Source organism: Spermophilus citellus, assembly GCF_964194105.1.
Source record: "Spermophilus citellus genome assembly, chromosome: 1".
NCBI classification, from domain to species: domain Eukaryota; kingdom Metazoa; phylum Chordata; class Mammalia; order Rodentia; family Sciuridae; genus Spermophilus; species Spermophilus citellus.
The window spans coordinates 47,678,805-47,750,893 of NC_138182.1; positions in this window are offsets into that span (position 1 = coordinate 47,678,805).

A 72,089-nucleotide genomic window follows, 5' to 3' on the forward strand; every position below is an offset into this window, starting at 1 on the left:
CCAGAGTGGGGTCTATGGCAGGTGCACACCTGGCAGCAATCTGTCCCTTTGCATCCTGCCAGCCTCGGGGTGAAATGGGATCAGTAAGAAATAGAAGTCAGGGGGCTTTGCTACTCCATTCAGTCTAAAGAGAGTAAAGTGAGGAAAGCAAGGTGAAGGAAAGTGTGTATAAGAAGGTCTCAGCTTTGTAGAATGAACCATGACAAACTGCTCAAATTCTGTATATGTACATGTGTATATAAAAGGCTGTACTGGATTATATAAAATCAGATGAAAATCTAGAATACAAGCTGAGTTCTTAAAATGAGTTATGGGGCAGGGGGTATATGAGAATGGGGTCAAGATGCTGATAAGAGTGGAGTAAAGTGTCCATGATAACTGCATTTATCCTGTGACCCCACTCATGCAAAACTAATCTTTCTGTATAAATTAAAGTTTAACAGTTTCACCCTACTGTGCTCATCCTTCCTCCAAAGATGCCTCCTCTGAAAAATAATTCTATTACCAGGTACCAACTACTCAGTTTTATGTGGGCCTTTTCCTGTAGTATTTAGGGTCACCACTCTGCAGCCTCTCTTTAAGGCATAAGCCAAGAAAAAGCAGAGCACTTTGCCCAGAGAAAAGCCATTATTAACTGCTTTTCCTGTCCTGCTCTGCCCTGTGCTGATCAGGCAGACAGTGGTGGGAAAGAAAGCCTGCTCTTCTGCAATGGATGTGGTGCCCTTTGGGCAGACAGATTTGTGGGAAGGAGACCTCAGGAGACCTGAGCTGAAAGTGTCTATGCTGCCAGGGCCTTGGGGCAGCTGGGCTGGGTGGGTCAGAAGAAGGGGACAGATATTGTGGAAAACAGACATGGGATTTAAGATGGAAATACCATGGGCTGGGGATGTGGCTCAAGTGGTAGCGCGCTCGCCTGGCATGTGTGCGGCCCGGGTTCGATCCTCAGCACCACATACCAACAAAGATGTTGTGTCTGAAATATGATATGTCAAGAGATTTGTAATGTTGTGAACAACCAATAAAAAATTAAAAAAAAAAGATGTTGTGTCCGCCGAGAACTAAAAAATAAATATTAAAAATTCTCTCTCTCTCTCTCTCTCTCTCTCTCTCTCTCTCTCTCTCTCTCACCTCTCACTCTATCTTTAAAAAAAAAAAAAGATGGAAATACCAAGGCAGTGATTTTCAGGTCAATGTAAGAAAAAAACTTTCTAACCAGTCAAGCTGACAGCTGACTGAGCTGCCTCTCAGGAGGCACTGGGGCCCCATCTCTGGTGGGTTTGTTGCCTGAAGGTGGGCTGCAGGTACAGATGTCTGTCTGCACTGACTTGTTCAGGAGCCTGCTCACCTGAGACTGCTGAGTATGAGATTAAAATGTGGTTGGTGCAATTGAAGAAATTAATTTTTCCATATTTTTTATTGGTGCATTATGGTTGTACAGAATGGTATGTGTGTTGTTACATATTTGTACAAGCACACAATAGAGTATAATTTGGTCAATATCATTTCCCAGTATTTACCCTTTTCCTTTCTTCCCTCCTTCTCCTGGTGCCTTACTGTATTGCTTTCTCTTTGATTTTCATGAGATCCTCCCCCCTCCCCCGCAACCGCCTCACCCCCACCATTTTCCTCTATAGCTTCCACATATGAGAGAAAATACACAACCCTTGACTTTCCGAGTATAGCTTATTTTTGCTTAATATAACATTCTCAAGTTCCATTCATTTTTCTGAAAATTACATGATTTTGTTTTTCTTTATGGATGAATGAAACTCCATTATGTATATGTACCACATTTTATTTATCTGTCCATCTATTGATGGACACCTTCGCTGGTTCCATAGTTTGACTATTATGAATTGTGCTGCTATAAACATGGGTATGTATGTATTGCTATAGTATGATGACTTTAATTCTTTAGGATAAATTCTGAGGAGTGGTATAACAGGGTCAGATGGTGCTTCCATTCCTATTCTTTTGAGGAAACTTCATATTGATTTCCATAGTGGTTGTACTAATTTTTCAATTCTACCAACAGTATAAAAGTGAGGTTTTTTTTTTCTCTACATACTCTCCAGCATTTATTTTGTTTGTATTCTTGATGGCTCTCATTCTAACTGGAGTGAGATGAAATTTCAGTCTAGTTTTGATTTGCATTTCACTAATTGCTAATACTGTTGAACATTTTTTCATGTATTTATTGTTCATTTGTATTTCTTCTTTTGAGAAGTGTCTGTTTAGTTCATTTGAAGAACTGCATTTTAAATTTAAATAAAATTTAAATTTAAAAACTGAAGCAGTGTAAAAATAAATTTAAAGCATACTTTATTGTTTTGATAAGATTTCATTTCACTTAAATCATTGAAAATTTAGTAGCCAAATAGAAATAAGTAAAAATGAGATTTTGAAGATTTAGGATAGAATAGAAGTAAGATAGTTCAACAATAAATTTCTCTATTAATTACATATTGACATCTTGCAAATAATTGGGTTAAACAAAGTACATTGTGAAAATCAATTTCATGTTTTTAAAAATATGTAATTTAAAAAACATTACATATGTGGCTTCTGTGACATATGTGGCTATTGGATGGTTCTCCTGTAGCTCTCTGCCAACAATGGCAGCTTGTAATTCTGTTCTCTTAGTCTTGTCCCTGATGTGGATTCTTGCTTCTTTTTAGATAGAAGATACTCTATTCACACTTGTGGCTTCCACAGTGGCCACCCAGGACAAATTTTTATTGGTGATGATCACGGGAATCATATGACAAGTGCCCAGACTTCAGAGAATGACTGGAGCAATTATTTTTTGGAGCTCTGGGAAATTTATCACACAAGGGCTTAGCTTGCACATGCAGAAGCGAGTGTTTAAAATAATAGGATGAGGTTTCTTTTAAAAATCAGAATATATAACCTGACTTTTATTCGCTGCCTTTCTCAAGCACTTAAAGTTGAATAAAAATCTTTTATCGTTCTGTATCATTAAAACACAGCCTGAGAAAGGCCTGGAAACGCAGTGGTGGACTCCAAATTAAGCAATAAGATATGCACTTTTAGTTTCCCTAATTACCTACCATCGAAAGTAGGTTGGAACTAAAATAAACATGCTGCCTTGAAATGAGAATTAATATGTGCCAGTGCTACTGGGGAAAACCCTATTAAACAATTGAATTTTGGAATATTTTTGCTTTGTCAAAAACCCAAAGGCTCTCTTCCCTTTGGAATTGAATCTTCATTTGGAGGCTTTTTTTTTAATTACTTGTTCCGTGTGTTTTACAAAGTGCCTTTATTGAGCTATTATGACATTTTGTTCATTATGTATTGAACCCTGTCACATCGTATAAAGGAAATATGTGCCTTCTTTGTGGCTCCTTGAGAGGCCAAGTGTAAACAGCCGTGATTCCATGAGAGAAGGGCTGCATTAATTATGAAGCATATTGTTGGGAGTGCTGGAAAAGCACCTATTGTCAATCCACATGGAGCAGGTTAGGGGACAAGGTGGGGTGGGGAGGGAGAGGTTGTGTGGTAGGTGGCAATCCAGGACTTAAATCCAAATGTCACTCAGGGTCGTAATCCAGACTTGCCTTTTGGCCTTACTGAACCTATTGTTCTTAGATCATATGTTTTTCAAATTAGAGGTGAATTCTGATATTATACTGATGTCACTGCAAACAGAGATTGCTAGCCTCACTGCATGCATTCATTTCCTAGTTCATGATCCCAAAAATCATCCAGAAGAGGTTATAATCTGATGTCACCAATTCTTTTTTTGCGGGGGAGGTACTGGGGATTGAACTAAGTCAGGGGCGCTCGATCACTGAGCCACATTCCCAGCATTATTTTGTATTTTATTTAGAGACAGGGTCTCACTGAGTTGCTTAGGGCCTTTCTTTTGCTGAGGCTGGCTTTGAACTCGCCATCGTCCTGCCTCAGCCTCCTGAGCCACTGGGATGTCACCAATTATAATGGTTGAGCATGAATAGATTGGGACAGAAAAGAATTTCAAAGAATGAGTCTTAATCAAATCCTCATTTCTATCTCCAAGTGGGAAGAGGAGAGGAAACAAAATGCAATTTAAGCAGAATCCCAGAGCTTATTATCAGGACTAGAGCAGGGAAGGTGTTGATGTTAGGGCTGAGGGAAGACAGTTTAACTATCACCTTTCACAAGGAAAGTTTAAAAAGACAATTTAAATATCACCTTTTAAAATGAAAATGCTAAACAGTTTAGCTTAGGCTGTTATCAGGACCTCAGCGACATCTCTTCTTAAAGAGATGAAAGAAAAATGCCATTGTGGAATACCTGTCCCCTCGCCCTCCCCTCCCCCAAATCATGTACCTCAAATCATGACCTTGCTCTTCTGCTGAACAGGCTGACATCCAAAGAAGTGGTATCAGAACCTTTCCCCTGAGGGGTCTCCCAGGGCTCTGTTACACAGTGACCTTTCCATGGGACAAAGGGCCCTGTGGAAGTCCCAGAACTCATCCTTCTGCTTGAAGCTGCAGCTTCTACTAAGCAACTATCGCACTAACCTCAAAACCTGCAAGAGTGGGATTTCCTATTTTAGTTCTGTGATGATTTAGGGTAAGTAACTACTGTGTGTCAAGGGCTTTACATGTTCCACCTTTTAATTCTCACATTAATCTATAAGGTAGGTATTATTACCACCGTTCTGGAAATGAGGACACCGAGATTGAATAACATGCCCAAAGTTAAATGGCCATTGAGCAGAGGAGTTGGGATTCATTAACAGGTTTGTCTGACTCCAAAACCATTCTCTTTTCCCAGTACAGTATGTTGCTCTTATTAAGTTCCTTTCAATATCTAATCAGTATCTTCCCAGCTATAATTTAAGCTCATTATCTCCGTGCTTGGTGGAAATGAAGCAGTTCTTCTCGATTCTCCGTTGAAACCTCTTTCACATGTTTGAGGGTGGCTACCTTCGCCTTCTCCTACTTTTGTCATATCTGCTGCACAGGAGCTAAAGGAGGGTCATGTTCGTGTCTCGGAAATAGCTCTGGCTTATCGCAAACCAGTTTTGTGTTCCATTTTACTTCCTTGTTCATCCAAAGGATGTAATGGAGTACAGATTGTGTGCCAGGCAGTAGGCCAGATGCTGGACAGCCAAACAATAAGATTGTGCTAAAGAGTGTAAAAGGGAACACTGGACTCTGTCTCAGCAGGAGATGGGCCACTTTATAGGGGAGGTGGCGGAAGGACTAGCCTTGAGAGATGAGTGATGATGTTGCCAGCAGAGGTGGGGTTCTAGGGAAGAAGGACAGGCAAAGAGAACCTCATGTGCAAAGTCATGGTAGCTGGTCACACCATTGTGGGGAGAGAAGAAAGCACCTGGGTCTGACTGGAGTGCACAGGTTGTGCACAGGAGAAAGGCAAGGAGAGATTCAGGGCGAGTGGCAGATCACGGAGAGTTTGGATGTCGTGTTCAGGAATTCATATTTATTTTAAGGGGGAAAACCATGAAAATATAAAGAATAAATTAATACACATCCATATCTGTATTTTTACCACGAAGAATGAAAAAAATGTTAACATTTTACCATCTTTTTTCCCCCTAGCCTTTAAAAACAATGAAAAACTACAGATATATTTAAGGCCCCCTTACCAATATGCTTAGTCTAATTCCTTTCTTGAGATCTCTTCCCTGAGGCAATTATTATTCTTTAGGTATTTATTCTTTCAAAGCATGTTTTACACACATATATAATACATTATTCTATGTCTTGCTTTTTTTTCTTTAACTTTGTTTTTGAATTCTATTCATGTTGACAGATCAAGCTCATTGTATAACATCCCATTTTATAAATACTAAAGTTTATTTATATTGATGGGGGTATTTGTGATTTCAAGTTTTATGCCATCAAAATGAAGTTTCAATTAGTCTCCTTCTTACCCTTGTTTCTCTAGGGTGGCAAAAAATTATCCAGCTTTTTTGATGGTGAAAAAGTTGTATAGGAGAGCAGAAGTGGGGGCGGTGTTTATCAACAAAACAAACTACGAAACAACAAGCCAAAACAGAGTCCTCAGGCTTTATCTCCAGAGATTCTCATTTTGGCAAGAGATTTCTGTTTTTTTTTTTTTTTTTGTAACAAGTTGTCCCAGTGAGTCTTTTCATTAGAGAGGCTATGAATTTGATACTGAAACTTGGTCCTTGTGCCTGATGCCAATCCAATAATGAGGAAAAGGTTTGGAGAAAAAGGAAGAAGAAGTTTTATGACTTTGCTAGCAAAGGAGAAACACAGGGGACTCCTGTCCCAGAGGCTGTGATTTTAACTGCCAGGGGAACAGTGGGCTTTGAAAGAGTAGATACAAAGGCTCCACTCCAGCTGTGCCCTGTCAGGAGTCATAATTCATTTGTAGCCTTGAGAGATAGCCATTTCTTAGAACCACTGGTTGAGCCCTGAAGTCTGGATTCCTTCACTCCTGTGGTCTGTGAGCAGAAGGACAGAGGACTTGGCCTCGGATCAGAAGGTTAATCTTGCTTCCCAGTGGTTAAAAAGGGGGAGAGAAGAGGGAGGAAAAACATGCCAGGTTTAAAATAAGCTGCACTGGCAGAGCAGCAAGGGTTATGTTCAAAGCAAGAAGTGGAAGGACCCCTGTTCCAAATTAGGTATAGCGCTCATCTACCCATGTACTTTCTCTTGAGAGTGGTGCGGGGACACCATAGGATTTAATGTCAAGAAGTCCCATTATGAGATTTGTGTTCAGAAATATTAATCTAGAGCATCTTACAGAAATGTGAGCAAATGGGCTTCAAAGTTTAAAGGCTTCATATCCACAGGCATATTGTTTCCTGGCTCAGGTTTCTAGACGCAGCAGGGCCTGGCTCATACCTTCCAGGCCTCGCCTTGGTGTCAGTATGTATGTTATTCCCTGAGTACCTGGAAACAGATTTTTCAAGTTTTCTGTATTTTAGTTCTAAGTTTCTTTCCTGGTACACTTGATATCCACTGTAACTCCAGTATTAGTTTTCTAGGGCTACTCTAACAAATTGCCTCAAACCTAGTAGCTTAAGGCAATAACGTCTCAGAACACTGGAGGGTTGGAAGGATTTTACTCTTTTTGAAGACTCAAGGGATGAATACTTTCTAACCTCTTCTACCTTCTGGGGGACTCAGATATTCCTTGGTTCATGGCAGTGTAATTCCAATCTCTACATCTCTCTTACCTGGTTTTCTTCTTTGTGTCTGTCTTTCCCGCACCGCCCCCATCTATTGTATGGATGTTTGTGATTTGGTTTAGGACCTCACCTTCATCCAGTATGGGCTTATCTCAAGATCTTTACTTAATGACATCTGCAAAGACTCTCATTCCAAATAAGAACACATTTACACGTTCTATGTGGACGTATCTTTTGGAGCCACAATTCAACCCAGTCCATCCACTGAGGAAAGACAGTGGTGAAATTGGTGTTGGATGAGGTAGTGTGAGAGATGGAGCTCGTCTGATGAGATAGTGGGAATTTCTGCCTCTGGCCATGTAGGAGATATGAAGAGGGGGAGGCGAAAACATAGTGTCTAAGGTGAGCAGATGTGCCAGTAAACAATTTGAAGGGACATATCTCATCATGGGATTTCTTGACATAAAATTTGATTGTGTCCCCATACCACTTTGATGTGGCTCTCATCCACCTGGAGCTTTGGGCTCCCTCACTGTTCTTCCTTTCTGCTCTCTGCTCCCTTTCTCTGCTAACATGAGTCATGTTGATCTTGCCATGGCGCCAGGTCTTATGCTGATTTCTACATGACTCCCATTCACTGACCACAGTAGTCTCTGTATTCCTTGGCTCAGTCTCAGGGAGTCTGAGGTCCACATGTGATGGCAGCAGCCACAGATGTACCTGATCAAGAAGAATTGAGTTCATATTCACTTTGCTTCTTCATTCTTCTGCTTTTTGTTCCATCTAGACACCCCCGCTTAATGAATAGTGCTACCCACATTCAGGCCAGGTCTTCCCCATCAGTTTGCTGTGCCACACACCAATCATCTCTGGAAATAGCCTCACAGACATACCTAGAAGTCTCTTAATAAAAGGCATTTTCTAGGCATCTCTCAATCCAGTCCAGTTGACAGTCCAAATTAGCCATCATTAGCACCTGACAATCTGCTGCTTCTACAAATAAGTCTGACACCTGCCCATTTCTAGGGATAGTTTCTGGGAAATCACCCATTACCTTAAGGATGGATATAGAGTAACTTTAATGTCATTTTCTACTCATAAAGGACTCAGCAGAGTTGACCAACTTTTCCAAGTTAGCTGTAACACAGCTCCCCTGCTACCCTGTTTGTACCAAAACCAAGCACCCATTTCTTGCTGGTTTCCTGCCTCCTGTGGCTAATGGAAGCTCAAAGTTCTTTTTGAAGTCAATGAAGGGGCTCTACTCTGAAAAGCTTTGAGAGAAATGATGCTAAAGACTACAGAGAAACAGGCCCTGACCTGCCAAGAAGAGGAACTATTTTTAAGTCAGGAAAGGAGATATTGCTCTTGAGTGGAAATCTTTTTGAGCCTTTATTATTGCCTCTTAGAAGGAATTTCTTTTATGTTGAGTGTATTGATACAATTTTAGTGCCCAAGTCTAGAATGTTTATTTTCAGAGAGCAAGAGCTCTCCTGGTGTTTCTGTTTCTCCACTTTTAGTCATATACCAGCATCTTATCAGAAAAAGCAATACTCTGTATAGCGACAAAGATTCATTTTGATTTGACATCCTGAGAACAGAGTTTGAGTCCTGCCTGCTTTTGCTATATTCTAGTGGTGCAATCATTGGTGAGTCATCTGCCTCCCTATGCCCAGCTCAGCTTCCTGTCTAAAATGATGATGGTTAGAACCTGCTTCTCATGGTGGCTCATTCATCTGTTCATGTTTATTTATTTGTTTCTTTACCTGCCATGTGGGAGACACTGTGCTAAGTGCCAGAAATGCAAGGTGTGAGGCATAGTCCTTGCTCTCATGGAGCTTACAATGTAGCGAGGAGACAATCAAGTGATCCCGTTAGTGGGTATGTAACTCCAAACCCAGTTGAATGCTCTGGGGGCTAAAAGGGTGGTTATGAGAGAGTAGTCATTCCACTTCCTTGGGAGATATATTCCAAGACCCTAAGTGGATGACTGAAACCTTGGAAAATACTGAAGCCTATCTATACTCTATTTTATCCTATATACACATACACAAATTTAATGCCTTTTCCATTTTAACCAAGAACTGTGGTCATATATAACTGACATTGAGAGTATGAGGGAGTGGTATGAGAGGAGTCTGGAAAGCAGGCAGGTGATAGATTAGGCAGGGATCTGCAGGCTGCAGCAAGTAATTTGGTGTTTATGCTAATAGTAATAAAAGGTATCAAAAGATTTTTAAATTTAGAGAAGTGTGCATATGTGTGTGTGTGTGTGTGTGTGTGTGTGTGTGGGTGGGTGGGTGTTTTGTATACAAATGAGGTAGGCTGAAGAAAAGCCAGAGTGGATATTGAGAGACCAACCAGAAGCCATTGCAGTAGTCAAGACAAGAGATTACAATATGTGGGATTGGTTGGTCACCAAGAAGAGACTGAGGCCCAGATGCACAGGCTGTTCACATATCTACTTAGGGGATAAAATTGACGGAACTGGGAAGGCCCCTGGATGGAGGAGGTGATGCAGGGGTTGACTTCCTTGGTTTGTGAATGGTAGACTTAGAGGAATGATGGTGGTATTCTCTCAGATGGAGAACCACGAAGGAAAAACCAGTTTTGGGGGGAGAAGATCATAAATTCAGTCTCTGACCTGCTGAAATTCAGAATCTTAGACATCCAAGAGGGAGTGTTGAGTAGGCAGGTGGAAATATAGATCTGAAGCTTAGGATTGAGGACTGACCTGGAGATATGGACATGAGAGCCAGCTGGTGGAAACGGAACTCATGGGTGTGAATGAAATTGCTTGTAGAGAAAGTGTAGGTACAGAGGAGACTAGGCAGGAAGAAAATCAGGACAGCATTTTCAAAAAATTTCTTACATACTTGACAATAGTGGACAGCATTTTTTATGAAGGCCAGGAACAAGAGTCCCCTAAAGGAGGGTGTGATCAACTGCGGCTAACGGGTCGGGTAGGTTGTGTCTGTTAGGTGTCTGGTGGCAATCGTTAAATTACTGGGGAGCACTCTAACACATTTATGTGCCTATAACTCATTATCCTCTTTTTTCCTGATAAGGAAACTGGGTCACAGGTTCCCAAAGTCATATAGTAAGTAATTTGAACTAAGGGAATATGGCTCCAGATCCTATGTCCTCAACCACTATGATATAACTGCTCCCTTCTAATTACATAGCGGTCATTGTAACTTTGCTGGGAGTTGTTTAGATGACAGGAATTGGGAAGAACCTACACTGTAATCCCACCAGGCCTTTGATCTTCTGCTTTCTGCTGCAGTTTCCCTTGTCATGAGCTTGAAGCCTGTCAAAGCTGCACACTCTATATAATGGCTTTGATAGTTACTGCCATGTGAAAAGGTAATTTGATGCTTCCTGAACCCTATGAAGACCCACAGAGACCTTGTAAGGGGGGTTTAGGGATCTCATAGATATGGTGAGACCCTGTGTTTCTTAGTTACTTTCTCAGTTGACACCCTCCCGGCATAATTGTGAATAGCTCTCCTTTTCATTCTCAAGTGTCTCAGTTTGGATGGTAAATCATATGATCTCCTGTGATAGTCAGTTTTATGGGTCAACTAGGCACAGGATAGAGTGCCTAGTTATCCAGTTAGACACTGACCTAGACATTTTGTAGAGATGATTAAAGAATATCCTCAGTTTGTTTGTTTGTTTGTTTGTTTGTTCGTTCCTTCCTTCCTTCCTTCTTTCCTTCCTTTCTTTGTCTTTATTTTTGGGTCCTGGGGATTGAACCCAGGGTCACTGAGCCATATCTCCAGCTCATTTTTGTATTTTATTTTGAGACAGAGTCTCACTGAGTTGCTTAGGACCTTGCTAAGTTGCTGAGGCTGGCTTTGAACTTGTTTCAAGCTCCCGAGCCTCTGGGAGTACAGGTATGCACCACCGTGCCCGGCATTATCAGTTTACTTTAAGTAAAGGTTATCCTGGATAATCTGGATGGGCTTGATGTGGTGAGTTGAAAGATGTTAAGAGCAGAATTTAGGTTTCTCTGAAAAAGGACTTGTGTCTATGCACAGCACCAAGTATGCCAGCCTGCCCTTCCTGATGGTCCATTCTATGTGTACAACTGAGACTGGTGTCAGGATCGTTTGAACAGCGACTCTATACAACAGAGAACTGTCTGAACTAAAATGTTCATAACACTCCATATAGAAGCATTGGGGCGTTTGTAAATGGGAATGATAAAAAGAGAGTGGGAAGGGAATTAAGAGTTCTGACAGAGGGTTGATGACACAGGGCTGTGGACCTGGGTTGGGGTGAGGGGTGGGGTGTGGACTCAAAGGGAAGTGAAGACAGGAAAGCTCTCATAGGGGATGTGTTAACTGGAGGTCCCAAAGAGGTTGAAAACATGAGCCTGGAGGGAGTCCATGCATAAGCAAGTTGGCTCAAGAAGAGGTTTGTCATCTAGGAACAGGATACTGGAGTAATTTAGTTTCCATTGATGACAATGTTCATGTGTAACCCTGGATGTAGGTGGTAGAGGTGAGTATAAGAGGCCACGGGGACTTAATGAAAGACCTGATAGATGAGCAATCTACACAGGTGTTTTGATGGAGTGAAAGACATGCCCAGAGTTGTGAGGAGTGGATGGAGTTACTGTGATCACAGAGCTTTAGCAGAATGGTACCTGTCCCTGCACTACACAGTTATCTCTGGTGTCTGTTTGCTTGGGGGAAAGTCAAGGCAGATCCTTCCCTCCCTTCTCAGTGGTGGGGGAGTGTGTGCTGGAGGGTGGCTTTCACTTTCTTCATGGCTCCTCTTCTGTCGTCCCAAAGCAAAGGTGTTGCATGCCCTAACTCATCGGCTCATGTGACACAATACAGGGAAAACTTATTCAACACAGTAAAGGGAACTGAGAGTCAGAGAGCAGAAGTGGCTGTTAGATTTTGTGTACATCCCTGGGCAAACTGAGATGAAAACCACTCAGTGTAATGCTAAAGTCAGAGAGTGCTCCAAGGCAGAAATACTCACCCACAACCAGAGCATCTCTGCTGTGATTTCTTTCTTTCTTTCCAACCATGTGCATTTAAACCCTCCCTCAGAATTGTCCCTCTCTGAAAGGAGGAGGGCCCAAAGTCCCATAGATCACAGGTGACAGGGGCTATGTGAACTTGTGGGGATGCTATGGATGGGCAGGGGCATGGTGCACCAAAATTCAAGGCCGTGAAACATTAAGCCTTCACCTAGTAGGGAGGTTGTTCCAACATGATTGGACTAGAAGGTCCCTTTTACTTGGAAGACAAAACAACATTTTCTTTGTGCCTCTTTCTGCATTTCTTCTCTGCCAGCTCTTATTGAGCCTCGTGTGTCCAACTAGAGCGCTATTTCCACTTTGGCTGCTGGTCTCTTATAGGACTCCTCTGAGGGACGATTAGGTGGTGTACTTTATGAACTCACTTTAGAGTCTAAACATAATTGTAATAAAGTTTGCTTCATGGAAGGTGAAAGCATTAAGGATAGTAATTCCACTTCTCAGCTAAGGAGCTAGGTGCAGGGAGAGCCAGTCACTAACATGAGGCCACAGGACAAGTCAATGGCAGGGGTTGGCTCTGAGGTTGCGATGGTGATTAAGTGTTTACTATAAGCTGGGACTTTGCATGGCTTATTTTAATTAATCCTTACTACTGTCTTATCATCATCATCATCATCACCCATCGTCATCACCATCACCACAACCCCAATCTGCATATTGTAGGACAAGAAGCTGGTAAATAAAGTTAAATCATTTTTTCCAGAATTAGGTAACTGGCAGATGGTGGGATCTGAACCAAGCTGTCTGGCTCCGAAATGGGCACTCTGAGCTCGAGTCCTGCACTGCTTGGTCCTGCCTTTTCGTATTATTTCACTGCCAATCCGCAGCCATCCACCTCTGCCGGGCACTGTGTTGGGATGAGAATTACGAGCATCTGTAAGGTGCCAGAGAAAGAGGTGAAAATTGATGGGTCATGAGCACAGGAAGGATACGAGGAGGCTGCTTTCCAGGTTGCTGCAGGGCAGCCACACGCTGCTACTGCGCGTGCGTACTTTCAGATGATTGCTGAGTTGTGTGGCTTTCTTTTTTTTAATATATTTTTTTTAATTTAATTTTTTATTGGTTGTTCACAACATTACAAAGCTCTTGACATATCATATTTCATACATTAGATTGAAGTGGGTTATGAACTCCCAATTTTTACCCCAAATGCAGATTGCAGAATCACGTCGGTTACACATCCACAATTTTACATAATGCCCTATTAGTAACTGTTGTATTCTGCTACCTTTCCTATCCCCTACTATCCCCCTCCCCTCCCCTCCCATCTTCTCTCTCTACCACATCTACTGTAATTCATTTCTCTCCTTGTTTATTTTCCCATTCCCCTCACAACCTCTTATATGTAATTTTGTATAGCAATGAGGGTCTCCCTTCATTTCCATGCAATTTCCCTTTTCTCTCCCTTTCCCTCCCATCTCATGTCTCTGTTTAATGTTAATCTTTTCTTCCTGCTCTTCCTCCCTGCTCTCTTCTTAGTTGCTCTCATTATATCAAAGAAGACATTTGGTATTTGTTTTTTAGGGATTGGCTAGCTTCACTAAGCATAATCTGCTCTAATGCCATCCATTTCCCTGCAAATTCCATGGTTTTGTCATTTTTTAGTGCTGCGTAATACTCCATGGTGTATAAATGCCACATTTTTTTATCCATTCATCTATTGAAGGGCATCTGGGTTGGTTCCAGTCTAGCTATTGTGAATTGTGCTGCTATGAACATCGATGTGGCAGTATCCCTGTAGTACACTCTTTTAAGGTCTTCAGGGAATAGTCCGAGAAGGGCAATAGCTGGGTCAAATGGTGGTTCCATTCCCAGCTTTCCCAGGAATCTCCATACTGCTTTCCAAATTGGCCGCACCAATTTGCAGTCCCACCAGCAGTGTACAAGTGTACCCTTTTCCCCACATCCTCACCAGCACTTGTTGTTGTTTGACTTCATAATGGCTGCCAATCTTACTGGAGTGAGATGGTATCTTAGGGTGGTTTTGATTTGCATTTCTCTGACTGCTAGAGATGGTGAGCATTTTTTCATGTACTTGTTGATTGATTGTATGACATGGCTATCCTGTTGGGGCCTGAGAGGTTCAGGTGACTCCTTCTGGGAGGCATGCTTTTGTCTCTAGGTTGAGATCATTCCTGATGTCTGTTATTTTGGCAAGAGATAGATTCTTAGTCAAGATAAAAAGTCCCAAGTGATAGAAAGAACTCAACCCTCTCTTCTTGTGTACACTCACTGGACTCTGAAGAAGGATGGTGTCTAGGATCATGCCTCTCCATCGTGGATGCTGAGGCTGGTGGCTCTCATGCTAAGGTGGGGGGGGGGAGAGAGAGAGAGAGAGAGAGAGAGAGAGAGAGAGAGAGAGAGAGGGAGGGAGGGAGGGAGGGAGGGAGGGAAAGAGTCAGGAGGCAAGTGTTATGGTACTCTTTCAACTGAGGAAGAGCGAGCAGTATTTTGCAAGAGGGATGACCTAGATTTTCCAATGCTTTGTGCTTTTCTGTTTTGTTACCCCAGCCATTAGTAAAGAAGATGGACTGGCTGCTCCTCCCCCTTGAGGCAAACATGAGATTTGGCCAGAAAGTCCAGGGGGAAGGTGCAAATTCCTCTAAGGAGTCCCAGTGAAGAGTCACCTGAAGTCAGTTTCAGGAGGGTCACACCTGAAGACTTGGAACTTTGTCTTCTGATGGCAAGTGGTATGTCTGTCCCCCCAGGCTAAACTCTGCTGCTCGCCAGGTTGTTCTTTCAAAGGAGTGAGCCGCCCTGAGCTGCAAAGGCAGAATTCCACCATGATTAACACAGTGCCATTGATGGCCACCAAACACACAGCTCTCCATCACTGTTATTGCAGAAAGAGATTTAAAAAATGTAATTACTTTCCTATATAGTTTTATAATAACACCAAGGAAGAAAAGTAGCAAAAAATTTACCCACAGTCCTACCATTGCCCAAAATCAAGCTGTTTTAATTTTTTCATGTTTTTGTTTCATTATTATATTTATAGATAAAATATAGTTTAGTGTTTTTGGGGTTTTTCTCTATTTTTATTCTATTGTTTTATTTTCTGTGATAGAAAATATCTTCATTTTTTCCAATTTATTTTTTCTCTAATATGTTCCATGTTTTCTGGAACAGTCCTGTTTTTCATTTATTTCTAATCTCCAGATAAATTCAATGTATAACAAAATGTGATTTTTGTTGTATACCTTTGTAAAATGAGAGAAATAAATTCATGTATTAGGAAGAAATTCTTTGTTACTACTGTCTTGTAACAAAGAACTTTTTATTTATTTATTTTTTTGTATTTCTACAAAGCTTTCATATTTATAATGCATTGATTTTTATTTTCCACTGTGGATTGAACCCAGGGCACTCTACCACTTATTATGGTGGATTATTCAAAGGTGGTTTCCAGCCACACCTGGCTCCTCTGGAGGTGGGTATCATCTTCAGAACAGGTGTCATGGCTTTCCTACAACAGTGCTGACTGGGTTTTAGTTACTGAAATCTAGATGCATGAATCCCCAGGTAGCAGGAAGACAGCCTTTTTAATTTTTTTTTTTTTTTTTGAGAGAGGATTTCACTAACTTGCTGAGGCTGGCCTTGAACTTGCGATCCTCCTACCTCAGCCTCCCAAGTGGCTGGGATTAAAGGCATTTACCACTGTGCCTGACTTATAATGCAATGACTCTTAACTGGGGAATAGTTTTGTCCTGAGGAGATGTTTGGTCATGTTTGGAGACATTTATGGTTGAAATGACTAGGGGATGCTGCTAACAACATCTAGCAGGTGGGGCCAGGGATGCTGATACACAATCTACAATGCACAGGTCAGCACCCACCACAAACAATTTTCTGACCCCAGATGTCAATACTGATGAGGTGACTTGTGAACAAAATAGTGTTCACTGTTACATGTGAAATGGTGACTTTGTAGTTCTATGGGCAAATTCCTGTTTGACTTAAGCACCCTTACTCCCCTTGCTGGATATAAGTTTTCTCCTGATTTTTGGTGTTGTGACGAGCATCTTATGTCTTGCTTTGTGCTGATGGTGGATTACTCAGAGGCGGTTGCCAGCGACCACCTGGCTCCTCTGGGGGCGAGAATAATTTTCAGGCCAGGTGCTGTGGCTTTCCTATAAACAGCCCAGGCTGTTTGTGATTCTAGTTCCTGAAATCTAGATGAATGAATCTCCAAGCAGAAGCGATACAGTGGAGCAGGCATAAAACCAGGAGGAAAAGCAAAAACTGGAAGGCAAAATCATGGGAGCAGTGAACTCAGGGATTTGGAAAGTGGAATGGATCCAAGGTGACTTTATAAGCTTTCTCTAAGGTTAGTCAGCTCCACAACTTCTTTCATACTTTGTATCCACCTTTTCTGTATAGTTTTTCTCTTGGGCATTCATCGCTGTCTTGCATGCTTATGTGTTTTACTTATTTATCTAGTTTATTTCTGCCTGTTTCCATGAGAGCTGGGATTTGCAACTACTGTGTATACTATTGTTTCCCAGCATCCAGAATAGTGGCTGGCTTATCTTAGGTGCTCCATACCTATTTGCTGAATAGATTAAATGGATAATCCGCACACATAAGGGAGTTTTGCTTTGAGAAGAGCCTCACCACACCCTGAGATCTGGTTCCCCTCTTCACTCTCTGGGGAGAAGGATACACAGAGAAGCAGGGAGCTCAGGTGATATCACCCCACCCTCCCTGGAAGACAAGGAGAGAGGAAGAGAGGCTGGCAGAGGGAGGTGCAGATGGGAACAGCTGCAGGGTGTCAGCCGTGTACACTCATTCTTGGGCACCCTCATGACTCTCTTCTGGGAGCTGTGCCTAGTGTCACTGGAGTTTCCTTGTTATGTACTCCCAGATTTGATGGGGCTTTCTTTGCAGCTCCACCCAAAGATAGCAGCCCTACTGGCCAGTTGCTAGTGCTGGTGTTGGGGCTTTACTCTCCATTCATTATGGGCCTCCAGTCAGGCATCTGTATGCGAGTGAGGCTCCTTTTGAGTGTTCATAGTCACATTTGGTCTGTTTCTGAAACTGTGCCTATTCTGGCAATCCAGCCTTTAAAAAAGACTTCAAACCATCTCTGAGCACATACAGCCACATCTTTATTAAAACATCACCATCACCAGGTAAACAGGGTGGTGGGAGCCTGGGTGGGGAGAAGCCATTTGGAACCATTCAGGCGAATGGCGACAGCTCTGCCTCAGGCCTCTGCAGCCCTGCACTTGGCAGGTTTGGAGGGCAGCATTATGTTTCATGTCACTCAAGGCAGGTGAGCCGAGGCCACGTCTCGCTGGCTGCCTCGGCAGCTGCAACTCTGATCAGGTGGTCCTGCCCGCCTCGCCTTGGCAGCTCGGGTTCTTGAAGAGCGGGTGACAGGGGCAATCATCTGCACTTGGCAAAGCAAACCCAAACACACTCTGAAAGGCACAGCTGGGCCAAGCTCAGCAGCTTTATTCATTAGGCAGTTAATCTCGAGGCTGTCAGCCTAGGCCACAAGGGCAGGCTCAGGCGGGGAAGACGTGTTTTCAACAATTCAATCCAGTTCCACAAACACTGCTGAGCCCATGCTATGCACAAGACACTGTGAGTGGCTGCAGAGGGAGCAAAGATGAGAAAAAGGGACAGTTCCTGCCTCAAAGAGCTTTCCCTCTAGCTGCTCTAAGAGCCACAAGAGAGAAAGCAGGGACAGCTGGGATTCAGAGTTGGATGAGGGACTATCCACTTGAAAAGTCAGGACAAATGTCATGGATAAGAAGTCTTAAAGCCTGGATAGAATTTCTTCTTCCTTCCCTCTGTCCTCCCTTTCCTCCTTTCTACCATCATCCCCTGTGATAAATAGAATAACCTCCTCACCCTCAGGGATCCACATCTTGAGCCCAAGAATCTGTTACCCAAGAATTATATTATCTTCAATGGAAAAGAAATTTGCAGTTGTGATTCAGTTCAGGATTTGGTGATGGGGAGATTATTCTGGACCACCCATGGAGGCCCTGCATGTGATCACAAGGGTCCATCTAAAAAGGAAACTGGGGTGGGGGCAGAGCTAGAGGCAGATTTGAAGATGCTGCACTGCTGGCTTGAAGATGGAGGATGGGGCCCTAAGCCAAGGATTCTAGGCAGCCTCTAGCTGGGAAAGGCAAGGAAATGGATTCTTCCCTGCGAGCTTCCAGAAGGAATACAGCCCTGCTTCAGACCTCTAGAATTGTAGGGTGATAAATTTGTATTGTCTAAGCCACTAACTTTGTAGTAATTTAGCACAGTGGAAACATTTTAGCAATGGAAACAAGCACACTCACGTCCCCCTTTCATCCGTCATTTCTTCTCTTTTCCTGTCCTCTTTTCTCCCTTTATTCCCTCTATCCTTTTTCTTTCTTTCCCTTAGACCAAGACATATGGTTCTATTTATACAAACAATACATATGGACTTGTTTGTACTAAGATTTTGGTGTGATATCACACAGGTTATTCATCAACTTGGACAGGATTATTTTAGGCAGGGTTATGGGTAGATGAGGTCATTCCAGGCACACTGTATGAGAAACACACTGATGGGAGGGTGTCCAGGAAGGAGTAAATAGAGCAGTTTGATATGAGAGAGAGAGAGAGAGAGAGAGAGAGAGAGAGAGAGAGAGAGAGAGAGAGAGATTGATTATAAAGCAAAGCATAAATAGGACATAAATAGGACTGGACTGTACTGTACAGGGCCTTGATTGACAAGGAGTAAAAGGGGTGCACTGAAGATTTCTGGCCAAGGATTAAAGCATCACTTGTTAGGGACCTACTGAGGCAACAGAGCAGGGTTAGGCTGATGTGGAGTGAAAGGTGGGAAGGCACGCAATGGTGGCTTGAGCTAAGAGGAGGACAGAGGGAGAGGGATGTAGGGATGGCTTCAGGACAACGTGAGCATATGATTTCTTGAACTATTGGCTATGAGGGAAAAAGATGTCAATTTTGATATTTCCAGCCCTGAGAGTCTGGGAGAATGGAGGTGCTAGAATCTTGGGTGTCACGCTTGACATTGCCTATATATATATATTTGGTCACTGCCAATACATGATCACTAGAATGCTATCCAGAATTTCTGCTAATGTGTGCTCTCAGAATTTCTCATAGCCATTTCTTTATGCTTATTCTCTGAGACTCAATTGGAAGCATCCTATCTTCCCAGCTCTTCTGGACTCTCCCTCCCCAGTCTGTGTTTAGTTTCTTTATTAAGTTCTTTAATGCATTCATAATAACTTGTGGCTCTCTGTCTGCATCTCCATGTTATTCTACAATTGCCTGATGGAATGTGTATCCCTTCCATTATATTATAAAGACTTTGAGGACAAGTTCTTATCAATCTTGGTGTTTCCTGTGCTTAGCCCATTGCTTGACATCTGGTCCATGCAAGCAGATGTTGAGAGGAAACAGGGATGCCATCTTGAATGGGTTTGACCATTCAAGGGGAAAATGTCCACAAGGAGGCTAGGAACATGGGTCTGGGGCTCTGTTGAGAGGTCATAGGTGTGGAGACAGGCTGGGAGTATTCTGCAAAGAGGTGAACCAATGCATTAGAAGAGGATTAAGGTGGGACCTGGGGTGGTGGTCCTCATATTTGGGTGTGATGGAGAGACACCACTGAAAGCAACCAAGGAAGAGTAGCCAGAGAGGTAGTCGCCAGCCACCCATGCTGATGACATAGCAGCAAAACCAAAAGAGTCTGAAGAAAGGGAGATAGCCAATAGGGTCAAATGCTGTGTGGAAGTCAGGGGATGAGGAGTGAGAAAGGCCTTTCCTATGACATTCTGGGGATTATTCCTGAGCCTTATGAGATGAGGAAGGCAACCAGGGCATAAAGGATAAACAAGGACTATGTGGCAAGGCTGTGTAAAAACTGGTGCCTCTTCCAACATGCTTGGAAAGGAAGAAAAAGGAGGACTGTAAAAATAGGACCTGAGAAAACAGCAAGATGACATAATCTGACTCTAGGCTGAGGAGCGGGCAGAGACTGGAAATTGAAAATGTAAGCAAGTGAGGGGGTGGAGCTCATGGGAGGGAGGAAGGGCAGCTTTTGCCTCCACTGGGAAGTAGAGGGGGAAGGAAAAGAGATTTTTTTAGGAGGAAAGAGTCAAATGGACTCTTGATAAAATAGGCAGCAAGGCCATGTTGGGGGGAAAGGGTTTGGGGAGTGAGTTTGGGGCAGGAGAGAGAGGTCAGCCACTCTGGGGATTCACAAAAGGAATAGCACAGGTGGCCCCCACTTGGATGTTGAATGCTCTGGCAAGAAGTTACTTTTTCAGTCATGGCAGACAGCAGAGGAGCAGGAGTAGGAAAAAGACAAGGCGTGAAGACTGGCCGGAGGACTGTGGAAGGGTGGGGCAGGGGAGGCGAGGGGCACATTGTGAAGATGGCTGAAGTCAGAATGAGGAGAAGAGATAGAGAAAGCAGAGAGGGTTGATGACTAGTGCTCAGGAGAGGTCACAGAGCAGGTCTCTGTGGCATGGGACACATCTCCATTTCTTTTTGCTCTACCCCAGCTTTATAGCGGAGCATCCAGCTGTATCAATGTCATCTTGTTCCTTCTCATTGGTTTTGGAAGAAATGCCTGAGAGAAAAGCTCTGTGGGCCTCTTTTATTCAAATGAGCCTCCCACCCCTATTCCCTGATAGTGTCTGAACTAAGGGCAAGTTCCAGCCTGACCCACATTTGTGTGTTCTCACTTACGTTTGAGTCCCCGGGATCTGGGGTTTGTGAGTCTCTCTGTGGCTCATGTTTCGGTGTCTGTGGTCCGTTTCTCCTCCTCTCCTCGTCACCATGTGCCAACATAGTGACTCTAAGCATGGTGCTGGCAAACTGGGCTGCTCCACACATCTGGGGTTGCCAGTTTGGGGAGGCATGCATGGTACCACGCCATAATCTGAGCAGTAGAAAGAAGACGGCCTTTGCCTGTGGCTAATAGCCTTCAGAGACAGCTGTTTTCTTTTGCAGATTTGGTCTGTAGGGTCTTTGAGGAGCCTACAAACATCTGCCTTCAAGATGCAAGTTGGGTTGGCCTATTGACCAGTGTGGGTCAGAAAAACATATGAATTTATATTTCTATTCTAGAGGAGGTAGGTCATTGACTTCAGGCACGAATGCCATCCATGGTGATGTCACCTGGAATGACAAGTGCCTATGTGTGCCAAGAGTCAGTCGGGCAGAAGCTCCATGACATTCTCACCGCCCCAGTACTCTTTAGTTCTCTAAGTCCCTCCCAATCTGATTTTTATATTGTTTCCTCTCATGCATTTTAATTCCTTCAGGGCAGGGGCTAAGTCAGAAGTGCCAAAGCCAGGGTCATTTTGTAGAGATTTTTGTTTAGCAAATCCCTTCTGGCAGGTGGGGGAAGAGGAGGCTCTGCTCAATGGATTGACAGTCTATGCTCTGGATGCAGGACCCTACTCTCTTTATGGGGTCCTCCTTTTCTCTTTTCCCATAGTCTTTCCAAAATCCTGCTGTCCACTCTACTGATTCCTTACCTGGGGTGTAGACACTTATTGGAAACGTAGCTCTACTTTAAAATATGCTTCACTCCTAGAGCATAGATAATTCCCATAAAGCTTGTACCTTGAATTTTGCCTATTCTTTCCTTCCCTATCGATCCCTTGCTTTCCACAGAGGGGGCTTATTTGGTTTGGAAGTGGAGTATGCAATTTCTTTACATTTTATCTGAGCAACACAAGACAAGCAAAAGTGGGTTTTATTTATAAAGTTGGAACTATCTGAATAATGCCACCCATGTAGACCTTAGAGAAGATAGGTCCCTGGGGCACATTCAGAGAGGCCCCTACTCCTAAAGTAACAGACACTGAGAACCCTGCCCTGGGAGGAGCTTGGAGGGTTTGGTATGGCAAATGTAGTGACTTGTCTTTCCTTCATCCTCAGTCTGATCTGTTTGTCACTTTGGATTATTTCCCTTATACCTGGCACTGAGAGGCAGCATCATCAATTGCAAGGATTCCCAGTGTGCTCTGTTGTGGCATGAAACACAAATACCATTTCCTTTCTGCTCTGGCTTTCGCAGGCCTGCCCGAATACATTTGTGTTGTCTCCAAATCTGGCACTTTAAAACAAATGAAAAGGCCCCTGAATGACAAACACAGCACACAGAGTGGGAGGGCCATTTGCAGGGAAATGGTTGCAAGGAGAATCGGTACTTTATGAATATTCACTGAAGTGTAAACCTGCACATTGCTCATACGCTTTTCTGCATCCTAATTCGCCCATGAATGCAAATGAGTCCTGTTTAAAATAGAGAGGGGGAGAGTGGGCTCTTTGCAGAACACCTAATTGAAAGATGTTTGTACATCATGTTTGATATTTAGTAAACAGAGAGACAAATACAATCGTTCTCTAAATGAGGCCTCGGAAACAATAAAAAATAATGATCGCAAAAACCTGGAGAGTAGGAATGTGCAGAACTAACTGCTTTCCTAAAAAGGGGGACATAATTACTCTGTCTCAGGGTGCAATTAGTGTCCTAATTATATGAAGGTGTATTTTGCTTATCTCTTCAGTAAACCTTGTGTTAAGATTTAGCTGACTTTAGGAGCTGTAAGACAGAGGGGCTGGGCCCTGTACTTAGGGTAGGCCATGGATGGTCCTGGGGAAGAGGGACTAGATAGATGGTACTTTGGTAAGTACCTTCATCTTTCTTTTAGACTGACAGATGGTTTCAGTCTGGGTTGCCTGCCTGCTGCTGCTTTCAATGCAAAAGTGTTACCTTTTTGGATTCATGAAAGCCACTCAATCAAAGATAAAAAGGCAGGCCAGTGTGGGGAATCAATAAAATCTCTACTTTCAGCTGGAGTGTCTAATAGTAATTCTTCTCGTGTCACTGCCTGGTTAAACAGTCATACTCCTGCTAAAAGCCCTATAAGACATAATAGATTCATGTGGCTTTGCCCTATTGTGTTGCATTTGGCCTGGAAAAGGGGAAAGGGGTCTTGGTTTTTTCTAAAACAAACCAGACACTGAAGCATTGTGTATCAAAATGTGTTCACCCATTGTGGATTCCCTCCTAAGAGCAGAGAGGGTTTTCTCTGCATACCAGACATCTGATATATTCATCGCAAATCCTCTTTTGGAGACATTTTATACCAATCCCACCCAAGTCATTCTGCTTACATTCAAATGTGCTTTTTTGGTAATTGGATGTTATTGTTGGGAGAATCATAAAAATAAGTGCTTTTGATTTCAAACTGAGCCAATGGTATACATTGGGATCTGTTCTCAAGAAGTTGAAAGCAAATGTCACACATCTCAGAGCTGAACTGAAGAGTACAAATGGATTGATAGTAGCAGAGTCTCAGGTAGGGCCTTTGGAGGTGGCTTCTCATGAGACCACTGGGCTCTGGGTGGGGATGCAGGGTTTTCCTTAAGGTCTGTGAGTGGCAGTGTGGATAGGATCTGTGTGGATAGGATCTCTCACTCCTCCCCTTAGCACACTCGCAGACCCTTCAATGGTCCTAAACCCGCTGCTGGCATGGCAGTGAATCACAGAGGGGCCGGGTGCTTTCCTTTTCAATCTTTCCTCCTCTAGTCTTATAGAGAAAAAATGAAGTATTTGTGCTGAGTTGAGCAGCATTAAATGGAATTGGCTGGGTCACCACCCACACATTGACGTCCAGGGATTTTGAGTGAATGAGAATCACAGAGCATGTTATTTTGCCATCTGGGGTGAGAAAGAAGAGATGGGACAAGCGGCACTTTGTTGGCCATTCCAAGCAGGCCCTTTGATCGGGAGTGTCCTTTGTCAAGGCTTCTGCTGACCCCTCCTCTCCCACGTTCCTCCAAGCCAAGACCATTTCCCACCCTTTGCTCTTTCAGAAGATTTGTCTTTTGCCAGGGGGTCAAATTGGAGCCCCCTTTTTTGGCCTATCATGGGAGACTGCAGAAGAGAGAAAAATATTGAGTGTCTTTCCCCTGGCTGACCCCTCATGCCCCCTCCCCAGGAAAACTTCAGCAGATGTAGACAAGATTTTAATAGCTACATAAAGAGAGATGCATGACAATCTCATTAGGGGAGCCATAATGGCCTGTTGGAGGATCTCAGAGAGGACAATATATCAATGTCTAGTTTGTTTTGGCATCCCTAACGATGGCCATTTGCCCCTCCTCATAATCATCCATTCATCACCAGTTTGACCTGGTTCCCGATAATACTTGGCCCTCACTTGCATAAGTCCCCTTTGAGGCCCTCTACAATTTGCTGACACCACTCTTTAAGTGCGGCTAAATCAGAGCCGGTAAGTGACAATCATAAAAAAGCAGTTAGTGGGCCACCCCATGGCTTGCCCTGCTATGGCACATTAAGGCTCTTTCTTTTCTCTTCCCAGCAGTCTTCTGGGTCACACTTCATCCCTAGCCCAACATCTGCAGGAGGTCAAGGCAGTGGGGGCCGGGATTTCCAACCATCTGCCAAGGAAAAAGGAAGTCAATGCTGGAGGAAGGAGGAGGAAGAATCTAAATCTTCTGAAGCCCTTCTCCAAGTTATTTATCGCAGTTGAGGGCAGGAGAATCATTATTAATGGTATGGGCCCATTGTCTTTCTTATGCGCCTCTGAGAGCAATGGACATAATTAAAGTCAAAGTCGAAGCCAGTTAATTTTTCCCTTTGGAGGCTTAAATGGCCCAGAGTCATTTCCCATTCCTTTCTTTCCACTATGCCAGTCCTCCCTAGCTGTTGAAAAATTCAACATTCCTATAAACTATAGTACTTTGTAAAGGTCACGCGCCAGTTAATCTGAACCTGGGGTCTGCAGCCGCACTTGCTGTAGCTGCGGCAATGGCTGTCCAGCCTGGTGACGTGGGGCCAGCCTGCGGAGACCGGAGAGGGGCACGAGGCAGGCACGCAGAGCTCTTTAAATATTGCCGAGCGTTTCCTGGATCAGCATGATATTTAAAGATTTTTGTTCCACCTGCCTGCGAAATATAGAGTCCAGCCGAGAGGCAAGAAAATGAATATGGATTTCTTGCCCTTTCAGTGTATTCACTCCAGAAAATAGCCATTTCTTTTTTTTTTTTTCTTTTTGCTGAGCCGGGGACTGCAGGCTTCAGGCAGCCACGATTACAATCATGCATCATGAATGAAATGTGCCATTTGGAGAAAATCAGCCACTCATTCCATTTCAAAACCCCACACAAATCAATAGTGCTAGCAGAGTTTTCGGGAGGAGTTGGGTGTTGTGCTTGAACTAGAGTACTTTCTCAACACACTTCTGACACTCTGAGCAGCAGCCTCGGGTAGAGTCTGCCTGGGGCTCCAACAAGAGGATTATGGGCCTCCAAAAGCTGGGTCTGTTGGGCACATGATGAGAAAGTGAGTCTTAGTGCTGGTGGCTGGAACACTCGGTAGCATCACAGAACATGCTCCTAGCTTGAGTTCTGCTTGAATTAGCTTTTTATTAATACCATTATTGAAAAAACAACAACAACATGTATCTAGTATTTCCTTTGTGCTAGACACTGTGCTAAGCCCTAGGGATAAAAGAGTCTCCAAAATAGACTCAGGCCCTTCCTTCATGTGGCTTTTAGGAGTTAATGTGGGAGACAGAAAAATGACTGGACATTTGAAATACAGTGTGATAAATCTTGGGATTTGGGGGGAAATTTCATCTCTCTGTTCCTCATTTTCATATGGGCGAAATGAAGAAGTTTAACTAGATTAACCCCAAAGGCATTGGCCCATTCCAAGATACTCAGCTTTCTGTAGGGTAGTCAGACCATCACTCAAACATTGCCACATCTCCTTGCTCTCTGTGTCCTCAAGGTCACTACAACCTCGTTTCAGACACAAGACTCCTATAGATGAAATGATAACTCACATTTGAGGTGCCAGATAAATGTTATGGGACTCTGAGAAGTTGTTGGCAGTTCAGAGTGTTCCTTGGGAGTTCGGAGGAGGGAGGAATGGTTAAGTGCCTTATCAATGCCAAATACACTTTTCTCTGCATCATTTTAACCACTCCCCTGGCTCCCATTACTTACATGTGGAAAAGATTCCTGAATTCATGGCTCCAGCCTAGATGGCCTCATGAGCTTTTCCCTTGTCTAACCCCTAATCATCTTACATCTAAGCAAATGTAAGCAGCATTTGCTCCAAAAGGTTTCTTCATCTCCTTGGGCCAAGTTTGATCCTCTACCATATGCTTCTATGCACCCCGGTCTTTATCATAGCACTTACCACAATGTTTTGTAAATATCTATTCAATCAACTCTCTGTCTCACAAGGCTGCAAGATCCACAAGGGAGGGACCTTATCTGCCCAGCTCACTGTTATTTCCCTAGGGTCATTACAGTGCTTGGCATTTTAACCATGTCTGATAAGTAATTGTTATATAAACAAATGACTATTTAATGCTTCTAGAGATTTAATTTTGCCTTTCTTTAAGGCATGAACCTATACCATTTCACCCTATTTGGGTGGTGTATCCCAGAGAAAGATGAAAGCAATATAGTATTAGTTAGCTTTTTGTTACTGTGACTAAAATACCTGACAAGAACAACTTAGAGGAAGAAAACTGGCTCACAGTCTCAGAGGTTCAGTCCATGGTCAGCTAACTCCAATGCTCTGGGTCCAAGGTGAGGTAGAACATCATGGTGGAAGGGCACGGTAGAGAAATGCTGCTCTGTTCATGGTAGATAGGAACAAAGAGAGAAAGGGGAAGGAGCTGAAGAGAATATGAACCCTTCTAGGACACACCCCCACTCACCCACCTCCTTTAATCATACCCCACCTGCCTACAGTTACCACCCAGTCAGTCCATTCAAACTGGGATGGACTGATTAGGTTACAGCTCTCACAATCCAATCATTTCACTTCTGAATATTCCTGCATTAACACAGGAGCTTCTGGGGGACACCATCTAAACCATAACACGTGGCATTGTGCCAATATATTCCCAACAGAGTGTGGTGTCTCAGGCAGTTTCCTAAGAATCAGAGATAGAGGCAAGGCTTAGGTGCTAATGTGTAATTTTGGAGGTGAAATATCAGGGCAGCACAATAAAAGAATAAATAAAGGAAGCAGGGAAGGGTGAAGAGAAGACTCAAGGTGCTATGTCATGCTGGCTACTGCTTCATAGTGGTGTGGTGGTGCATTTACACACACAGACACCAACACATACCACCACCACCACCAACAACAACAAATAACAAAAATGAGCAAACAAAAAAGTCAGGTACTCAGCAGATACACCTGCTCAGCCATGCAGGATGTTTTTGGACAGACCAGACAGAAAAATGGACTCTCATAATAGTGCTTCAGATGGGCATGTGGGGGCATTTGTCTTCCTGTTCCTACACCCATGGATCAAAGTAAACCCATAGGGAGACCTTCCCTGTATTTATGGTCTGCCTTATCTAAACCCCTGGAAAGCAACTCAGGAAATACAACTCAAGCCCTATAATGTGATTTTCCATCAAGTTGTGTGTGTGTGCAGTAAAGAATAAATATGGCAAGACTGAGGCTGCTATCCTTAAAAATGTCTGCAAGCAGGTTGGCATCTGGGAACTTAGATTTCAGCAGGATTCCCACTATTCCCTGAGAAGCCTGGTTTACTGTGCCAAAAATTTTTGGTGCAAGCAATGTCATTTATGTTGAACTCTTGATTTCCTTCTGGGAGTCTGAAATTTTGATATGTGCTAGCAAGTGGGTACCAATCAGGCAAGTCCCCCTTAAGGTCCTCCTTGGCTTTGAGTCTAGTGAATGCCCTAGTAGACATTTCACATGGATTGTCACAACCTATTGCTACAGGAATTAAGTGAGTCCTGTGGGACTCCACTAGGAGAGGAATTTTGGAAGCTTGTGCCTGATATTTTCCTAGATTGTGCTCCATGTACCTTTTTCCTGTTCTGATTTTGCTCTGTATCTTATTGCTGTAATAAATCAAAGCTGTAAGTGTGACTCTATGCTGAGTCTTGTGATTCCTCTATTGAATCATTGAACCTGGGGACCCCTGCCACAGTGTGTATGGCTGGTTGGCTCAAGTGAAAGCACCAAGCAGCCTTCAGGAACTGGCTCACCAAGGCAGTGACTGAGGTGAAGCAAGAAGTTGAGGGGCTGGAAAGCAGGTGAGGCTGAGGAGCTACAAAGATGTTTTTAAACACATGTAGCAGAAAGAGCCCAGATGGATCTTGGCTGCTACCAGCTGTGCAAACTGCTGAGTAAGTTAAAGTCTCTTTGGCCCATTTTCATCATGGTAAATGTTCTGTCAACTTTTCAGGGCTGCAAAGATTGGTATAATGTATGACTCCAATCCTGGTAACTATTAGGAAAAGGCATCTTGATCTCTTATCTTTAGGCTATGCTCTTTGGATACAGTAGGGAGAGGGAAGAGGGTGGAGAAAGTGGAGGTGCAACAATGAGTGAGGGGAGGGAATCACTAGCTCTGTTTCACCAGTGTTGGAATGGAATGTTCTGGCAAGATGGTACCTTCTTCTAGGAGATGTTGTATCACTAGGTCTTGCCAGCTACAGAAGTAGTCCCAAGAGAATTCTCTTGGAGTCTAGCAAGTTATTATACTGCCTAGATATTACTTCCAGATAGTGGCCATCTAGAACTTTGGATCAGCCCAAGACCATACAGAACATTCTTATCAGGCCCACATTTGCCCGCTTAATGATTATTAAAATTATTTGGCTTCAAACAATATACAACTAACTTCAGCAAGAATATAGTATTGGAAGGTGTAAGAGTGGCTTATAAAGAGTAGTAACTGAACAACTAGGCTTCAGGTAGGGCAGAAACCAGAGCAAGTCTCAGCACCTCAGCAACCTAATGAACTTTCTAGTGTGCGATTGTTGGATGACAGCTATAACTGCTTGTCTCTCCTGCTGGCTAAAGCTTAAGGTTCAGATTCCCTGGAGAGAGACTATGATTGGCAGCTGAACAGAAATAAACAGGGGAGGTGGTGTGTGTGTGTGTGTGTGTGTGTGTGTGTGTGTGTGAGAGAGAGAGAGAGAGAGAGAGAGAGAGAGAGAGAGAGAGAGAGAGAGCCCTTGTGTTGTCCAGGGGAAAGAGATGCCATTAGCAGAAGCAGGTAAGACATTGACTCAGACCTACTTTTTTGATAGGGCCTTTGCCCTATGGTCAAGTTACTATTGTGCTTCTGGGACATCTGAAACCTGGTACTATGAAGCTGTCCACAGGGACTTTGTCAGATTTTGTCACTCTTGAGGATTTGACATGTCTCCTTGGATCCTCAATACCCCAAATGTATCCCAAACACACCTTAAGAAGTGCTTTGGAGTTTGCTGATCTTTTATTGTCACCTGAGGGTACACATTTGTAGGACCTCAATGGCCTTGTCAACCCTGGTTCTTTCAGTTTTTATGCCTCTCTAAGCCTTTGAAGATACTCTGTTGTCTGCTTGGAGTGATGTTACTCTGCTACAAATGCCTACTCACCTTCAAGGTCAAATGTCACTCCTCTTGTGATTCTCCAGAGTCAATGGTTAGTGGTAGAGGCTCATGTAGAATCAAAGTCCCCTGGTTTTCACTAGGGTCATTATAATAAAGTGGTTACTAATTAGGGTGGTGTCAAATAACCCAAGGTTTGAGTACCAGTTCTGCACTTGTGCTCTAGGTAATCTTGGGAATGTGACTACCATCTTGGAGACTTGAGTTCCCCTTCTTTAAAGGTGATATTAATGGTACCCACATTTGTGTGAAAATTAAAAAAAAATAAGGCATGTAAAGTGGTTTTCACAATGCTTTGACTCAAAGTAAGTGCTCAATAAATGTTAACTATTGTTGGGGCAGGGGTTGTGACTCAGGTAGAGTGCTCAACTAGCATGCATAAGGCACTGGGTTTGATCCTCAGCACCACATAAAAGTAAAATAAAGTTATGTGTCCAACTAAAAAAAATGCTTTTTAAAAATGTTACCTATTGTTGTACCATGTTTCTGTCCCAGGAAGATTATGTAAATGAAAGTGTAGAAAGCTTAAAAATCCCCAGGGGCAAGTAGAGTAACCTTAACGTGCAAAATTTGGAAAGCCGCAGGGAAGAGTCAGCATTGAAAGTCTGCTCCAGTAAAAACTGTAAACAAATCTTCAAATACTAATTAGGCAAGTGCATATCTCACTATCCTAAATAATAAAATACATTTGGTAGTTGTTCATGGTTTGAAATAATAAATTCTAAATTAGTCACTCAGAGCATTGTTAATAACTAAACAGTCTACAAAAAAGTGAAAGTTGTACTTTTGATGCTCATGAAATTTAAAAATATGAGAAAATATCAAAACCAGATGCTTTTGAGATTACCACAGATCACTGAGATAGTCTGCTTTTGTGGGAAGAGTATTGGAGTTAGATTTGGCTGCTGATAGTTGAATTTGAGTCCTGTGATCTCAGAGAGGACATAGCACTCTGATGAGAAAATACTCTCGCAGGGGTGAGAGAAAATCTACATGAAAGAACCTGAAACACTACCAAATGCTTTTTAGACTATGAAGTGCAGTGTGATTCAAGAGTACACTTAGGAAAACAAAGCATCTGTTCATTCACTTCTCCCTTAGTTCTTCTCATTCATCGATGAGCACCTATTTTAAGTCCAGCATGACACAAGTTTCAATCAGGGATAAAAAGGCTGTAGGAAACATGCCTGTCCATTCTCCAGGAACCAGTAGGCTAGTTGAAAGGGCAGTCTGCACACAGTATATAAGCAAATGCAACCTTCCAAGCTGTTCCAACACTTAAATCCAGAGAGATGTGAAGAGAATTTAGGGAGAGAATTCTTTTTTATTTTTTTTGGTACTGAGAATTGAACTCAGGGGCACTCCACCACTGAGCCACATTCCCAGCCCTATTTTGTATTTTATTTAGAGACAGGGTCTCTGAGTTGCTTAGCACCTTGCTTTTGCTGAGGCTGGCTTTGAACTCTTGATCCTCCTGCCTCAATCTCCAGAACTGCTGGGATTATAGGCGTGCACCATCACGCCCTGCTAGGGAGAGATTTCTTGAGGGAGATCTTAGATTTTTTTGGGGAAGGTGTGAGTGTAGAGAATGAAAAAAATTTATATGTGTAAAGCACAATGAGTAAGACAGATGAGGAAGCAGTAAAGACATGTTTGTTGCTGGTGTCAATAATCACTGGGGACATTGGTATTGGGTAGAATATGAATCCAGCGCTGTCCTAGGTACTGTGAGAGGTATGGGAGGAGGAAGGGGCTTGGCTTCCATTTCCTGGGGGTTTTAGCACCAGGAGAGGTGAGATAATACTGAGGAAGACACGGGGTCTGAATCGAGTACTAAATGTTGTTGAACTGAACTATATGACTGAGCCATCTGGTAAAGTCTGGCTGATATTTTTCTACAGAGGAAGACTGTACCTTTAAATTCACAGCTCAAGAAAACATGTCAGTTTGCCAAGTTTCTGCTAAGCCATCCTGAAAAAAAAATATTCAACAGCTTTCACCAGCCAGAGGCCCCAATATCCAATTTCTGTCTCAAATGATAAATGACATTTGTCAGTTGACAAAGCGAATGGCCTCGGCCATTGAAGACATAGTCCTGCTGTGCATAGCACTCTTGTAGAACCAGGCAAGAGCACCTTGAGGTGAGAAAAAGCCTTTTTGTGCATGAGTCTTCCAGAGATAGTCTGGAAGCAAGTAGCTTTTGTGTTGCTCCGAGGGCAGTTCCTGGTTAGGAGAGGAAACTCTGGTAGGAAAAGATTATCTGCCTGGGCAGGAGGGGATTTATCAGGTCTGGGGAGGATGGATTAGCCAGGGGTTGTCTTGGAAGCTTGCTAATGGGCATACGCTTTGGTAAAATTCCTGATGGTTCTTTGCCCCCTTTTCAAGTATCCCCTGTTGCTTTGGAGCAGAAGTCAATGTGGTTAGTATGAGACAAAATCAAGGGTATGGTTCACATTGACACTGGTGGAACAGTTGATGAGGGGAGGTGCATGGAGAACAGTAGTAATTTTGGCAACTTGCAGAGTAAGATTGCCAGCTGTACCCATTGAGTGATATAGTACTGCTCCCAGTTATTGTGACTGTTTACACTATCTGCACATTTTCAACCTTAACTTCCAGGGTTTGTGGAGGACCCAAAAGGATGTGGAGTGATGAATCCCTATAGGGAGTCTTCCTCCACCTGGTCTGATCTCCTCTAGGACAGGGTCTTTGCCTTTTTCAAAACTATCTCTGGAGGCTGGAAGTGGAATGGGGGTAGTAAATTGCAGGTCCAGGTTTGATGTATTCTTCACTATATTTTCTGAGCTAGGTATTTACTCCATGCTGAGCCATCTGAAAGAATCCTTCAGATTTCCAGGATGAATCAAGGACATGGCATTTGGCTTAGAAGAGCTAGGGAAGGCAGACAAAGAAAGTCAACTGGTTAGATACAGTTGTATCTTCCTTTGGATACAGCCCATTGCCTCTCTGAATGGCTCTGACTGATCATAATGATCACTGCAAACAATTCCTAGAAAGAAGGACTTTCCAATTTGATCCAATCCAAACTAAGGATCAGAATGAAGAGAACCCTGAGGTCAAGTGGTCTACCCATCTGTGTAGCAATGTTTTCTGTGTGGTCCACTGACAATTTGCATTAGACTGACCAAGGGTGCTGCTTGTGAAAAATGCAGGTTCATGGTCCCTACACTTAATTATGTCAGAACCTCTAGATTTGGAATTGGGAATCTAAATTTTCCGAAAGTATCCTATGTGATTGTCATGGTTTAGATTTGGAATGACTCCGAAAAGCTTATGTGTTGAAGACTTGGTCCTCAATGCAGCAATGTCTGGCTTTAAGGATTTTGGGAAATGATTGGATCATCATAGCTTTAATCTCATCAATGGATTGATCCATTGGGTGGATTAATTATCTGAATGGACTACCGGGAGTGGTGGAAACTGTAGGCAGGTAGGACATAGTTAGAGGAAGTAGATCACTGGAGGCATGCCCTTGGGGACCATATCTTGTCCCTGCTAGCGCGCCCCGCCCCCACCTTCCTGGCTACCAAGAGCTGATCAGCTTTCCTCCACCATGCCCTTCCACCATGATGTTCTACCTCACCTCAGGACAGTGATGGAGCCAGCTAACCATGGACTGAAACCTCTATAACAGTGAGTCAAAAATAAACCTTTCCTCCACTAAGTTGTTGTTGTCAGGTATTTTGGTCACAGTGATAAAAAACCAGCTAACACAGTGATTTTTCTTCAAGCTGAAATTTGAAAGAACCAGGAATCCATCCAATGCTTTCGTTCCCTGTTTAAGAAGCGTGGTTAACAATTATCTGTATCTGAACATCTTTCTTGGACAAGATTTCTCTTCCTTTGGATACAGTCCATTGCCTCTCTGGATGGCTCTGATCAGCAAGTTTTTTCCCCAATAGGTCAAGTATAATATTTTGATGGGGGGAAAATCTTCAAATCCACACTCAGTGTATGTGTGTGTGTTTGGTGTGTATATAAGTGCAACTCAAAAGAGTTTGAGAGACTTACAGAGACACCCTAAATTTAAGTGTGGTTCCTTATGGAAGAGAGTGTAAAACATGAATTTGGGGGAAGGTACACGGAGAACCTTTAACTTTTTATTGTATTTATGTCTGAATTGCTTGAATTGTTCTTTTACTGTGTGCATATATTATTTGGGGAATTATAAAAAAAGATAAGACAAAACAACACCAACACTAATGTTCTTTACTTTGAGCCCTCATTTACTTGTCTCTACATTTCCCCCTTCAGTTCCAGGGGACTCGCATGGAATTGCAAAGGATGCTGAGTTTTGTCCCCATCTGTCAAAAAGTTTTTGAAAGCTGTTAACTTGTCTCTATTGTGGCACCAAGTTGTTAGGCTGGTGGCCTTGGTTCCTTGACTTTTGTGATAGGACCTGCTGTGTGATTCTTCCAGGAAATTGCCCCAGACTCTCTGCCTGGTGACACTGTTCAGCTTGACTCTGTTCTTGGGAAGGTTCTGTACTGAGAGTAACATCCCAGGTGTGCTGTGACCAACACAGAGGGAACTGGCCAGTCATTTCCATCTCCCTAGTCCCATCTTTCCATTAATGCTGCTTAAACCTTTTTGACAGCCACGTCACACTGACAACTCCTATTGAGCAGAGAGTCAACTAAAACCCCTAAATCTTTTTCACACTGGCTGCTGCCAAGGCTCATCTGCACCACCCTGCATTGCTTTCTGGACCAAGTAGAGAACCTTAAAGTAATTCCTCTTAAACTTCATCTTGTTAGGCTTGGCTCATTGATCCAGGAGGCTGAAGCCTCTTTCCTTTTTGGATCTTGATTTTGTTCTCAGCAGAAACCTTTTTTCTGCAAAGTGTGATTTTATTTGACTTTATTTTGATTTTATTCTGAACTGGAGACTCTCCTAGAAAATCAACCTGAGCTTGGCGTTTTTCTAATGCCCTGAACGAATGCAGAACTTGCTGTCAGCCTGATTGGACAAGGCTCTGCTTCAGGGTCTGCTACCTGCAGGCTCCTAATGCAGGTCCCACAACATATGCCACCAGGCTGGAAGGGAGTTCTGCAGACAGCAGGCCCCCTTCCCAGACAGATGGGGGTCTCTCCTCTTCTGAAGCATCCCCTGGGAAGGCTTGATTGGGAGCATCTTCCCAAAATGGGATGACTGTGTATTGTGAGTGGCTTTATTGCTCAGAGCATCTGGATATGTTGTGATAAACAGCATGATAGATGATTTTAATGCCTCTAGAATGGGTTGCCCAGAGAGAAGGAGCAGAACAGAGAACATTTACCTCCCTATTTTCTTGGAATAGAGCAGGGCTACTCATGAAGGTGTCACCTGATTTGTTCTTCTTGCTCATCCTGGTGGCAATTTCAGCACCGTGGGTCTGAGGGGGAATTAGAGAAGGGGAGATTTACCAGAGCAGGTGGGCCAGTTGGAGAGAATGTTCATTTATATGTTCAGCACATATTCTTTGAGATTGGATAAGGGTCACTATGCTAGCCATGGGGCATAAATGGCAAGAACACCAGGTGTGAGCCCTGCACTCACAAAGCTTTCAGCTTAGTCAAAGAGGCATATGCTAATAAAATGATGACTTGAATCAAACTATTAACAGCAGTAAATGCATCAAAGAAAATATTTTGTTATGACTATGAGTTTGATTTCTGTGTAGAAAGTCAGGGAAGTCCTCTCTGAAGAGGTGACCCTTTAGCTGAAATCTGTAAGTTGAGTGGCAGGTAACTCAGCAGAGCTTTGGAAGGTATGACAGGTATATATTAAGTTTGTTCTAAGCCCCTGAGGCAGTTGGGGACATAGTATGACCATGGATAGGAAAGGAAGCCAATGTGCCTGTGTGAAGGGAGCTAGGAGGGAATATGGCTGCAGCCTGAGGTTAGAAATGTCAACAATGATGCTATAATAATATTAATTATTATTTTTACTGAAGGTTTTCTATATTCTGGGTACTGTTCTACTTCATATGTATTGACTCCTTTCTCTCTCTTTCTTTCTTTCGTTCTCTCTCTTTTCGGTGCTAGGGGAGCTTAATCACTGAGCCACATATCCAGCCCTTCTTTACATTTTATTAGAGACAGGGTCTCACTGAATCGCTTAGTGCCTCACTAAGTTGCTGAGGCTGGTTTTGAACTCACAATCCTCCTGCCTCAGCCTCCTGTGCCACTGGGATTAAAGGCATTCACCACTGTGCCTGGATGAATCCTTTATTTCTTCTGATGAACTTAAAAGATATATAGTCGTCTTCTTTCCAACTTACATAAAAGGAAATTGAGACACAGAGAAGCTGAGTAACTTCTCCAAACTGGTAAGGGTAGCATTGTTTTATCTCGAAGTTTCTTTTAGGAATTTTGGTATTTACCTTCAGGATGATGGGAAGATTTTAAGCGGGGCAGAGATGTGATCGTATTTGTGTTGTGTCTAGAGGAATTGCAGGGGCCTGGGAAAAAGAAGGGAGACAGTTCCCCAGAGATCCAGGTGAGAGATGCCAAGAACTTGTACATGCATGGGGGCTGGGGTGATGAGAGCAAATGTTTTTGGAGTAAATCAATACCTGGTAAAAGATTGGGCAGAGGGTAGGGAGAAGAAAATGTCAAGGATGACTTGTAGGTTTCTGTTAAACCCAACAGGATGGATAGGGAATATTATTTCTGCTTTGGGCAAACTAAGTTTGATTAGCTTTGGAGGGAGGCAAATAGGGAGTTGGACATGAACTTCTGGTGCTCAGAGGAGAGGGCTGGACTCTTATTTGGAAAGTCACTGAGGGACAGGTGGTGAATGAAATGGTAGGCTAGATGAGATTGCTTAGGGAGAGAGTAGAGAGTAGAAAGTAAGACCTAGAGGACCTGAGATGAACCCTGCCTGAATGAACTCCAATATATAACGACCCGAGAAAGGAAGTCAAATCCATTAAGGTGATTGAAAAGGAGGTGTCCAGTTGATGAAAACCAGTGTGAGGTTTGCAGTGTTCAGGAGAGAATCATGTGTGAGAGACAGCAGGAATACTAGTGCTGTGTGCTCCCAAGTTGTCAAATAATATGAGAAATGGAAATTGGCCATGAGATTCAGCAACATGGAGACTATTCATTTCCCAGGGTTGCCATAACAAATTACCCCACCCTGGGTAGTTTAAAACAACAGAAATTTATTCTCTCACAATTCCGAAGGCAAGAAGTCTGAAATCAAGGTGTTGGCAGGGTCATGATCATTTGGAAGGTTCTGGAGGAGAATCTTTCCAGGTTTCTTCCAGCTCCTGGTGACAGCCAGCAATCCTTAGTGTTCCTTGGTTTTTAGATGCACGACTCCATTTTCTTTCTTCATCTTCATGTGGCCCCTCTCCTATGGGCCTGTGTGTCTGTGTCTAAATTTCCCTCTTCTTATAAGGCCCAGTCACATCAGCTAGGGCCCATCCTAATTCACAATGACCTTTTTATATTAACTTGATTCTGTCAGCAAAAAACCTATTTCAAAATAAGGTCACATTCACCAATACTGGGGTTAGGACTTAAACACATCTATTTGACAAACACAAGTCAACCCACCAGAGAGGTCATCGGTAACTATTTTTGTGGTAAGATAAGGAAAGATGACCAGTGTATGTTAAGAAGGGAGGAGAGGAGGAAAATTGGGGCTAGCACAAGAACAGACAAATCTTCCAGGAAATCTGGCTGCCTGGAGCACTACAGCAACACAGCAGGGTCAGAAAACCTCCATCCAAGCACCAGCTCCACCACTACTGCTGTGACCTTGGGTAAGCCACTTGGCTTCTTCGTCTGGGGGATGATCATGTCCATTCGACCCGCCTTTAGGGTGACTTGGAGTTCCTGTGAAGACTCCAAGACGTGGGACACAGAAAAGCTTCTAGGACTGTAAAAGCAATCATATGTGATTGATGGTGATGAAGTGGTTTCAGAGAAAACTTGTTCCCATGTTTGGATATACGTGCAAGTGGGACAGTGGCGGCAGGGGACCCAGGTGGATCAGCAGGATTTGGATCCTCCTTCCTTTCTGAGCCTTCTGACCCACCCACACGGGCTGAAGCCAAGCAACTGGGCTCCTGCATACACTCTGAGCATTCTGTCTGGGGAACTGTGCTCGTGAGTTTGTGGCATGGTGTTCCTCTACCCTTGCCCACAGGTGATTTCACTCACTCAGTTTGGGGACTTCTGACTCAGGCAGTGGAGTTGTAATCTAGATGTCCTCGTTCTTGATGCCATTCAGGGGACTCAAAAATGGCATCCCCTTAGGTCTTGGGTCCAGTATTTGTCCCCAGAGTAAACCTCTTGGCAGCCAAGTCCCAAGACCATTTGTGGTTTGGCAGGGAGGGGGACCTTTGCCATAGGGGTTGGGGAAATTGGCCTGGGGGCAGAACCTGGTTGTAGGAGTAGAGCTGAGCAAGTGGAAGGCAGGCAGACTCCATGCCTGAAAAATGACCAGAGAGTCCCCTGCAGTATGGACATGGAGGCCAAGGTGCTGCAGGCAAAAGCATTTGAGTCAGGCAAGCAGACAGCTGGGGCAGACTCTGTGAGGAAGGGCAGACTGTCCTCCCAAGAGGAGGAGTTGGTTGGCTGCAGGGGCTCAGATGCCAACAGTGATTAATTTACTCCTTGCTAGATTTGTCAGGTGTCAGGAGTCAGGCTCTGGGCTCGGTGGCTGCAAAAGCGTTGGGGCCCAGAGGCTACAGAGGAAGGCTGGGGAGTAGGGACTCTGGGTGGGGCCCCTGACTCTTCAGGAATGGGCAGAGCATGTGAACAGGAAGAGAAACTCCCTCCAAAGCAGCCCTTTTGTGCACACAAATCACTCTGAGATCTCTTTAAAATGCAGATCCTGATAGAATAGATCTGGGTAGGGCAAGAGGTTCTGCAGTTCTAAAACATTCCCAGGTGGTGTCCATGCCACACTTTAGGGAAAAGCAGTTTAGGGAAAAAAGACTGACTGCCAGCATTCACGGGAATCTCCTGGTATTCCATTGCTACAGCGATTGTGGTCGCCTCTTCCAGGAACTGTGGGTTGTCAGTAGTGGTTTCAGGTGTCCATACTCAGTTCGAGCATCTGTGTTAAGGGACTAACATGCATGGCCCACTCAGGCACACCTTCAAGCAAGGTTAGGAGATCTCACTGCATGGGAAAACTCCTTGAGATGGATGGAGAGAGATGCAGTCTTGATGAACGTTTTCAAATCTGATAAGAAGTTTCTTAAAACAACATTGAGCATTTCAGCATATATTTTGGAGACTTTCCAAAATGCAGATATATTTTGGATTATATATGGAGCTAGATGGGTGGGTGCACACCATAATCTTTTTAATGTTAAGGCTTTGGAGGGAGCAGAGGCTTGGCATGTTTGAGGATCCAAACATGCTTCAGAGAGAAGTGATCATCTTCTCTATAAGATGAAGGCCCTGTGGATTGAGACAGCTTAGGGGAAGGGGAGGGAGAGATCCTGAGATGGGGCTGACTGTTCCTTGGTTCATCTACCCCCAGGTTAGATCAACTGAAGAAGTTGCTGCAGCATGCGAGAGCCAGAGCGCAGGCACATCTGACCCCAGGTGCAGGAGGACGACTTAAATTCAAGTGACAATAATAGGGTCTGGAGAGCTGGAAGGGTCATAGTCAGACCCTTTAGATTGTTAAATCTATACATTTACAGATAAGGAAACAAGATGCACAGAGATTCTGACCTGTTCAAGGTTAAACTCCCAGGTGGCCGCTGAGCCAGAGACGAAGGCCAGCCAGCGTCCTGACACCAGGAAGAGGTGAAAATGAGCTTTTCTGAAAACATGGGGACTCTTAAGAATACATAATACTTCCAAGCTTTTTGTTCACACAGAAGTAAGTTTGCAAAGCCGTGGAAGAGGACTCTCTGAAGAAGGGCAAACAGTCCCCAAGGGGGAGGAGCTGGTTGCAGCAGGAGCTCTGTTGCCAGCAATTATTAATTCGCTCCTGCTGGATCTGTCCTGGGGGCCTCCTGCACAATAACGTGAGGAGCCAGGAGCGCTGGCAGCTGTGGAGGGAGAAGCCCGGCTGGGTCTCCAGGGAGGAGGATGGGACTTCTCTTAAGGTGCCCTCCTCCCAGCTCCCACTTGGGAGAAACAGTTTTGGGTTCTGGGCTCAGGCTGCTGAGGACGCAGTGTTCCGGGGATGGTGGCAGATCTTAGAGAAGAGACAGAAGATGGGCCAAGAGACTGGAACTTATGCAAATGAGGCCTGAGGATGGCTCAAGGAGGAGGCAGCCCTTGCCTTATGACTCTCTCCTCAATATAACCGGAGCCAGACACCTCAGGACGAAGGAGAAAGCATCCTTGGGGGCATCCTCAGTGCTAAGCTGGCCCAGGAGGATGTGTGTGTGTATGTGCAGCCAGGGCAGTGAGCTTTTCTTTCCTCTTGAACCTTTTCTTGCTACAATGGCCCACAAGTTGAAATGCCTTTGGGGCAGAGAGATTTAGTAGAAAGAAAACTTCGTGGTTCAGGAAGCAGAACTGGGTTAATGGTTGCATTAGGCATAGGAGCAGCTGAGCATTTTCTTCTGGGGTCTGGAGGTCTCCAGAACTTGTTTTTGAATAGCTGGGCCACTCTAGACTGCTGCGCACCATTGTGTAGGCCATGCACTGAACAGTTCCAGGGGCTGTTGTTCTCATTGTGAATATGAAGGCCCCGGGACCAGACTTATCTTATGTAGGCTATTTAATTAGGAGTAATCCAGAACAAAACTGTGAGATTTAGAGACAGTGTCTTCCATTCCTCTAATGGTCTCCCCCTTTTCTTGTTTGGTAACTGATGTTCCTAACAGCTGCCTAGCCAAAACTGTCCATCCCCCACTTTAAAACTTTTCCTTATTTTCTCCTAGCTAGTCACCCTTCTACCTTGATTCTCTCAGCATAACTGATTGTCATAGAGGAAATCAATCTGACAAACACTGTGTTAAGGAAAACAGAGTGATAGAATCCTAGACCTGAGAGACCTGGGAGGCCAACCAGGCTAGAGATTACGAGCTCTGTCTAGGATTTTGAATTATTTTTTTAAATCCAAACATGAAGACATTTTAGTGGTGTGTGCATTTCCTATTTCTCCAAACCTCAAAATTCTATGCTATTTTTCAACTGCCTGCTTAAATCAGGTGTGGGCGATCTGAGTTTATTGAGCCCCTAGTCAACACCCTCACTTTAAAGACTAGGAAACAGAAGCTCAAAGAGGTGATGTATTTTCCAAAGAATATTGGATTTTAAAAAGATGGGTGCTAGAGAGGAAACTCTCAGCAATAAAGCCCAAGGTTGCATAGGTTGCTGGCTAGACTCCTCATGCCGTTTGTTCTTGCTTTTTCCACCTGTAAAATGGAGTGTTGGACTACTTAACCTCAGATATTTACTCATTCTCTGATTTTCTCCCCAAAGATGTTGGGGGAGATTCCACAGGCAAAGTTTAATTGTTGGAATCTCTCAGGGTATTGTAGGAATTCACAATTCGGCAAAGTGAATGTGCCATAAATAACTTGAACAAGCATATGAGAATCATTTTCCTAGTTGTCTGAGAGTTAACATCTGAGAAACTGATTGGATTGCTGTGTGGTTTGATTTAGGAAAAATGGCCTAAAAAGTTGGATTGATCCTTTCATGGTCACCAAATTGAATCAACTCTGAGTCTCGTTTTGGCTGTTAGCAGTATGTGACCACAGGACTTGTGGAAAGGTGTCTGTTGCCCTGAAGTTCACATTATAGGTCTGCAACTAAGAATACAACTGGCCTCTGCCCTTGATTACTAGAAGGTAGTCTCTAAACTCTTGGAATTTCCCAAGTGACAGGAATAACTTTGTTATTCCTTGTGGGTCCTGGATCATACCTGATAGCTAATTGCAATAAGATGATTCATGGTGGGCCTCTAGAACATTTATGTTAATGAGCAGAATCTGGGTGTAGGCTGACTATTTTACTTAGCTTTTTTTTTTTTTTTTTTTTTTTTTTTTTTTTTTTTTTTGCTGCTGTGACCAAAAGAACAGACAAGAACAATTTAGAGGAGGAAAAGTTTATTTGGTACTCACCGTTTAAGAGATCTCAGTCCATAGACAGCTGACTCTGTTGTTCTGGACTCAGATGAGGCAGAGCATCATGGTGGAAGTGTGTGGAGGAGGAAAGCAAGCAGCTCAGGCAGGACATGACAATCAGGAAGCAGAGTGTGTGTGTGCGGGGGGGGGGGTGAAGGGAGGGAGAGAGAGAGATTTCTACTAATCAGGGACAAAATATAAATCTCTAAGGCATAACCCCCAGTGACCTACGTCCTCCAGCCACACCCCTCGTGTCTACAGTTATCACCCAGTTAATCCCTATAAGTGGATTTATCCACTGATTAGATTATAATTCTCATAATCTAATTATTTCACCCACCTCTGACTGTTCTTGCATTATCTTGCATGTGAGCTTTTGGGGGACACCTCATATCTAAACCATAACACTGTCTATGCCAGAAAGACCAACCATGGGACTTTAAGTAATGTCAGCCCAGCCTCTGGGTAGGGATGGGGAGGGGGTCTTGGAAATTGAGTACTATCAGATGGCCACGATTCAATTAATCATGCCTATGTAAAGATATCCCAATAAAAACTCTGCACACTCTAGCTAGGAGTGAGCTTCCCAGATTGGCAGTATTCTTGCATTCATGCTGTGACATGCTGCAGAGGTGATAACGGAAGCTTCATGTTTGAGACCCTCTAGACCTCACATATGTCTGTACCTTTGATTCTAATCATTATCTTTTTGCTATAATAAAACTATAATCATAGGTTAAATGCTTTCCTAAGTTCTGTGAGTTATTCTAACAAATTACTGAACCTGGAGAGAGAGTGGGAACCCTCACATTTGTAGTTAGTTGACCAGGAGGGAGGTTAGCCTGGGGATCCCTGAACTTGCAGCTGGTCTGAATAAGGGCAGTCTTGTAGAGGACTGTACCCTTAACCTCCTGAGAAGTCTGACTCAACTCTGGAGAGCAGGTAAAAGAACAGGGAAGTAATAAAAGTTCATGTGTACAGAAATTCCAAGAAGGCTCTAGGGTCATTCCTACCACGTATCTTGGATATTCTTTTTTGCATGTCTATGGGTAACTCTCTGCCTCAGTCTGGCTGGGCACAGAATCACGAGCCACTCAAGCAGGAACAAAACTTTATTTTTGAAAAAGCCGCCAATACTCCGTACGGCGCTGGCAAGCGCGTCTACCGGAACCGCGCCCCCCCCCACCTCCCCCGGAATTCCCCCCTACTATCCTTCCCCAACCAATGGGAACTCTCCAGGAGTCCCGTAACATGAGTCCCGTAGCAGGCCAAGGTGAACAGCAGGAGTCCAATTTCCATATGAATGTAAATCTTAACATAATCATATCATCTCAGTGGCTAGCTGGCGTCACCTTACAGCTGAAAGTGCCATGCATCATATTATTTGCTTGTGGCTCCTAGCATCTGCCCCCTTCTGTTTAATTAAGCAACAGGCAATGTGGCTAGGGACCGTGCCTGTTAGGTATGTCCAATTCAACATATGGTTCTTACCTGTCATCGGAAAACTGACCTCTAGGCGTCAGCCTCCTGTCTTAGGTTGATACCACTGCAACTGAATCATACCCGTCACTGACTACCGGTCCAGTATATAGCCATACCTGTGGATAGGCCTATGCACCAGTGGGGGGGTGAGGTTCTTTGTCTCACCTCTGTTGGCACCCAAATTTGACCTTGTTGCCAGTGGGGGGGTGAAGTTATTTGCCTCACCTCAGTTGGCCCCCAAAATTAGACCATCACTAGTAGAAGGGAGGAGGATACAGAAATGCCACGACATCAAGTCAATAGACGGCTCTTTAGGAAAAATTGCATCACTGGTGACACTACAGCAAAGATACGCCAGCACTACCATAATTCGCTGCATCAACAGATAGAGCACAATGCATACAAGTGATACATAGTCCAGGCAAGTTTTGCAAGCAGTTCAAAGTGGAGGAATCTATCAATATGTCCATTTTCTCCCCAAATAAATCAACTCAGTGATTGAGCATTACTTGTTGAGTTATTATTCATTGATGCATCAGTTTATACAGTTTGTTGTGATAATTATTGAAGAAGTTGTAGTTTGGTTTCATCTTTGTCTTCACCGGCACTGGGATGAAAATAGGGATTGACAATGATGTTAAGAAAAGAGAGAGAAAAAAAATGTAACATTTCAACAGGTATTAAGAAAACAATTTTTAGAACAATTTACATTATCCTGAACAGAATTATTAAATATAATGAAAAGGAAAGGTGAAAGTAAACAAACAGATCTGTTAACCTGCTTATTTGTACACATATTAAAACAGTCTTCAACAGCTGTTTACCCAAATTAAATTAAACCATTAAAATCACGTGAATAATAAAAAGAATTTGGGATCCATATTTTTATGAGTGCTCCTCATATATGATATATGGACATACGCACATACAGACATACAACACAAAACAGAAATGTGCACACGTAACATACAACACATAAGACAATAGTAAAGGCCTTGTAGATTTACCTAGGTGAAATCTCCATTGCAATGTTTAAAAACTCCATAGTCAAAAAATAAAACTGATCAGAAAAACATTAATTTATGTCTGTATGAGCTCAAAATTAAAATGGAATTTTATGATGTGGGAAAAGCAATAATAAAATAGATATTGAAAAAAGCATCCTGGTTGATCACTGTCGAAGATGTAAGAATAGCCAAGCTGGAGTTCTGGATATCAGCTGTTATGGATTTGAGTCAAATCATCTTCTTTTTCTGTAGAAATTGTTTTGGTTAATCTCTCTGGAATCCAAACTGGCTGCTGTTCCTCCTGTGGAAAAACACAGACAGAGCCCCAACTCCAGACTATCACTGGATCCGGACCTTTCCATTGTCCTGTTAGAATATCTTTCCAAAGTACCTTAGGCTTATGTACATTTTTTGGATACAAATGTCTTTCCACAGCACTAAGTCCCGATGAATCCAAATTTAAAAAGTTTAGAGTAAAAAGGGTTATTTTAAGTTTATCTTTGGGGGATATATACCCCTTTCCAATTCCCTCCTTTTGTTTTAATAAGTACATTTTAATAGTTTGATGAGCTCTTTCAACTATGCCTTGTCCTTGTGGATTGTATGGAATTCCTGTTATGTGAGTAATGCCAAATGATGAGCAAAATTGTTTAAAAGAGGTGGAAGTATAACCAGGACCATTGTCCATTTTTAACTGTTTTGGAACGCCCACAGTGGCAACATTTTGTAAGCAATGAGCTATAACATCTTTAGTTTTTTCTCTGGCATGAAGGGAGCCCATCAAAAATCCAGAAGAAGTATCAACTGTAACATGTAAATATTTTAATTTTCCAAATTCTGGCAAGTGTGTGACGTCCATCTGCCAAATATGGTTAGGTATCAGTCCTCTAGGATTGACTCCAAGATTAACTTGTGGTAAAAATGTCACACAATTTTGACATTGTTTTATTATATGTCTGGCTTGTTCTTTAGTTATTTTAAAATGCTTTTGTAAAGTATTAGCATTGACATGGAACCTTTTATGAAAATTTATAGCTTCTTCTATTGTGGAGAAAATATGTATGTCATGTGTAGATTTATCTGCTAGTTCATTGCCCATACTAAGGGCTCCAGGCAATCCTGTATGTGCCCTGATATGTCCTATAAAGAATGGATCTTTTCTGTCCCAGATTAGACTTTGTATAGCGGAAAACAAAGAGAAAACAGTAGAAGAAGGTGAAATCCTACCAGCATCTTCAAGGGATACTATAGCATTAACTACATACTGACTATCAGAAAATAAATTAAATACAGAATCTTTAAACATCATAAAAGCTTGTAATACTGCATTAAGCTCTACCTTTTGAGCTGATTGTTTGGGTACTAAAAATGTAAAAGTTTGATCAGGAGTAACTACTGCTGCTGTACCATTGTTTGACCCATCAGTGAATATATTTGGAGCACTTATGATAGGGGTTTTTCTTGTCATTTTTGGAAAAACTACAGGATGCTTAGACCAAAAAGACAACAAAGGATTAGATGGTAAGTGATTATCAAATGAAATACTAGTTTTACACATGATTATTGCCCAAGTATTTAACTCATTAGCTAACTCATCAATTTGATCCATAGTATATGGAGTAATAATTTTATTGGGAGAAATCCCAAACACTCCCTTTGCTGCTTTTATTCCTTTGAGTATTAATTGTCCTACAGCCTCAGGATATCTAGTAAGAATAGTGTTAGGAGAATAAGATAAATGTATCCACAATAATGGACCTTCTTGCCAAAATACTCCTGTAGGAATATTTTTTGTTGGTAGTATAATAAATAATAAAGGCAAACTTATATCAATTCTATCCAAATGCATATTTTCCATATATGTTTCAATGATTTTTAATGTTTTTCTTGCTTCAGGCGTTTACATGCGGGGTGAATTTGGATCTGATGGACCTTTTAGAATATCAAATAAAGGTCACAACTCTCCTGTTGGTATGCCTAGATAAGGCCTTATCCAATTTATGTCTCCCAATAACTTTTGAAAGTCATTAAGTGATTTGAGTTGATCTACTCGTATTTGAATTTTTGGTGGACGGACCATGGTTGAGGATAATAGAACTCCTAAATAATTAATTGGAAGATTTAATTGTACTTTATCTATTGCTATCTCTAGATTATAATTTTTCAATAAGTTTGTAAGTGTGGCATAACATTCTAGCAATGTGTTTTTATCTTTATGTGCCAATAACACATCATCCATATAGTGAAATATTTGTAGTTCAGGATTTTGATTTCTATGTGGCTGGATTGCTTTATTAACATAAATTTGACACATAGTTGGGCTGTTAGCCATCACTTGAGGGAGTACTTTCCATTCATATCTCTGATAAGGACCTTCATGATTCAGTGCAGGGATAGTAAATGCAAAATGTGGACTATCCTCGGGATGAATTGGAATTGAAAAGAAACAATCTTTAATATCTATAGCTAAAACATGCCAGGTTTTTGGTAAAGCAGACAATTGGGGAATCCCTGATTGAGCAGGTCCCATAATAACCATCTCATTATTAATAGCTCTTAAATCTTGTAATAATCTCCATTTACCAGATTTCTTTCTAATGACAAAAATGGGAGTATTATGGGGGGATACGGAAGGTTGTATATGTCCTTCCGCTAATTGTTGTCTGACCAAGTCATGGGCTACTTGTATCTTTTCTTTAGTCAGGGGCCACTGAGGAACCCACACTGGTCTTTCTGATTTCCAAGTAATTTTGATTGTCTCAGTGGCCCTTTCTGAAAACCCAATCCATGTCTATTTATTTCTTTTTTTTTTTTAAGAGAGAGTGAGAGAGGAGAGAGAGTGAGAGAGAGAGAGAGAGAATTTTTAATATTTATTTTTTAGTTCTTGGCGGACACAACATCTTTGTTGGTATGTGGTGCTGAGGATTGAACCCGGGCTGCACGCATGCGAGGCGAGCGCGCTACCGCTTGAGCCACATCCCCAGCCCCTATTTATTTCTTGATCTATTTGAATAGGTGCTGTCATACCTTGTTCTTGTTCTCTTAATCTTTTTTCTTTCCTAAAGCCTTGTTTAGCCCTACTAGTGGGCGCATTAGGATTGATGTTATTTGTTAATGTCAATCCTAATTGATCTAGGACATCTCGTCCCCATAAATTTACGGGAAGATGATCCAATACATAGGGCTGTATAGTTCCTTCACATCCTTCAGGATCCCTCCAATCTAATACCATAGCACTTCTATGGGGATTTGTTGCCACTCCTAGGCCTCGAAGCGTTTGAGTGGCTTGTTGTAATGGCCAATGTTTTGGCCATTCTTGACAAGATATGATGCTGAGGTCAGCACCTGTGTCCAGCAGCCCATTAAAGTCATGTCCTTGAATATTTAATTTTAGCATTGGGTGAGAATCTAAATTTAAAGACAGCATAGCCCAATCTACACCTGTGGAGCCTAATCCCTTGGAACCTCTTTCTACATTACAACTGGAAAATTTATCATGCAGGCTGGGTATTATTAATAACTGTGCTATTCTATCTCCTGGTGAAATTACTGATATAACTCTTGGAGAACTAGCTATAATTTTTATTTCACCCTCATAATCGGGATCACTTACCCCAGGACTTATCATAAGTCCTTTTAGTGTAGAAGAACTGTGTCCCAATAATAAGCCTACTGTTCCCTGGGGAAGAGGTCCTTTTACTCCTGTGGGAATGATTTGAACTCCCATCCCTGGAGTTAGTACTGCTCTGGCAGAGGCGCAGATGTCCCACCCTGCGCTCCCTCTAGTTTATCTGATGAGGGATTTAATGGATAATGCGTCCTGGGCACTACCTTGATGGTGCTGCTGGGTTCCTCCATTGCCCCGTATATTTGTGGTTTTGGGCCCCGGGGCATTGGGCCCTCCAGTCCGTTTTTTGGCAATGGAGCCTGATACCTTTCTCCACGATATCGTGGGTAAACAATTGGTCCTTGTCCGTTTTTTGATAATGGAATACCCTCTATGGTGGTTTGAGAACGGCATTCATTAGCCCAATGTTTCCCTCTATGGCATCGTGGGCAAATACCCGGTATTCTATTCCTTTGATACCTAGTTTTGTTAAACCCTCCTCTTATGGGGCAACTCCTTTTAAAATGTCCTGTTTGATTACAATTATAGCATGTTTTTGGCCTGGCATCTAAAGCCTATTGTACTGCTGCTAAGACTTACCCTTGTTCATTAATGTCTCTACATAATTTAATATATGTGTTTAAATCTTCATGTCTCTATGGTCTAATGACCTCTCTGCAGCAACGATTTGCTTGGTCATAAGCCAGTTGTTTTATAAATGGCATTGCCTGTTCTGTATTTCCAAATATTCTGGAGGCTGTCTGAATAAGCCTATCTACAAATTCAGCGTAAGGTTCATTAGTTCCTTGTATTACCTTAGATAATTGACCTTGTAAATCTCCATGCCCCTGTAAAGTTTTCCATGCCCTAACTGCATCTACAGCAATTTGTGCGTATACACCAGGGTCATATTCAATTTGCTGTCTTTGACCCTCATAAGGTCCCTTTCCTAATAACATATCTAGATTTCTTTGAGGGTAACCGGCTTCTGCATTTCGCCTAGCTGTCTCCATGCAAAATTCCTCATTGGCAACCTTCCATAACAAATATTGTCCTCCATTTAGCACAGATCGACACATGTTAGCCCAATCTGCTTGTGTCATGTCCAAGTTGGTAACAGATTTGACCATGCTTACCGTGAAGGGAGCTTGCGGCCCATAGGTTGTTACAGCCTCCTTTAATTGCTTTACTGTTTTGAAATCTAAAGCACGGTGAATTCATTGCCTTCCTGCCTGCTCAAGTACAGGGCATGCTAATCTTTGGGGTCCTGCCTCAGAATTCCGTCCATCAACTACGGGAGTTGAGGGCCGCTCAGCTATAGATGGAGCTGTTGGTTGAATTACGCCCTCTGGTGATAGAACGGAGTTAGTAGCAGCCTCCTGTTGTAATTCTCCACCTGATGGCTGTTTTTCCTCTAAGCTTTCTTTCTTTAAATTTTCCTCTGTCTGACTAGCTTGAGAGAACTTCTCTTTTGCTTGACCTAGCGTTTTTTCTACCATAGTTTGGACCTCTAACAATTTACTTAACAGTTTTTCGGTTTGTTTTTTACTAGATTCTAATCTACTATAAAGGTAACATAACCCAATAAGATAGGATAAAACAAAGCCGAAGCAGAATGAAACAAAAACGGAGCAGAGAATGGTTATATCAATTTTCTCTTTCTCAGGGCCGAATAACTTCAAACCTTGAGCCAACCATTTTTCCCAGTTCGCCTGAGAAAATTCTAGGGCTAGGGAGCTTGAAATAAAAATAAAATAAATCAAAACAAGAACACATTGTTTTTTGAAATGGTCACCCATTCCGTCGCCTTCCCTCAGGGGCGAGCAATTTTACTCACCTCTAAGTTTCAGGCTTTCCCCGTCCGGGCCACCAATTGCCTCAGCCTGGCTGGGCACAGAATCACGAGCCACTCAAGCAGGAACAAAACTTTATTTTTGAAAAAGCCGTCAATACTCCGTATGCTCCGGCAAGCCAAAAACCGGTCCACCCACGCGCGCGTCTACTGGAACCGGGGCCCCCCGGAACTTCCCCGGAATTCCCTCCTACTATCCTTCCCCAACCAATGGGAACTCTCCAGGAGTCCTGTAACATGAGTCCTGTAGCAGGCCAAGGTGAACAGCAGGAGTCCAATTTCCATATGAATGTAAATCTTAACATAATCATATCATCTCAATGGCTAGCTGGCGTTACCTTACAACCGAAAGTGCCATGCATCATATTATTTGCTTGTGGCTCCTAGCAACTCTCTTTGCTCTATCAGTCCCCTTATGGGTCCCTATTCTCTATTCTGGAAAAATCTACAGATTCTTCAGAGAGGTCCACTCATGGTTTGATTAGTGACCCTCATGGTGGGCAAAATATTGATCCAGAGCATGGAAATTCTAAGTAGAGGTCTGTTTTGCCCCCGGAGAGACCTCCTTAAACCCCATTATGGTGACAATAACTATCCTTGCCTCACTTATTAAATGAGTAATTACATATGAACCACTTAAAAGTCGCTCAGAGCACGGGAAGTCCTCCATCAATTATTATAATTCGGGGCTGGGGATGTGGCTCAAGCAGTAGCGCGCTCGCCTGGCATGCGTGCGGCCTGGGGTTTGATCCTTAGCACCACACACAAACAAAGATGTTGTGTCCGCCGAAAACTGAAAAATAAATATTGAAATTCTCTCTCTCTCTCTCTTTAAAAAAAATTATTATAATTCTCCAACAAGCAAGGCATACTGTAAAGTACATGGGCTAGGGTGCTGGAAAGAACTGGGTTCCAAATTCTACCTCTGCTGCTGCCTGGCTGTATAATTATGAGCAAGATACTTATCTTCTCAATGTCCAAATTTCTCATCAACAAAATGGATCCACTGATATTTGTGATACCGCTGTTGACCGGTGACGAGTCCTTGCTTCCCCAATGTTGAAGAATAACACCAAAGAAGCACGCCGAGGCAAGGTCAGAGTAGAAATTAGAAGTTTATTAAAGGACAGCAGAAAAGACTTCTCCCGGAGGAAGAAGGGGACCCAAGAGGTGGAGTCCGTGGAAGTGAGGTTGTTTCCCCTTTTTATAGTTTTGGTGATGGAATGTGGGTTGAAAGGCTGAGGGGTGGGACACAGGTGGGCCAAAGAAGTAATCTGGTCAGGAAGGACTTCATTATCACTTCTTTGGGATGGACTTTGGCCTAGGGCCTTTTCAAGGACTTCATTAACATTCCATGAGTTGTCCTGCATTTCCCTGAGTCATTCTCAGCATGGTCTCCATTTTAGATTTCAGTCGATATTAGACCCGACCTAACTACACTGACTACCTAACTTTAAATCTGGCTTCATTTGTAGCATTATTTCAAAAGACAGAAATGATGTCTTTTAAGTCCCTGACCCAGGGCAGGTGGGTGCTCAGTGAATGGTAGCTGGATTGCCAGCTCTGCTGGTAGGTGTTTGTAACCAGTGAGCTTCCTGCAAGTGGGCATGGGGTTAGGGGAATGAGGAAACTTGCAGGGTGGTGATGTAAGTTGAGTAGTGGCATTGGTGAGCATGTACTTGGAGTCCCTGAATCTCAAAGGAGGCATCAGGATTAGGTTAGATCACTGAAGAATTGGGGGAGAGGGGAAAGGCCTGGTGTTCCCACAGAGCCCTGGGTAGCAGGAAGCACCAGCAACTCTGGGTTTGTCAGCAGGAAGAGGAAACCCATTGCTGCTCTCCACAATGACTTTGCTATTCCTATGTCACACTGTTTGTTTATTGAATAAGTATTTGACAGAAGTAAACTCAGCAGAGCACATCAGTGGGGATGGTGTTTTACCAGCAAATAAATTATAATCATGGCATTAGCTAAGGCATAACTAAGTACATGGCATAAATATGTCATTTGGCCATTATGAATTCATTCATGTATAAGAATCCTTAATGCATCTCTATCAAACCTTAAATGAAATATTCTCTTTATACCAGGCTTGTATTTTAATTACAGGCAGCAATAATATTAGTGCATCCTTCAGGAGCTGAGAAAGTCCAGCTTGTGCCCAGTTCATGGCACTCTGAAAGTCTTTGTCCAAGACCTCAGAGCAAGCCCAGCCCCGCCCAGCCCTGCCCTGCCCTGCCCTGCCCTGCCCAGCCCAGCCCAGCCTCCTCCTCTTGCTTTGGAGGGCTGGAAGGCAGCAGCCAAGCCAAGGTTGTGAAGCAGGGGAGGAGAATAGGATAAGGCCTTGGGGCTCAGCCAAGGCACAGGAGGGGAATGAGGTGCTGGGATCAGTGGAGCCCCCTGGGAGTCCCAGGCAAACATTTCCCAAGTGCTCTTGACTGGCACTTCAATTCCCCATTTCCTGCTGAGAAAGCTTTCTTTCTGAGGCTTGCATTTGAAAGAACAAGTCACCCCCTCCTACTATCCTTTGCCTACTTTTCCCCCTTGTGGGGAAGAAAGGAGGAAAAAGAGCCTAAGAAAGCAAAGAAAGAGACTGTCACCGGGCCCATGCCTTGACTATCAATCACTGATGGGGGTTGAGGAGGTGAGTGGGGGAGAAATCAGAAAGGGTGCGGTGAGGTCCTAAGCTGTTTGTTGATGAGCTGAAAAGTTTCCATGTCTATTCAAATATTATTCATATGATGAGAAAGAGCCATTTCCCAAGCCTTCTTATATAAATAATATGCACTCCGAAAGCAGCTTTGCTTGCTGGGTTCCCCCGTTCTAACCCCACTAGTACCACACACATATTTTAACTGTATATGTTGTTGCTGGCAACCTACAAGTATTATTTTTTCCTGATTAATTTATACCAATTGTATAGGAGTTGCACAAGAAACTCTGAGAATGTCAGGAATGCCTATGCTAAATAGCCGAGCATCTCTGCTGTAGGTCTTGGAAGAACTCATCTCAAAGGTTCCTGAGTGGAAGATTCAATTTGCTAATTTGATTATGCCACCCACCCCCCCCCTTTTGCTTCCAGATAAAGTAAGAGAACTTGAAGGTTCCCAGGGAAATAAATCTGCTCCAATCAGTTTCTATTACCCAACTAATTTATTTTTTTCCCCGTGTGGGAGATAGTTAGAAAGAAAAAGGTCTGAAATTATGGGGGCCAGTCTGGAACTCAGAACTCACTGGGTAATGGAGGCAAAGGGTGGAGGAAAGGGCATCTTGACCTTGATGGCCACAGTCCTGCTCATTGTCACATCCTTCTATATCAGGCTCAGAGTTCTTTTTCCAGTGGAATGGGTTGCACCCATTTTATTTTTGACACTGGGCATGGCAAATATATTCTTTTTCATATCTTATACTGACAGCAACATTTGTTATTTGCATGATACTTAGGAGGCCGTTGGAATCACTGAGTGGGAAAGTTTTAGAATGGCATTTGACCTAGAAGTCATCTTGTCCACCTCTTCACTTTTCGAAAGAGGATACTGAATATACAGAGCGGCTTAAGTAAGTAAGAACACACACAGAGTTAATGGTGGAAAGGTGATTAAGCTCAACAAAGAATAGACAAGTGCCTGTAGACTGCAGCAAATAGCAGCATACATAAATACTTACCCATGACCTCCATAAGCTCCATTATTTTAATTCATTGGTAAATACACTGTCATGTAGCAATCCCTGGGGGAACAGAGAACCATTTCTGGTAGGTGTTAGGATATGCGTGCTCTGAGGAAATATGACAGGTACAAAATGTCATTTCTAGAAGAGAAAAAGAAAAACAAAAAAGATAGCAATTCTTATGGTTCCTATTTTGGGGTGGAAAAAACAAAGGTTGAACTGTGTGTTTCATACATTCCATGGGATGCAACATGGACAGTGGGCTTCCTACTGGGTCCTGGTGACTCAATTAGTCTGAGATGCTAATGAAAAGTATTAATTAGGATGCTCTATGGTTTCCATTTCAGCCTTGTGTATATAGCTGCAGTTAGAACCTAGAGCTCCTCTGAGGATCACAGTTAGGTGGTGGGGGGGAACAGAAGTCTGGCTAGAGGGAGACTGTCTTAGAGAAAAGAGAGAGGTCCTGTAGTTCAGCACTAGAGGAAGGTATGTGCTCCAGGGGTGAGTGGGGCTTTGATTGCTAACCCAAACACCCTGCTATGGGATGAGACGGCCCAGGCGGGAATTGGGGAGTGAGACTCTTTCTAAAGGTATTTTTTCCTAATGCATTGGAGGCACATATAGACAAGAGGGGGCTCTGCTACTGCCTCATTCTAGCTGAGTGGTGAAGGATGGGGGACAGAGAGAGAGGAGTGGTGGACTCCTGGTTGAGGAAGAAATGTCTTTTGTTAATTTAAAAATATTTAGTTGACATACAAAGATTGACCCTTCAAGGTGTACAACATGATGGTTTGTATACATATATGCTTGTAACAATTTCCATCAACAAATTAACTATCATATCCATCCCCACACATAGGGCACATTAGATCCCCAGAACTTGTTCATCTATTTATAAAAATTTTTATTTGTTCTTTTTAGTTATACATGACAGTAGAATGTGTTTTGACTTATCATACATACATGGAGTATAACTTCCCATTCTTGTGGTTGTACATGATGTGGAATTACCCTGGTCATGTATTCATATATGCACATAGGAAAGTTATGCCCAATTTATTCTACTGTCTTTCCTATTCTCATACTCCTCCCTTCCATTCATTCCTCTTTGCCTAATCTAGTGAACTTCTTTTCTTCTCTCCTACCCACTACATATTGTGAGTTAGCATCCCTATATCAGAGAGAACATTTGGCCTTTGTTTTTAGGGATTGGCTTATTTCACTTAGCATGATAGTCTCCAGTTCCATCCACTTACTGGCAAATGTCATAATTTCAATCTTCTTTATAGCTAAGTAATATTCCATTGTGTGGGCTGGGGATGTGGCTCAAGTGGTGGCGCGCTCGCCTGGCGTGCGTGCGGCCCGGGTTCGATCCTCAGCACCACATACCAACAAAGATGTTGTGTCCGCCGAGAACTAGAAAATAAATATTAAAAAAAAAATTCTCTCTCTCCTCTCTCACTCTCTCTTTAAAAAAAAAAATTCCATTGTGTATATGTACCTCAGTTTCTTAATTCATTCATCTGTTGAAGAGCAGCTTGGGTTGGTTCCATAGTTTAGCTATTGTGAATTGAGCTGCTGTGAATTAATTGCCACATCATTTAAACATTGATGTGGCTGTGTAACTATAATATGCTGATTTTAAGTCCTTTGTTTGGGTAGATGCCAAGAGTGGAATAGCTGGGTCAAATGGTGGTTCCATTCCAGAACTTGTTCATCTTATAACTGAAAGTTTATGCCCTCTGACTGATATCTCCCCATTTATACTACTCCTCAGTCACTGGAAACCACTATTCTACTTTCTGCTTCTAGGAGTTTGACTGTTTTAGTTTCCATACGTGAGATCATGCAGTATTTGTCCTTCTGTGACTAGCTTATTTCACTTAGAATAATGTCCTCCAGTTTCATCCATACATTCCGCAAATGGCAGAATTTCCTTCTCCTAAAGGCTGAATAGTATTCCATTGTATATGTATGCACACTACATTTTCTTTATTCACTTATCTGTGGAGGAACACTTAGGTTGACTCCACATCTTGTTTATTGTGAATAAAATGCTGCAGTGAACGTAGGAGTGCAGGTATCTCTTCCACAGACTGATTTCATTTTCTTTGGATATATACACATACATACACACCCAGTAGTGGGATTGCCAGATCCATTTTTAATTTCTTGAGGGACTTTCATACTGTTTTCCATAATGGCTGTAAGAGGAAAAGCTTTGGAATGAGCATTTTATGTGTTCCAGGCTCTTCTGCCTTGAACTCAGCTGCCCAAGCCCCTAAGCCTCTCCTGGACCTCTCTCACACAAACTGGGGTTTTACATTGTTGGTCTTAAAGGACAGGGCTAAGGCCTTCAGGGAATTTCAATAGGGACTACTGCATTGTGTGTGTGTGTGTGTGTGTGTATGATTGATTTGAGTGACAGCTGCTGGCTTGAAGAGGAAAAAGTTGGTTTTCCATTCAAATTCTTCCTCAGAGTTATGGGGACCTTCCTTTTTGCTGGTGGGGGTGGCTGTGCCACCAACGATGTTTACAAATTGCCATGGATCCAATTCTAGTGTAAACCATTGAGCCCTGGAAGGGTTTCTCTTGCCACTAGATTGATCCACTGACCTTGCAGGGTGTCCTGACCTGGAGGAAAAGCTGTGAAGTGAGACTCCAACAAAAGGTGCTGATGCCGGTCTTGTTGATGGAAGATTGTGTGGGCACATAGCTTGGTGGATGCAGGCGAGAGAGGTGAGCAGAGCTGAGCTGAAATCCTTTGCAACTTGCAGGCACTAAACCTCTTAAATCATCATTGAAAAGTCATTAGAAATCTGGCTGAAGAGCAGGGTACAGATTGCCAAGAGAGGACACAAAACCCCATTTTCTCTCCACAATACCTGTAATGAACTGGAAGGGCTGGGGTGGAGCTGAAAAACAGATTTCCTGCCATAACTAAAGTCTCTTTTCAGCCTGGTTTGCCACAGTTTTACAATGTGTTAGAATTTACATTCACACATTTGTTAACCATTCTTCAGTGCAATGAAACCTTTTTATCTGTCTGACCTCAACCTTTGCCATATGGTGTCGCAAACTGTTGAGTCCCAATCAGACAGTGGGAGGGAGGAGGGCAGGTCAGAGGGTGGATTGTGACACATTCAGTCCAGGCCTCAATGGGACTCACAGGAGTTCTGTCCCTGACTCTCAGAAGGCCATTCCCACAAATTCATTTAGGAGGGCAAATGCCCTTGTGTGAACATGTGTCCTTTGCAAGTGCTAAGTGCTGGGTCATGATTGGCGCTAATTTTCAATGGAACTGTTAAAGGAATTTGTGAGTCACTTGCAGCAGATGGCCAACAATTTGACATTTTTCAGGACCAGAGGCCTTGGTATGTGAGTTCCCCAAGGATACGAACCACAACTATCTTGGGGTTCAGGACAGCACCTTTTACTCTCTGGGGCTTAGGACATATTAACTTTCCAGAACAATGAGAACAAGCCTTCCAAGGCTCCAGCCAGCTCTGCCTGTTTTGAGGAGTGGAAGGAAGACTCAGAGGGTCAGTCTCTCAAAAGTTGACCCACACTTTTGTCATGCCCCTTATACATGATAGGTTTAGAAAGGGAAAATTAGATATTTTCCTTGAGTATGAATCACTCATGAGGAAAGAGAAAAGTAATTAATTATTTGACAGTTTGAGGCCTGGGATGGAGTGGTTTTAGATGAGCTCCACCTCCTACTGATTCCTTACAAGCCCTCACGACACCCAGGAGAGGAACTTTGGATAATGCCAATGTGGATGCCTGTAAAAGACACCCCTCTCTCCCAAGACAGAAGTCTGATCACACAGCAGACTTTATCCTTTCCCAAACATCTCCCAGGAGAGACAGATATACAGATCTCTCACTAACCTTTTCAGCAACTTGTCTTTCTCCACTGATATTTATTATCTTGACACGGCTTATGCATAGGGCAGCTCACCCCCCAGTTGATTAGTGGTGGGGGTTTAGAGTAATTGACCTTTAGAGGTTCTCCCAGGTCTGATGATGGTAGATCTCTGTGGCATTTATTCATTCATCAAGTATATAATGAGTGCTTGCTATACACTAGGTGCTAATGAACAGCGAAGATTAAAATAGACAAGAAATCCGGCCTTTGCATTAGGGGATATGCTGATGTTATATGGTTTGATCAAAGTATAGACTACTTTTATTATTGTTATAGCACAGAGTATTTTGTGATATACTATGTGAAGGTGGGCAACATTCCCTATTTCCCTTAGGAACTGTTCATTAGTCATCCCATCTGCAAACATATATTATGTACCTACGGCACACAAATCCTCATGATTCCTGAAGCACTTGGTGCTGTGTGGACTCTTCTGGGTCCATAAAGTCAGATAAGATGTCCATTATTTCTTGCATTCTGAGGACTGACACTTTCAGAAAGAAACTCCCTCCATGACTCAGGGCTCGCACTGGCTCACTCACCAATTCTGTACATTAGTTACAAAGCTGTTCTTGTTCCATCTTTCCCTGACACCTTCTCTGGCTTGGCTGAAGTGAATACAGCTCTCATGGCCTCCAATTTGGAATCTAACTTCTTATGTGGAACTTTCATTAGCTCCCAGCAGGAGCATCGCCTGAAGTTTTTTTTTTTTCTTCTTTGCATTGTTTTTTTTTTTTGTTTGTTTTTCAGTGCTTGGTTCAGCAAGCCTCCCTTTCCCTTAATTGATCAATTTTCCTGTTCAGAAATAGACATAATCAGATATATTGCTTGGTAGCCTCTCTGAGAAGGCATTAGCTACGTCTGCTTAGACAGGCATTAGGTTCCTCACCCCGAGGGTGGCTTTTCTTTTTCAAGAAAAATTAAATGACTAAGTAAGAGGGTGCTAAAACCAACTTGTATTATGGTTTGGCATTTAATTGAGAAACTTGCTAATGTGTCCTTTGAACTCTTGGTTTCCCCTTTCCCTGAGGAATTGCTGATACTTTGCTTTAATGGCAGCATAAAAATCTCAGTTTGACTCCGGGTGCTATTATTTGGGCTTGAAGAATGCAAATTGTTGTTTTTACTGCATGCATTGGTCTAGTGATTCTGACAGCCACCACATCCAAGTAACTGACAGTTAAAGAAAGTTTCCAGTTTGGAGGGTTTCTTAGCTCTCAGGATCTCAAAGTCCTTTCCTGGTGGTTGGCACTCATGATTCCGCGGTTTAGTGAGGCTGATACGTAATGGAAGTCACCGTTTCCCAACAGTAGGTGGCAGACAGGTGAAAACGCCCCTCCCTGAATAAAGGATCGTGGGAATGTGGGAAGTGAGTGGACTTTGAAGCAAGATAGACCCTCACCCCAAACAGCCTTTTTGGCAAGACTCAACAATTCCGTGAGCCTCAGCTTTCACATTTACAGAATGTATGCAGTAGATATAAATCTATAGCCCATAACTCACTATACAAGTACATAACTTTCAAAATTTTCTGAAAATCAAACTTTATATCTATTATAAGACTCCCTTCTGATGAGATGGCAGTAGCTTCATTACACAGTTACTTCCTTACTTTTCCTTGTTTCTTATAGTGTCAAGGTGTTGGGGAGAGTCCATCTTCTCCTTGCTCTCATCTGTCCACCAAAATCTAATGCAGCGTCCTTTGACCCGTCTGGATCTGGGGCATCCGTCAACTATAGGTTCCCTCTGAGGTGCTCCCCTTGCTACAGTCCAGGTGGACCTGTCAGGTTTTCTGGTTCTGTCTTCCACTTTCCCATCATGCATGAGACTCTTGCAATAATTCTGCTGCTTTAGGCAACATTCAGGCATAAAAATCTCTGCTACACCGCTGAGGTACCCTTGCCTGACTCATAGCACATTTCTCTTGAAGGCCTTGTGCCTCCCTGAGATTCTGCTCATCAGTAAGTACAGGACACCCACTCTGGGGCCCAGAAACATCCCTTGTGTCATCCGTCTCTTTTGTGTTCTCTATCCCTAACCAGAAAAAAAAATTCCATTCTCCAGGGAAATCTCTGTTTTTAAACTTCACCCCATGAGAACATTTAACCTATGCCCAAGGTCCTTCTGAGTCTTATAAGAACATTGAATTTTTGGAGTAGAATGCCAAAATATTCCTTTTTCTCCTTTTCTCTGCTTTCTACCTGTTTCATCGGCCCCCTAATGTGACGAGTATTGACTGGTCTAGCTGCTTGAATTGGGAGTAGTGAATAGGTGGAAAAAAGCAAACCACCCAGAGCAAAACAGAAAATCAATGAATAATTCCAAATATTATCCTGTCACACGGGGATAATAACATCCTCCCCGTAGCATTGTTGTAGAGTTCAGATGGGAATGTGAGATGCATGTACTGAGATACCAAATAACAGATAGGTGCCACTCGCTGTCTGTGCCATCTCTACTTCCCCTTAGTTCCAAAGGAGTGTGAGAGGGAGGTTGGGTTCAGTGTCTCTTCTGCTTAAGCCTCCTTTCTCTTTTTGTTTTCCTTATGTCAGTGTCCTTTATTTTTATGTCAGAAACTGGGGAATAATCTTGAACACCTTTCCTGGGCCTCCCTTTTTTCTAATCATTTCCCAAAATCCAATTAATTGCTGAATCTTGATCATTCAATCTCTTCTATATTTCTCTCTCTCTCCTATTTCCCTAGTCCTGGCTTCTACCATCTGTTTACAGAACTATCATCCCAGTCTCCCCAATGATATCCCAACCTCTGGTTTTTGCTCACCATTAATTTTTTTTTCCTATATGGCATCAGAGAATGTTTCACAACAATAAAACCTCTCCCTGGCTTAGCTTCTTGTCCTCTGATAAGAATGAAAGTGTACTTCATGTCCTACGTGGTCCTGTAGAACCTGGCCCTGGCTCTCTTTTGAGCCTTATTTTATTCCTGTCCAGCCCAGATGGATGGCCCCTAGAGCTGATGCCTCTCAGTGCCTATTGGTCATCCCCTCCCTGGTTGGCTTTCTCTTTCTCCTCATTTGATCCTGTAGACACCCTCCATCAGATGCCCATACTGACCTCTGACTTGTCCACTCTCTGCAGATGACCTAACTTCCATCTTTGAGAAGGTAGGAGGCACGCTTTCCGAGCTCCTTGAATTGGTTTCGTGTTCTTCAAAGCTTTGTCTTCTCTGCTCTCTCTCTCTCTCCTCTCTTCTCAGAGCAGATATTTCTTACATCCTTTCCCAGACTTGTCCTTCTTCCTGGGCTCCTGGTCCTAGGAAAACACTTGGTTAAATTAGAATTTCAGATAAATGGTGGACTAGATTTTTATTCTAAGTGTGTCCTGAATCTCTCATGAGACATACTTATGCTAAATAATTACTTGTAATTTATCGGAAATTCAAATTTAATGGAGCATTCTATAGTTTGACAAACTTGGCAACCTTACCACTCATTCCTTTGAAGTTTTCCCTTCTCTTTCTCCCTTTCTACTGGGTGCTCCCATTCAGTTTTAAAATCTAGACAGAAAGCTAATCATTCCTTTCCTTATGTTCTCCTTTAAGCTACTATCACAACTCTATCGTCCACCCTCTATTTCAACTTCTTTACTTGTCTTTCATTCTTTAGGTGTTTTTTTTTTTTTTTTTTTTTGTACCAGGGATGAACTCAGGGGCACTTGACCACTGAGCTGCATCCCTAGCCCTATTTTGTATTTTATTTAGAGACAGGGTCTCACTGAGTTCTTAGTGCCTTGTATTTGCTGAGGCTGGCTTTGAACTCGAAATCCTCCTGCCTCTGCCTCCTGAGCTGCTGGGATTATAGGCATGTGCTGTCCATTCTTTAGGTCTTTACAACAGAATTTCCAGTTTCCCACTCAGCTGTCATCTTACATATCACAAGTGTTTTCCAAATTCCTTCTTCAGTAATTTTTATATCTTGTTAGATTTTTAATCTCTCCTGTCCATATTTCTCCTTATATACTCTGTGCTCCCAATGTCCAACAGTTACCTTCTAACTGTTCTCTTGCAATTTATCCCTTTTTTAGTATTCATTCCCTGGCATAGATTGACTGACTTTTATCTACCCTCAACCAAGGTCTAATTGCTATAATTCAAAAGCATCTACACAGATCTGGTTGCCCAGGCTAGAACCCCTAGAGTCGTATTCAATTCCTTCCCCTTATCCATCATTCTCAATACAATAGGTCACCAGGTTTATGGCATCTTTCTCAGGAATAAGTCTTTCTTGGTGTTGTCTTCTTTACCTCCCTCTCCCACATTAGGTTAAGCCTCTATCATTTCTCCTCTTAATTAATACCATTGCTGAATCAAGGGCAATGTAACATTTTCTGTTTGATGTATATGCCAAATAAAACTCAGGATTTTGCCAAATTACATTCTTGTCATTAAGAGATACTATTGTTAATTTTAAAGAATTATTGCCAAAGCTGAGCACTGTCTATAAAAACAACTTTGGCAATCTGTTAAGTAAAAAGACCATTTTGATGTTCTAATTGCATCACTAATAAGGTTGATTTTTGAAAAAGCCTCTAGATCTTTTGGAAGCTCAAATCTGGACCTGCATAAAAATCTTTCATTACCATGGGATGAAATATAAAATCCCTAGGATGACATTTAAAAGTTTTCACTATTTAGCCCCAAATATTTTGTCAAATTTTGTTACCCATTTTTTCCTCCCTGCCCCCACTGAGTGAAACAGATATAATAGTATAAAAGGGAATTAGATGATAATTTCCCTGAGCCAGGGCCTGTGGCTTTGTGTGTGTGTGTGTGTGTGTGTGTGTGTGTGTGTGTGTGGTGCTGGGAATTGAACCCAGAGCCTTGTATATGGAAGGCAAGTACGCTACCAATTGAGCTATATCCCAAGCCCCAAATAGTAACTTCCATTGCCTACTCTGAGGTTCAAACTCAGAACCTTCAGATTATAAAACTGATGCGCTGCCTACTACATAAGGAGACAACTTGTGCTTTTTCTTTATCTCCTACTGTGATTCTAGTTCTAGCACATAGTAGGTGCTTAATGAATAGAAGGGTTACAGGTGAGAATGAGTTGAATGAAAGCTTCCGTGAAGAGAAGCGCAAAGAGGCAATAAAGCCAAGAAATAGCATGAAGCTGGTAGATGGTGTGTCAGACATATCCAGGGGTTTATGATTCCAAAATGTCCTTCATGAGGCTACTGTCACGGTTTGAATATGAAATGTCCTCACTCATATGTTGAAGGCTTGGTCCCCAATGCAGCCATATTTTAGAGGTGTGCCTTTTGGGAAGTGATTGGATCATGAGGGCTCTGACCTCATCAGTGGATGGACCCACTGATGCATCCCTAGCTGAATGGACTAGAGGGAGATGGCAGAAACTGTAGGAGGTGGGCCCTAGTTGAGGGGAGTCGGTCTTTGGAGGATTAGATCTTGTTCCCAGATCTTTTACTTTTCTTTCTGTTTCCCAGCTACCATGAACTGAGCAGTTTTCCTCTACTGTGCCCTTCTGCCATGATGTTCTGCCTTGCCTCAGGCCCAAAGCAATAGAATCAGCCAACCATGGACTAAAATCTCTGAAACCATGAGCCAAAATAAATCTTTCCTCCTTTAAATTGTTTTCCTCAGGTATTTTGTCACAGTGATAAAAACCTGACTAATACAGCTATCCATCCATGGAAGCTATGAGATAAAAGCAGATGGGTTAAGAAAATTCAAAAAATGCACACACGGTTGTACATAATAATATCTTTAGCAATATACCTGAAAAAGAGAGGGAGTTCCTTCCTGCTTTTCTTACTTCCTTTCCTCTAGGACTAGGGATTGAAACTAGAGCCTTGTGCACGCTCTGCCAGCACTCTGCCACTGAGCTACATACCCAGACCTTCTTAAATTTTATTTTGAGAAAGAGTCTTGCTAAACTGCCAAGGCTGGATTGGATTCTCCTTCCTCAGCTTCATGAGTAGCTGGATTACAGGTATGTGTCACCTCACCTGGAATAAGTCATTTTCTTGAAGCTATAACATCAATCCCTTCACCAGTAATCTTAGGGCAGGCCCTGTTAGCTGTCTGGACCACCACCCCTGCTTTCTGGGCCTTCAAACCTAGTCATTCCCTGGCAGAGATTTGCTGACTTTTCTCCATCTTCACCCAAGATATGAGTGCCTAGGCACCATGCTTTGCACAGATCTCATTTACAGTTCTCCTTAATTGCTCCTCTTCATGCAGGCCCCTGGACAGCTAGCTACCTTTCTGTCTCCTCCATCCATAGAGGGCAGCTCCTGGCATCGTCCCTGCTGCGCCCTCTAGTGGCCAGCAGGCTGTTGCACAACTGTTAAAGAACAGCTTTCCAGGATTGAAATCCCCAAACAACATGTGTAATCCTACAATAACACAAAGCATTAGCTCAGCTCATTTACTCTTCCCTGGACCAAGGCTCTTATTTCCTGTATGCCTCAGGTAGGATCTGAATCTATTGTCATGGAGGCTTGGCAATAACACCTAATACCCCCCTTCTTGTCTTAGGGCACCCTTACTTGCAAATCAATTCCAGGAACATCCTTACATATAATTCCATAAACAAGATGTGTGAATTCAAGTCTAACAATGATCTTGAATTATATGGATGATTTCTAATCTGTGATAAGATCACCAATTGGTGTTATATTATATAGCTGTACCAATCACAATATAAGGGAAACGCCCAGAAATTCAAAATGGTAGGATTGCAACTGACAGTCCTGATTTTATGAAAACAAAGAGCAGCGTGGAAAAGTCATCTAGCCAATAACCTTTGTATTCTGAGTCTGCTCCCATTTTTAGGCTGACTGACTCTCATGCTTCATGCTTATTTTACTTAGGGGAGGAAAGAACAACCCTGAAATACTGAAAGAGTCTTTCCCTAAACTCCCAGCCTCGCTGCAGCACAACCCATGCTCAAACTGTCAGTATGATGCCCAAGTTGTCATTTTCTTCCTGCTGCCTCTCTCCCCAGAGCCTGATGGAGTCTCCTTGAGGCAGCTGAAGGAGTGACAGATAGACGTGTTGTAGAGCGGGGCCATTTGAGGCAGCCACGTGAGGTGTGGAAAATGTGATTTATAGGTATTTTTTCCCTAGGGGAAAATGGATTTCATTATTTTCCACCTCAGGTAAGGGGTAAACCTCTGGGCTTGACCTTGGAAGGTTGTGCAGCTATAATAGTGCTGGCTGAAATGCTGATATAGAGCAAAACCTCATTAAATCAATATTGGTTATTCAAAATCATGCTTGATTGGAGGCAACTGCTTTTCTTCAGCTGCCTGATGCCCCAATCTTCCTTGGGCAAAAACATGAGATACTCTAAAGCTGTTGAAGTTTTTTTTTTTTGGTCCTTAGAGTTTCAAATTGATAAGGTTTTATTATTTTCTAAATTGAAGACAGTTCTAAAACACAAATTCCAATATTGATGATAATCTTCCACTGTCACATGTACATTTATTAATAAAAATCCTGTCTGTTTTAGTAAAAAAAGTCAGGCATTTTCTCTTTCCATTTACACAGGTGTACACTTTCAATTTATTGGAATAAATAAGCTTATGAACCCGTAGGCAAATAGAAGTTATGTAAATAAACAGCCAATGGCTAATTATCCATGGCAACGGGCAACTGGGACTGCAGATGGATGAGTTCCGTCGTGGATCTTACAACCAACCCTCTTACCCAGAGTGAGACGAGGCTGAAGGAACTGGAAGATGAGAAATCCCAGGTGATTTTGGACAGTTTTGTACTCTGTATTCTCACCAAACCAAATCAATTGGTAGTAGACAGTAGCACAGGTCACTTGGGTTTTCAATAAAAAATATAAAAGTGCCTCAGAAGAGATTACACAGGCAGTAGAGGACTGGTTCATCCACAAATAAATAGATGTCAGGTGTGTATTTATCTTCATGATCATCCCAGAAAGTTCTGATGGTGCCCACAGAGTCCAGATCACCAGAATGCTGGGCACTCTGAGGCCTTTGGAGGTGATACTGCACATTTGTGTTTGTCACCCATTGACTAAAGAGTTTTTGGGGTTTAATTGAAGCAGGCCATTGGATTGAGTATCTCCTTCATATCATGACTTTCTTCTTCCTTTGTTCTTCTTCTGGTTGAAGCCAGGAAAGTATCTGCTATTTATATCTTTCATAATATACCTCTTTCTTCTTGAACCCCTCTGAATTCCCAGATCTCCACTGTGAGAAGTGGGAATGGGTCCACGTGGCATTAGGGAACTCTTCTGGGAGGTCATAAATTAGGTTTGTTTTCAGGGAAGTCTTAAAAATGGATTTCTGATTCTTTAGGGTCCTGGAATGGGAACTCTTGCTACCAGCCAGCAAACAGGAGGAGGGGCTGTCCATGGTTGGGGATCATATCCTAAATCAAATCCATTTAGGATATGATAATAACAGAACTGTCCTCTTACCTCAGGGACAGTTCTGTTATTATGAAAATAGGATATAGGGACAAAAGTAGGCACTTCTTCCCAGAAATGCAAATGCTTGGTGACCTCATATGACCGAGGGCCATGGCAAGGTATCTGACTTGCAGCCTCCTCTGGCCCCTGCCCCTTTATCCCAGCGGAGACTCTGGGCAATGAGACTCCTTTTGTTCATCCTGGGAAGGCTGCTGACTTGCTCATGTGGATGTGGCCTTAGAGGTAAAAATATAAAAGTGAATATAAAATAAAGATAAAATATATAAAATAAAAAAATAAGCCCATTTTAAGAAAACCTGATACATGTAAAGTGGAGTTTATAAGACTACTTCCATGACGCAAGCCTCCCTTCCAGATTCCTATAAGCTATGAACTTCCCTAAGAGTTTTCATTGTTCCTCAATCTGCTCAGCACTCTTTCCAGGAGCAAACAGGACAGAGTGAGCAGGGCAGCCCTCAAGATAGCACAAGGGGAAGCTTGTCTAGGGAGAGTTCGAGGAACATTAGCCTGGTCAGGAAGCCCATGATTCAGGGTGACTGCATTGGAAGAGCAATTGAGGACACTCAGCAAATTAAAGACATTTCTCTTTTATCCACTTCTTGCCCTCATTAATTTTCCCCAGTGCATTGTTTTCCCAGGATTGCAATGAAATGAACCTTGCTCATGATTTGTCTAGTCATAATTAGAATCTTCCTTTCTCTCGTTAGACAGTAATGCCAATAATGACTGCAAACATTTTGTCTCCTTTTAGAAAGGCAAAGAGCCAAAATCATTGTATCCGTGAGTTGATGTCAGATTTATAAATGCAGAGATGCAGGCTTCACATGCCATATGTGTGCCAAATTTTCATTAAGCCTTTGGAAGGCTTAAACTGCATTAAGAAGAGATCCTGTTTTTTTTTTTTTCCTGATGAATTTTTTTTGGTCCTATTTATTTGCACTGAAAAGCCAGAGATTTCTGTTTACCATGACTCATGTTCAGGGGAGGCGAGTGGGAGGAAAGAGATTCAGAAAAGAGGACGGATGATAAGAGACGTGAAGAGGAAAGTAGGGGCAGGGAGGAATTGGAGGAGGATTATAAAAGAAAGTGAAGGAGAGATTAGAGGAGAAAGGAATAGAGATGCAGGAATAAGGACAAAAGGTGGTGGTGGTGGTGGTGTGTGTGTGTGTGTGTGTGTGTGTGTGTGTGTGTCCGCGTGTGTGTACATGTGTATAGGAGAAATAAAGAATGATTGCATAGAAAGAAGCTGACAAAGCAGAGGAAAAAGTTAACTTGATTGACTTGCTTTGGTGGGTTCTCCTCACCTGGGCTCACACTCAGACATGCTAGAAAGAATAGTTTTAAAAATAGACTGAAGTTATCACATGTGGTTGAGCAGATTTCTCCCAAGGGAGTGTTTTCCTGGACCAAAATGGTAGGATCCCAACCATTTTGCACTGCAAAAGAGGTAATTTACTTCACACAACCGAGCACTTGGCTCCCTGGGAGAGTATTTCTTCCTTTCTGGCTCACGACAGAATGGGGTCCAATGTTCCCAGCCTTGTTGGTGAGAACTACAAACGTATAAACCAAGGGAGGAAGATAATTCATGGATTTTGAAATTATCTGGATGAGAGAAAGGCAAGAGAATCTTTCCAAGATTCCCGATGTGGGCTCCTTAGTCCACCCCTGCGTGGCAACTCCAGAATGTTTTAGAAAATGGTGCCCAAATGCTAAAGACAGATACATGTTTTCCTTCTCTCCCTGTCTCCCTCCCTCCCTCCTTTCCTCCCTCCCTCCTCCCTCCTTTACTTTTGTGATGATGATTATCTAGGTGTTTAATTTCCCCATGTTCACTCAAAATTGAAAATTTCTTACTTACCCCTCCGGGCTCTGGGAAAATAGGTTTGGAGTTGGATGAGCTTCCTGTTGCCAGCCCCTCTGTTTTCTTGGCACCGAGGTTTCTCAGTAGTGGACTCAACAGTTGCATTTTTCACCTACAAAGAATTGCTATCAGAAAACCAGACAGCGGATAATTGTATTTTGTGAATTGACGGTGAAGCTACTCGGTTTCAACCAAGGTCCGAAGGCTGATAATGTTCAACCAGGAGAAATGGTTTGTGTGAGAGAATTCATTTTTGGGTGCTCATTTTTACTGCTTGGATTTCTCTTTATTCTTCTCCGACATGCAGTCAGAAGTTCAGAATCCTTAATAGCTCTGGCAACCACTGCTGAATTAGTGGGAACACAAAACTCCCAGGAAGACTGTGGGCTCTGGTTTTTAGGGGGATTCTCAAGCTTCATCCATCTCCTCAAACCTGCTAGGGGAGAAAATAAAAAATATGCGCCTGTAAATATCCTCCTGGACGGGCAGCAAATGGATTGGCATCTTGCCACCTGACTGTATTGAACATGGAAACATGAAGCGGATGAGTGTCCCCTGCAAGGATACATGGGGCTGCCCCTGCCCCTGTCCAGAGCAGAACTAAGAAGCTTCTTTAGAAGTGTGCTAGCTGTCCATGGGGCCAGGTTTATCCATCCAACAGTTTTCTGGGACTGTTTTGGCTATTTTTTTTTTCATTTGAATTTGGGAAAGGTAGAAAGGAGAGACTTATATGCCCCTCCTTGTCTCACTAAGGGAAAGTGAGAAGGAAGACAATGCCCGTGAGTCTGTCTCTCACACGTGTTGGACCCAGGCCCACCTCTGTGCATGCTGTTCAGCCGACTTGGAACGCCCTTCTCGCTTCCATCAGTCACCAGTTACCTAGATTTTATTCACTCCTCAAGACTCATTAAATCCCATCTGCTTCATGAAGATTTTTCTGTCTTTGAGTCAGTCCTCTCCCTCGCCTGGTCTCCTACTGTACATACAATCTGTACTAGGATTTAATGTGAATGAGGCCTTACCTTGGGTTTCTTCCCTTCTCCCTGCCTCTTTCCTGTGCCCAGGACAGTACTGGTCCTTAATAAGCTTCAGGAAATGCTTCTTGGCCCACATGGTGAGGAGATGAGCTGCCTCTCATTCTCCTTCTGCAGCAGGGAACAAGAGCTGAGGAAGTCAGTGCATGCCTCACATGCAAAATTATCCCAGTGGATTTCTGGGTCTGGACTCTCTCTACAGGATAATATTAAGGACAAGAGAATTGTCCCTTGTCCCCATATCTCTTTTTTTCTCTGTTCTATTATTTTATCAGATCAGGTAAAATGGGAAAGAAAGAGTGTGGAATTCTACTTGTTGAGCTTCCTGACAGTGGGGGTGCGTGTGAATATTTCTTGGGATCAGGTTTCTTTTTGGGAAGGGGGAAGTACTGGGAATTGAACTCAGGGGCATATGGCCACTGAGCCACATCCCCAGCTCTATTTTGTATTTTATTTAGAGCCAGGGTCTCACTGAGTTGCTTAGTGCATCGCTTTCCAAGGCTGGTTTTAAACTCACCATCCTTTTTCCTCAACCTCCCGAGGCACTGGGATTACATGTGTGTGTGTGCCACCATGCCCGGCTGGGATCAGGCTTTTTTGAGGTCACTTTGCAGCCTCCTTGGAGACCTCTTAACAAATAATGTGAATACCATGAGAACTTGAATTGAGTCTCAGGAGGCCCCTGAGCAGGGGAGCCCACTGTGCTGATAAGGTTGGTGATGGTGGGCTGTCATAGTTCACAGGGCAGGAGACCTTTGAATTTGGCCTCAAAACTCTGTCACAGTCATAGTTCTTTAGCCTAGCCTTGGTAGGGAAGGGACCCTAAAAATCCCATAGAGGGCTGTTTGGATTCTAATGCCTTACATAGCAGCACGCATGGATACCCACAGTACAAGTGCTCTCTCCTGGGCTGCCACAGACACAGTGGCTCAAAACAAGGTGGTGGAGTGTCCTGGTGATTTTACCATCTATTCCCCAGACAGACACACAGAGCTGGCTCAGGAAGAGTCTTCCAGCTGCTGGGCAATTGGGAGCCTGGAGATAAAGCTGGCAAAGGCTGGCTGGTGGTGACAGAGTAAGCCTTCCAGCATTCTCTAATGGAGAAGAGGGGGGAGGTGTCTGCTCTGAAGATTGAACCCAAACTGCAAGTGGTAGGGACAGAAGGCTCAACCCCAGAGCATCTTTATCAGGGACGTCTGTCAGAAGGAAGATCCAGGTAGGCCAACCCTCTCTGGGAGTCATCAACACATTGTACATCAAGTCCCCAAGTGGGCCAGCTTGGTGGCAAGTGGCAGTGGCAGCTTGATCAGCATTGTGTCCATCATCATTAATTTCCAAAAACTGGAATGTAGGTCCAGCTGGGATGCTTGCCAGCCCCAGTGCTTTTCAATGCTGCCTCCAGGATGTGCTGAGAACCTGTTTGGTTTGGTGGCCCTGGGTAGCAGTTGGGCAACTTGGTTTAAAATGAAATGATCTGTAATGAATCCAGAGGAGAGGTGACCCACTGCAGTGCAAGTGCAGGCTGCCCTCTAGCCTTGGACATTGATAAGCAAAAAGGCAAAAGAAGGAGGGAGCTCAGAGGTCCACGCCCTGTGTGTCCTGTGGGCAGTGAGGGAGAGTCCCTGGGGTTGGGACAAACACTGTGAGGACAATCCCTACAGGTAATTTTTTGTGCCATATTATCCTGCTCAGTTTGGAGGTTGATTATTATCGACCCATCCATCTACCCATTCGAAAATCTTTATTGAATGTGTTGGATGTACAAGTCATGGGCTAGGCATCGGTTCTTCAGATGTAGATTGTGTCCCTTTGGGGTCAGAGTCCAATCATAACCATTGATCACTGAGCAATAGTTTGGATGACTAGTGTGGATTGGATTTGGTTCAAGAGAATGACCAAAATAATTAGTCTGACAATTTGGTCCTTCATTCATTCAATCATTTTTCCATTGATTGGATTGAACCTGCATTCATTAAGTGATTCTAGTTGTCAGGAAGTGCTGGGACTTTTCTTTTGAGGAGCTCCATCTTTCCTGCAGGAGGTAGATGGATCCCCAAGGAAATAGTACTCGAGTGCCAGAAGGACACAGAGCAACCAGCTCGGCTGTTAGTATTGGTGATGGGCAACTAGGTCATTTGAATGGGCAGAAGACATTTGAACTGAGTCTAGAGAGAGGAGAATTGTCAGGAAAAGAAGAGGAAGGGGAATGGAAGCTAGCGGTAAGTTGGTTCAGTTGTGTGGGCAGAGGGACAGAGAGGTAAGGAAGCAGGGGGCTTTAAGTGTCCAGAATCTATGTGGGCAGTGGAGGGAGGGATAGAGGCCATCCCTTTTTCCCTGGGAAGCTGTGTGTGAATGTTGATTAGCATGCTGCTGAGATGAAATCTTAGCAGTTTCAAAATTATACATTCTGACTTTGAACTGCAGAAGTAAAAATGTAGGCAAGACATACTCAAATCTTCCAAATGCAAATTCATTTTCATACTTCAAACTAGAAGCCTAAATTAATGTTGTTTGTTTTTCTAAATCCTCTGCTTGTTATTGAGAAAAGCCTCCAAATTTCCTGGAGAGGTGATCATAGCAAGAATGCCTCAGATATACTTTAAAACATCTGCTTCATCCTTCATTTGGTTCTGAGGATGAAAACAGTCTGCCCATCGGCTAGGATTCAAGGACAATGGTACTGTTTGGATTGGCTGGGTTACTAGGGCCACGAATTCCCATCCTGGAAAAAGGAGTTTTCATGAGAACTATTGCTATTCTGGATTTCTAGAAGATAAAATTTCAGGGGTAATTTGTATGTTTTAACAGATTATGCTCTTATGGACAAAACTGGAATTGCTTCTAATCATTTCACAAAGGACATTTTAAAACTTGCAGACAGTTTTGCTATTTTGTCAATGTGGGAAGGACCCATTTATACTTTCCAGTCATATTAATTTTTAATTTAAATTTAATGAAATTAATTCAAATTAAGGAGGTGACCAGTATCAATTTCCTTTCCTATTAGTTCCTTAATGCTTTGGCAAATTGCATTCTAAACTTCTCCTTCAATGAGCTGGATACATATTCATGGGTTTCCTAAGAAAAGATGAATTTGATCTTGATATGCTAATCCCATAGCTGTGGCAGCAATCAAGGAACAGCTAGGGAGACAAGTGCATTCTGGTATTAATTATGAATCAGGCATTAAGAACTGGTAAATAATTAAAGCTTCGTGTGTCACAACACAAGTTAAGATCGGTGTGTTTTTCCATTATCAAATGCATTTTTGGGGCTATTTCTAGTTTCATTTTGAGTTGTTTGAACATAAACTGTGGTAGAAATAGGTAACTCTCATTCACAGTAAACTCAGAGTACAAATTTTTGAACTTCTTGAACTGTTGATGTAGTTCACATTCAATTTCAGGAGCTGAGGCTCTATATTTACAGGAGCTTCTGAGTCATCACTCTTAGTCCCTTTCCCTGAAGTTTTCTCAGTCTTCGGGGATTCTGT